General features: G+C 45.0%; 2 protein-coding genes and 1 pseudogene across 4 annotated transcripts in view; 1 reads left to right on the forward strand and 2 right to left on the reverse strand.

The window, feature by feature from the left end:
• Positions 1-13,361: 13,361 nt before the first annotated feature.
• On the reverse strand, positions 13,362-19,300 carry LOC136487363 (putative disease resistance protein RGA1). 3 transcript variants are annotated; one of them, XM_066484525.1, is made up of 5 exons: positions 19,166-19,300; positions 18,823-18,976; positions 18,442-18,654; positions 13,820-16,979; positions 13,362-13,726 (listed from the first exon to the last, which is right to left on the reverse strand). In XM_066484525.1, exon 4 carries the CDS (start codon positions 16,935-16,937, stop codon positions 13,860-13,862), a length of 3,078 nt encoding a protein of 1,025 aa, XP_066340622.1. In that variant the 5' UTR covers positions 16,938-16,979; positions 18,442-18,654; positions 18,823-18,976; positions 19,166-19,300; the 3' UTR covers positions 13,362-13,726; positions 13,820-13,859. The 3 variants fall into 3 exon arrangements, with proteins under 3 accessions (XP_066340622.1, XP_066340621.1, XP_066340623.1); XM_066484524.1 differs by having other exon boundaries at positions 19,149-19,295; XM_066484526.1 differs by having other exon boundaries at positions 18,823-19,021; positions 19,149-19,288.
• A 24,491-nt stretch (positions 19,301-43,791) lies between these two features.
• Positions 43,792-45,156, reverse strand: LOC136489814 (cis-zeatin O-glucosyltransferase 1-like; annotated as a pseudogene).
• An 8,899-nt stretch (positions 45,157-54,055) lies between these two features.
• Positions 54,056-72,089, forward strand: part of LOC136489815 (uncharacterized) — a 30,865-nt gene continuing 12,831 nt past the window's right edge. The window contains exons 1-3 of the mRNA XM_066486353.1: positions 54,056-54,157; positions 63,133-63,234; positions 63,460-63,754. Of these exons, the coding sequence (XP_066342450.1) occupies positions 54,056-54,157; positions 63,133-63,234; positions 63,460-63,754 (499 nt within the window). The remainder of the gene's footprint in view (positions 54,158-63,132; positions 63,235-63,459; positions 63,755-72,089) is intronic.

The following is a 72,089-nucleotide window of genomic DNA, read 5'->3' on the forward strand; positions in this document are numbered from 1 at the left end:
TGTGCTTCAAGGAGAATTTGCTAACTCGCCACTGTTTTTGAGTTGGGAGGTAACGAAAATGCGCTGTCAGTCGATTGATCGACAGCTGTATGCTGAAAATTTGAACTCAGCACAATGCCGACCGGACTCAGACACCAGCCGCCGCGTGGCCGCCATGCGCCGTGGCCGGCATAACGCTGTTTTCCGCTGGCGAACGCTTGAAGGGCGCGCCCGCCTGCCCTCCCACTCGCCCTTGCTCTCTATTTCCTTCTCTCGCGCATGCTGGAGCCACCGAGAAAAGCCGCCGCCGTGCCATTGCTCTGCCGAGCCCGTGCACCCTCGCCATTGCATCACTTCTCACTCCAGCTAGCCCACGACTCCACCATCATCCTCTGAAGCTCATCCACCTCGCCACTGAGCCGGAGAGTCAAGGTAGGCGCCATTTTTTCTTCTTCTCCGCGGCGGAGCGCCATTGCCGCCGGAGTCGGAGCTGGGCTCGCCATGGCCAACCACCACCGGAGCCCTCTCACTCCTTTCTCTCCCTTCCCTCAGTTTCCCTGCGAACCCTTGATGCTCGCGCCAAGCTTAGGTCGGACCGCCATGGCCTGAGTTGGCCGGCGTACCTCGCGCAGCGCCGCCGCAACCGCCATTGCCGCCGGCGACCTCCTCCTCAGTAGCTAGGGGGCCCGTTTTCTACTCCCATCGGTGCGGAACAACGTGATGTGCACGTTGGTGCCACCCCCTTCGCCGGACTCCTCGCCGTCGTCGAGCGGTGGCCGGTCAACGACCTCCCCTGCTTTCGGGTCGCTGACCCGTGGGGCCACAGGGCCTAGCTACAGTGGCCAAGGGAAACCCCAGGTGCACAGCACCGGGTGCACCTAGTAGATTAGGACTCGACTGATTTTCGTTTTAAAGAAAAAGGATTTTTGTTTCCAGATTTGGTTCAAAGCTTGGAAAAACCATATCTTGGTCGTTTTTAGTCCAAATCGAATGAAACAAATTTTGTGGTGTTTCTTGTGACCAGATCTATCTGTTAAAAATATTGCATGTCAAATTTGCGATACTTTTCTGTGTAGCTTTAATTAAATTGAGTAAATGCTAATTTCTTAGAAAATGTCTAGTAAATAAAATATACCTCAGAAAAATATGGTTCTAGTTTTGTTAGTTTCCTTGAGTGATTTACTTTTTGTGAAAAATATATGCCATGCATGTTCTGTAGGGAAATATTGAGGTGTAGTTCAAGTGCCTTTACTTGATGATTTTTGTTATTTTTGATAGAGAGCAAAAATTGCATAAAACATGCATGTGATAATTTTTGTGCAGTTATTGTTTACTGTGTAGAACATAGGAAAAATACCAGTTCTGTTGTTTGACACTTTTCATAGTACAAAGTATTTTCATGTTCATATTTATGCCATGGCTTGTCATTTTTATGTAGGATATTTTGCTTATTTAAATGCCATGAAAATTTTATGGTACTCTACCTAGAATAGTACCATGCTACTGTAATTTTCTTAGATTTTTATAAGCACCAAAAATATATGTTGCTGATGTAACCCTAGTTTAAGATGAAATAAAATAATCTTATTTAATGCATGTTGAGTTAATAATGTTTGCTTTGGTGTATCTTTGAAGCATCTTAACTTGCTGTGGTGATTTGGCATGATTAGTACACTGGCTGTCATAGTAGATAGTAGTACATGTTCTTGGATGATGTTGACTACCTTGTAGAGAGCTTTGCTTCTACTATGTTTAATAAAGTTAAACAAGTTCATCTACCTTTCATGCAACATGATCATTACATGTCATCTCTCCGATGCACCTATGCATTAGCACTTATACCTCTGCATCATACAGGATCATAGGAGGAGTTGCTAGTAGCAGTTCAGGAAGAGCAGACCGGGACAGATCCACAAGAAGTCCAGGCACAGGAGGTGCCAGAGGAAGAGGAGCAAGGAGAGGACTTGCCGGAGTGCGTGGATCACCAACCTAGTTCGTTCGAATGAGGCAAGCCCCAGAGCATTCTAAGCCTCCTACTTTATAAAAGCAATTCTTTCTATATATATATATATATGAGTTTATATATTGTTGCATTAAGTTGTAGGAGTTGATTGAAACCATTGATGCATTTATTACTATCCTTGCCTACCTTACTACCTTTTACCCTGTTAGGTTAAGATCGAATAACTGCTTAGCCTTGCTTAGACCGGTAGCCATCGGTGATACCCGGTCACCTACAATATAGGTGGTTACTGGAAGAAATTGGCTACGAAAAGAATGATATCCTGGAATTAACCATATGTGATGGAAAATTGGAGACCGGACGAAAAAGTTGGAGGCAACCAGACAGGGTTCTGGGGTGCTGTTAGTTTCTGTCTGTGTCGATTAAGGACCGATCGTTGCTCGTCCCTCTTGTCATGTTGAACGCATGCCTCACATTTAGCTGGCCGAATAAAGTACCTTTCGACCGCGAAGCTAGTGGCACATTTCGGGCCGGGATCTACACGGGTGCGCATATTGGTGCTGATGGGGGTATGACAGGGGCGCAAAGAGTGAGCCCAAGGGCAGGTGTGACCTGATTCCTAGCAGTCGGGCGGTCCCTGGGTACTGCGGCTCCAGATTGTCCCACGGCTATTTGGAAAGTGTCATTGGTGATCTGTAGCTCACTTGATCGGTGAGTGTGGTTTGTGTGAGGAATAAATCACCAGCTGGTTAGGAATCGATTTGAATCGCCATCGCTCCTGGATAGTGAGCACTTGACTCGAGCTACGGCATCGTAGTAATTATTATGGAACAATGATGGTTATCCGGATGGTATGGACATGCTAAAGCTAAATTGGTAACTGGATGTTATTGGTTAATCATGTGATTGCTATAGTATAGGTGCTTACCTAGATGAATATGTTATAATAAAGATGATGCAAAGTATTCAAAATGATGTCTTCATGATAGCTTATGCTTTTCGTAAACAAGTCAGCAAACCCACTAAAGGAAGCCTTGCATAATCCTTGGTGTCGCTCTATTTTGGTTTAAGACGGGTAAGTCTAGCTGAGTACCTTCTCGTACTCAGGGCGTTGTTCCCATTGTTGTTGCAGATGGTCAAATGTACTACGGCTATTGCATTAACTGCCTGTACCCGGCGATGGGTGACAACTAGGACCAAAGGCAATTGGTCACTCCGTATCTCTCATCTGATGCTTTTGTTGGAGATGACAACCTACTGGCACTGTATCTGAACTAAAAGTGTGGGTGTGGCTTTAAAACTATTTACTTCCGCTATTCCAGTTTGAACTTGGTTTGTAATAACTTTATGTTCTAAACTCTGATGTATCCACTGTCGTTGTGAACTTTATGTAACGTGTGACGGTACTTGCTAAACTTGTACGATCTTGGTTTGTATGTCGATTGGTTTAAAATCCTTCGTGGTTTCACGGACTACCGGGTTATACGGGCTTAAGTTTGCTAAATTATCTGCTTTGGCGGAAGATTTTCTTAATTAATCTCGTATAATTGGTCGGTTCTGTTACACATGTGACGCCGTACTCTCCGTGACTGTGTTAATTTCACGAACTTCGCTTTTTTATTTTGGATTAAATATCACTTTAAGTTTGCTTTTTGAATTAAATATCACTTTAATGTCATTTAATTTTCATAGTATTGTTATCTTATCGTGTGATCCATGTATTTTTAATACAAAAGTTAATGCTCGTGCGTTGCAAGGGAAAAAAAATAAAGTCAAGACAATTGAAGGTTGTACGTGTATTTTACCATGACAAAAAAATGACATTCCGGAATTCGAGATAGCAATACTGTTGGACCATATTCTCTCCCCCAAAAAAATTCAAACCAGAAATCACGACTCTTATGTTGCTCTAAACCAGTGCAATTGTGATATCCCGGAACTCAGTAACACATATGCCTTCTATCTTGATTTTCTCAAGTGAAGCCTGTTGGGACAAATATACAAAATAACAAAAACTCCAAACTCAGAAATTCCTACAGCGTTGTCCGCGGCAGTGGCTAGGGAGCGGTGGTAGCAATTCCACAACGGGCATGTGTGTGTGACATTACCAGTGTCTTGACCTCCTGGTGCTTGTCCAGCAACCAGCAGTATTCTGCAGCCTCAGCCTATGTCGCAATGTTCTATGGTTCATCAAAACCGCCTGGGGCTAAGCAAATCTCGAAAAGCGATGTCCTCCCATAAGTCCAAATTTTCTTTTAGCTGGTGATGCATGGACGTTGTTGGACTGCTGCTAGGAGACATTGTCATGGGTTGCAGAGCTCTGATGAGTGCATCATCTGTGACCAGGCGCCGGAAACTATGGATCACCTTCTGCTGGGTAGTGTTTACAGTAGAGAAATTTGGGCAACAATCATAAGGAAGCAAACATTGTATCTTCCCCTTCCCTGGTAAGCAGAAAAACGAACATGAAACAGAAACTTTGCAGACACATACTGAAGACAGACAAATTCAGATCAGCTGTAGACAAAGCAAGTATACTGACCATCATTTATATGATGTGTATTGTGGTGCTTGTGCAGCCATGATAGCAACAGATAGGGTATAGTGCAAAATTTGCTCAGGTACCAGTCCACACATGCTCCTCGGCTCCTGAGATAGCCATCAAAGTGCACAGACCCTTCCAGGATGGTCTTGTCAAGTGTGGGGGATGGTCTCCTCCAGCACCAAATATGCTGTCGTGTTCATATCAGCTGAACCCTGCATTTTACGACAACTTAATTGAGAATTGGCACCACGCTTAAGCTAAACTATCGAATGACAAAGAATCCGATCTAAAATGTACCCCTAGCGCTCACCAATAAATAATCCACCAAGAAGCAATTTACTATCTAGAATGACAAGGTTCAAAATTAAAAACATGCCCTGAAACTGCAGTACTAAAGTAAAGAAAAATTAAACAAATTGCAGAAATATAGATAATATTAGAATTGGAGAGGTAAATAGTATTGCTGCCGCACAACCCTTGCTCCTCACGACCAACGGCTGACACCTAGAGCCTGGATAAATCTAGCTTTTCCATAAAGAAGCAGATGAGCTGCTCTCTCTTGAGAGAAAGGAGATCCCTAAGAATTGCTTGAGCAGCTGCCACAGACGACCACAATACAAATTAAACAATTGGTATTTACTAACTATGCAAGTAGCAGAAGAATCTGCTTTCCGGTTCCCAAAATCGACACAGAGAAAAATGGCATGCCAAACAGAGCTGTACACGAAATCGACACAAATCTATGTGTTCATGAAATATTGAATGCGACTAAACTTATGTCTGCCTGTACAAACAGACCAGTCCTGGACGTGCTGCCTCTAAGAACATTACCTAAGGTCTATAAGCATGGTAAACATAGCTAGCCTAATATGAACGTGCTGCATCCATCACTATTGTATAGATCTAAATTCGGCGGGGGAGGGGGACATTATCTTCGCACTCCATTTGAGGACCTGTCAAATCGACGAACAAGTAGAGCCTAGCTAGCCATATCCCGCAATGGATCCTCCATCCGTGGAGCTAGGCGCAGGCGCAAAATTCGGTGTGTGTGTGTGTGTGTGTGTGGGGGGGGGGGGGGGGGGGGGGGGGGGGGGGGGGAACAAAAGTAACAGCGGCAATGGTGAGCGCTGCCGCAGCAGCCCTCGTCGCCAAGCCCAGCAGCGCACGCACCATCGAGACGGTGAGGGCGAGGCGCAGCGAGACCACGAGCGCGACGACGGCGAAGCAAGACGACGAGCGCGACGCGGCAATCCTCCTCTCCGATCCCCAGCAGCCGCGCACGCAAAGAGTGGGACTGAAGATTCCACGAACGTTTTGTGTTATTGACTTGTCACTGTAGAAGGTGCTTGGAAAGAACAAATTAAAGATGCTGCAGATATGTTCTCATCATGGCACAAGCACCAACAATAACATAAAAAAAGACATCATAAGCCATAAGGTCGGTGCGTTCACAGGACATGAAGATTCCAAGTTTAGTAGAGCTATTAATCTGTAGTTATGTTATGTTGCCATAAAGCAGAATATCAACCCATTGTCCGTAACTAAAAGCTAGCCGGCTGCTGCTGTATGCACACTATTTTGTAAGACAGAGAACAACCACACACTACCGCCAATGCTCTGAAACAACCAGCCGAACAGAATAATTCTGAGTAGCTTACTGAATGAAGTCTATTGATTAAATAGATAGATTGTGTTAAAATACCTTCATATGTATCAACAATAGAAAAGTACAAATGTAATGCATCCATACTTTGCCAGCAGCTTCTCTGGGGACGTACCTCTGGCCTGCTAGTTGGCGTGATGCCTGGGGATGAGAGGCGTTGAGCAGAGGCATCGTTCAAGAATGGGTCGGTGCAAGGCTACTTTAGCGGAGGACGAGAATCAGCGCCAGACCTTGAGAAATCGGCGGCCTATTACCATGGTTCACTATCTGAATAAAAAACAGCAAAACATCATCCATTAGATGGTGGAGGTATTGCAATTAGCTGGCTATTAAATGAATCCTCCATTGTACTATCAAAACAGAAATGAAATTGAAAAGATAGACATATTCAGAGATGCGAAAAAATATGTATGTTGGAGACTGAATGCTACACAGTTCTCAGATTGCAAGGCAAACTTTTTCACAGTCCTTTTATCTGCTATGCTTGCTTTAGACTTCAGCATAAGTACCATTGCTGGATAACTGGATACCTTTGCTGAATGAAAGGCAGCCTATGAGATGTAGATTCATAAGCTGCCAAGAGGATATTATATGAAAATACATGAAAACATGTGGCTTGTTTTTTTTCCAATGCACTGATCACTGAATCACTAAAACTAATGTAATATCTGGAGAACTTTGCTGAATGAAAGGCTATGAGACGTAGATTCATAAGCTGCCAAGAGGACATATGAAAATACATAAAAACATGTGACTTCTTTTATTTCCAATGCACTGAATTACGAAAACTTCTTCCGTGTTTGTAAACACAAAGCTATCTTGGGCAATTAACCAAAAGGTGTACAAAGTTAAAAGATAAAATAATATGTTTAAACTCATGCTGACATCGCCCTGGCCATCCATGCCGGAAGAGCCAATTCGTAGACAGTCATCCGAATAGAATATAAACTGAGCTAAATATTAGTCATAACCCATCCTAATCTTTACACACATTAGACAGAGGGAGAGAGAAGATCAGGGAGGTACCTACAGCAGGAGCATGGATGGCTTCCAACTTTGCTTCCAAACATTATACAGTAACTGTTTGCTTAACCTGCAATATAGTGCACATGACAAATATTAAAAATAAAGATATCACCAAGGTGGGGAGGATGAAGAGCAGAATTTCTCGGTTCAGTGCAAGAACATAGATCTGCAGGCACAGATCCAGTAAAGGACATGGCTGTGCACATGTACGGATGATAACCTTTGAAAGGGATCCAAGTTAGTGGGCATAATACATGTAATTAGATCAGATCCGAATACAAATAGCCAATTAGCTTAAGGTAGGGTTTGGGTGGTCGGTTTCGCACAACAGGAAGGGGAGAGAAGGGATTGACACACCTGGTGGTGCTCCTCGCAGGACGTGAGGGAGATGGAAGTGCGGCAGGAGCAGAGGATTTGGCAGCGTAGCAGGACCGACGGAGACACGAGCCGGATCGGGGGAAAGGACGTGCTCGCGCCCTGCCGGCTTCCGCTGCCGCGGGGCTCGTCACCGGTGAAGGGCCCGACGAATACACGAGCCGGATCGGGGGAGGGACACGCGCATGGCCTGCCGGCTTCCGCTGCCGCCCGGCCGGCCTCCACGACCACGACTGCGGCGGGGGTCGTCGCCGACGGGACTCGGCGATGGCGCAGGGGCGGTAGGGATTGAGGTGGCGGCGGAGATCATGGCCGCTGTCGTTGGAGGCGTTGCGAGGGCCAGGGCGGCGGCTGTGGGGAGGATGGAGGGGAGCGCGAATGGCGGCGGTGGAGACGCTCGGGAGTTTTTTTTTTTATCTTGGGCGAGTCGTGTGGCTACCGAGTGGCATTCAGCGAAGATGGATCACGTGGGGCCGTCGAAGAGTGGCATTTGGAGGGAAGTCCCACCTGCCGGCGCCTGACGATCCGAGCGATCGCATGACTCGGCAGAGCGGCGATCCCAAAACAAATGTCGCAACAAAAATTGTCTTAGTTTTGTTCTTGAAGATGTACGTGGCTATAAGTGGCACGGTCGTGAAAAAAATATTAGGAGGTGTTTATGTGGAGCGGGGTATTTTTTTTTTTGATTGGTCAAGGTGTGGAGCGGGTTAATAACCCGTGAACCGTGACGCTATTGTGATTGCTCCACACGTGTTATCATCACGCTGATGGGCGTTTTCTCGGAAGAAAAGTACGTTCGGCTAGTCCCCAGTAATTCGGCCCAAACCAGAACCAGACACACCCCAAAATTTGCCCCAACTCGAAAAAAAAAAAACAAGGAAAACCATGTACGCCTGGCTCGAGGACAAATGCACCTGTGCCACATTAGGTTTTCAATAGTCAAACTGGCGACTGAATTTTTAGAATTACTAATTGCACGATTTTTTTTAAAAAAAATTGTACTAGGATAACAACATGTTGGGCTACCAAAGTCTAATTATTTGCAAGCTAAAAATTATCCAAAATTAGCATAGTCCATCCAAACAGGGGCTTTACAGGTGACCTCATTTTGTGAGACTGCGAACTATTTTCTTCCAATAATTTATTATTAAACTCTTCTTACAGTTATTCTCTTCCTTTGCCATATCTGATTTCTCCTATCTCCTTAGAACTAAAAAGAACAAAGTGTGGATATTTTTTGGTGCGACATTTGTTTTGATTCGTCCGTCTGCCCACGCCTGTGATCCCACAATATCTCCCTATACAGAGGAATCACGACAAAATAGGAAGTAGAAAATTATTGTGCTATCCATATACACATTGCATATTTGCATGCACCAGCATACATGGCAACGAGCAAAATGAAAGAAAATTAACACAGAAGGAAAGAGAATTAAGACAAAAGGAACATCTTTGCATTTCTGAGAACCTTGCCAAATCTGCCTACATTTAATTACTTTCCCTCTTTGCATTTGCAAAAGGGACAGTTTTTTCCTCCTTTCATTTGGTTTCACGCTCACGTGTTCCATCGCCCTCGCTTGTTGTTTCTTGCTGAAATTACCCTTGGGTCTGTTCATTTTGAATCCTTTCCCCATATCCTCGTTCCCCAATCCATGGTCCATCGCGACAGTAGACACCAAACACCATTTCTTGCGTGAATCATAGTTGATGTCATCTGTCTTCCATGGCTCAGCCTTCCAATTCCAAGAGAAGGTCCCTACCTCTCCCTGACTGGAGATCCGGCCTGCTAGAGGATCTCCTCGAGTTCATCGGGCAGCGTCTCGCGTCAGGCCACGACGCTCCTTCCAATCCGCTTGCTCCCCATGGCGCGCCGCCATCCCGTTCGCGACCTTCGGGCCGCTCCTATTGCTCCCGTTCGACCCCGACTCGGACCACGTCGGCTTCTACTGCGTCCCGGAGAAGAAGGTCTTGTCTAAGACGCTGCCCGACGTGCGCGGCAAGGTGGCGTGCGGCTCCTCGTGTGGGTGGCTGGCGCTCATGGACGAGGCGGCGTCCGTGACGCTGCTGAATCCAATCGCCGGTGCCCGTGCCCCCTGCGTTGAGCTCCCACCAGCAGGCGAACACGTCGCGGCGGCATCCTCATCGGAACGCATGTCTAGGGTCCACGGCCGATGGGTCCTCCATCCCACCAACGGCTACGGGGACGCGGATGCCGCAGGCAGAGCCATGAAGACATGAGGGACGTGTTCTTCCGTGAGATCGTGCTCTCGGCGCCACCTGACGCCGCCGATCACGAGTGCGTGGCCATGGCCATGCTTGGGTGCTCCACGGAGGTCACGTTATGCCGGGTTGGAGTCGACAGCGCATGGACGCCGCTCGACACCAAACTGGAGTTCTCCGTGGGGTCCATCATCCACTGCCAAGACAAGTTCTTGGCGATCGACTGCACTGGAGAAATCTCCGTCTGCAGCAGCAATGCCGCCGGCGCTACTCCAATCGCGACACTGCTGCCATCGCTATCGCCACCTGCGGGGCTCTGCCACCGCAGCTACCTGGAATCAAACGATGAGCTGCACATTGTGGGTGCCATGGTGAGCACGTTCCACGAGACACATAGCTTCACCTACAGCAGCGCGATCTACAAGTGCAACCTCCACGACCGTACGCCGGAGTGGTCCAGGGTGAGGGACATCGGTGATCAGACACTGTCCGTCTCTAAACATTTCAATGAAAGCTTCAGTGGAACAAGTGTATACAAGTACAAGGAGAACAAAATCTACATGTCTGAGCCATTGTATGGGGATCCATACGACTTAGTCCATCGATTGGAGATCGTTGATATTGCTACCGACGCATCCGAAGTGAAGCCCGTCCACGAAAAGATGCAGGGTTCCGAGGCTCTAGGTTGGATTCGACCCAATCTCTGGAAGGGAGGTACGTTGATGTTCTTCAAAGGTTTATTACTTCAAATATTCATATTAGGGCAAGCGCGGTTGGGATGTTTTTCGCTTCTGCACACAAGCAGTGGCTAAAAGAATTCGATATATGCCACATTTAGTTATCACTATTAGTTCACGAACTGAGTTAATTCAAATAAAATATTTTATATCGGCAGATAGAATTCTCCGATATCCATTTCTTTCATGCGTCAATAAATCCATGAATAAGTTCTGCTACATCTCCATATAATCATGGACACATAGGTTCGAGTATATATGTAAATATTAGTGCCTGTCACATGGATAATACTACGTGTCTTAAAAAATCTCTCATAAAATTTTAAAACAAAGTATGTTATACTTACCGTATAAATATGTGTGTCTTTAGGACTATTCCACACAGATATATATTGTAGAATAAGGTATCCACTTGAGTGTCTGTTCCAAGATGTTGAATTAGGTGTTGTAATTCTTAACTTCGACACATTTTTCAGGTCAAGGCAACCAATGGTGACACTTTTCTTAGTGGTGCATAATTTTATGGTGCACCTCTTGACTATCTGAGTAAGGACAAGTTAGCACTGCAAAGGTTCAGAAAAGCTACTGAGACGGCCAATGTTGAGTTTTCCTCCACTATGCATACTAAAACCTATGTCCCTATTTATCATTGCCGATGCTTTTGATGCAAAGCAATTCAACATTACCATGATCAGATATAAGTTTGAGTCTCTTGTGAGCAATCTTATAGAGGGAGTCTCATCCTTTATGTGATCTGCCTTAAGGATATTGGTAGGACGATGGACCCATATTGGAATGTCGCACCAAAAAGTGTCCACGTTTTGTCCACGATTTATTTCCCATGAATACATGCGGGTACTATGATAACACTAACTACACCAAATGAAAGATTAGAGAGAATTTGCATTGCCTCCAGTAGGATTTATTTATTAAGTTCTTTGGACTCTACAGGTAGTTTTGAAATATCTGTTTGCATGTCTTACCTCGTATCCTAATTCAAAATTTTGTAGTTTAATTAGAATATTTAGGTGATTGTATATATATAATATTCAATACAAGAATAATCTATGCATGATCTTCTTGAAAGATTTCTACAGTGTAAAGACATCTTCGTTTTTCATGCATGCTCGTACTAACGCTACGGTAAAAACAAAAGGACAATATATCGATTAAAAAATAAAAACAAAACTCATGCTCAAAGTCAAAGAGATAAATTATGGATGCTTGAATTTTGTCATCCATTATCTACCGGCGTGCCTATAGAATAGACTGAATAAACAATTAAACATAAATAGAAAACTAAATTAATGAAAGGATCATTGCAAGACATCAATCATCTCATAGCTTCGGACAATATCGCAAAGCTACTAAAAACTGTAACCGTGCCCTCACCTCAAACATTGTCCAGATAAATGGATTACAATGAAAAAAATGGATATCGGAGATTTCTTCCTGCCAATATAAACATTATCTTCGCCGCGTCACGAAAAGGTCTATAAAGTAGAGTTTGTGAGCCTGCGATGCCGCCCACTCCGTGACTGTGTTAAATTCATAAACTTTGCTTTTTGGATTAAATGTCACTTTAACGTTGGTATTTAATTTTTACAGTATTGTTATCTTATCGTGCGATCCGTGTGTTTTTAGTACAAATTGTTAGTTATCCGGTAGTAACGTACGGGCACGCTACCTAGTCTCTTTTAAATTTAAAAGAAATCGCATCACACTTGGTTGCCTCTTTGGGTTCAGCTCGACCACCGATACAGTTTTGAGTCGAGAAGCTGGTAGACTGCAGGAGTAGCAGCCACGGCCCATGGGCTGGCACCATGAAGTTGTGCCGTCGGCGGGGAGCTGATCATTGATTGGTGGAATCATGTGCTCACCGTGGCAATCCGTTTTTTTTTTTTTTTTTTTTGACGAGGTGGCAATCCGTTTCTCGATCACTTTGTCCAAGCCCAAGAGATCGATCGATTGATTCATGAGAAAAATCTATCTGTTCTTTTTTCGGACATGCATGCATGGAGGAACAACACATTGTATCCCAAGGAAGACATGGAAGGAAATGTGAGTCTGCTGTTGCTGTGACCACTGACCATCAGGTTCATTTATCGTCCCTTTCCTAATAATCTACTCCTATGTAGCCCAAGATTTTGGATTTTCTTATTCTTTTCTTTTTCTTGTACCAGAAGATGATGAGCTTCCAAGCCTGAAATTGCACTCTGCTCTGCTCTGCTCTCTGCTCACCGTCTCACTCACAGGAGAGTGTTACTCTGTCTCTGTCAGCAGGACGATAGGAGCAAAAGCAGAGCAAGGCAAGCCCCCTACTACCATGACACTCTTCGGACGCATGGAAAAGACAAAGAAACATATGGTTGAAGCACAGCGCTGTCGTCAGCGTTGACCGTCGGGTGAAGCCCAGCAGCACGAACGCACGCAAGTGACGGGCCAGACCTGTTAGACGCCTGCGTGAGATGTGTTGGCACACGGCCCAGTGTGCACGCCGTGTCGCGTGTGTACAAATAGCACGCGAATTCAAAACGACTGCAGTGGCGGACGGTAATATAACTGTTCTGAAATTCAATGTCAGCAAGAGCCTCCTCGAGCGGGCCTGCAGGACGACTGCAGCGGAGGATATGAAGGCAAGGAGGCTCCGATCCTACTGTGATCAGGTCACAGATAACAGCGTCCTTGAAAATTTTTAGGTCATGCACGTAGAAAACGCCTCACTGGGGTCAAACACAAAGACGTTTCTTGATTTCATTCAGCAATCCAAACTTTAAATGGTTGTTTGGCCTCTCCGCCAAAGAAAAAGTTTGACCATCTGTTTAAATGAAAAACATATCCACAGAGCAATAATCCTCAAACAAAATTCACGTAGCAGCATACACGCTGGGGCTCCAAACAACGTATGTAATGTTTGGCACAACTTAAAGAAAAAACAAGACTAAAAAACACCAGCAGTATATATCACGACCTTATTCAGATACATACGCAAACAAAACACTGGTTATTCAGACACATGCGCCACTTGATCAGGAGACACCAAAACGCATCTTCTCCTTCCTCGATATGCAGAGCACCAAATTCTTCAACTCCTTGCATCAGCTTGACACGAGACACGCGTCCGTGCTATCCAGCCCAGCGTGATAAGGCACCTGATGGATATCAATGAGACAAATTCTGGACTCTAGTCGTCTCTTCCGCCCTCAATGCCAGATTACCTATAAATAATCGAAAACGGGCATGGATAATTAAAAGCAGAGAAGATAAACATCTAACCAAATTAGAAAATTCAGACAAGGGTCATAGCTTACATATATCTTCATAGCCATCTCATTCGGCATGTCTGTACGTTCACCATATCCCAGTGTAGACATCCATGTCTTCTCCGTGCAGCTGTTGGTGCTGCTCTTGGAGCCCAGGCAGCCACTGTGAGGAAGCATCTTCCATATCCTCTGTCTGCAACAGCTGGTGCAAGTTGTCCATCCTGTCAACACACCTCAAGTTGGGACACAGCTCTACACGCAGCTCTCTCACTTGGGGAAGATTTGAGACCCTCTCTAGGCCTTCACAATCTGAGATTAAAAGGAACTCAGAGAGGAAACGGAGGTTCTCCACCACCTTAAGGCTGTGCACTCGTCTTAAAATCAGCTTCTTCAAGCTGGTGGCCTGCTGTCCAAACTGCCGTGGGAGAGCTCTCAGCTTGGGGCAGCGTTCAAGGTCCAACTTCTTCAATCGTGGCAGCACCTGTATCCTTGGAGGTGGGGCATCCCACTTTTGATTTGCAGCAGCCTTATCCTCTGCTCCTTCCGTGAATGCTGTTGTTGCTTCTTGTTTTTCTTCAGCAACAAAGGACCACTCCTCCCAGTTGGGCATATCCCTGACGACCAATGTTTCAAGCTTGGGGAAAGCTACTGCCTCTGTAGATCTGAGATTACCCATCCCAGAGCCAACAACTTCGGGTCCAATCATGGTGACTGCAGTGGTTCCTTCGATTTTCAGATATTTCAAGTTGGGGAGCTGACCGATTGGTGGAAGATGAACACATGATTTACAATCCATGAGCTGTAAGTATGTCAGTGAAGGCAAATGGGCAGCACTACCTAGCCAGACGGGAAACCTCCGACCAAAGAAATTCATAAAACAGAGATCCTCTAGGTTGTGCGCAGGGATTAGCAAATCAAAGGTTTTCTCAATATTGATTACAACATCTTCAGAATATGGCTCGTGTATGTGTTCAGTGCAACGTAGCACTAATTCTCTGAGATGTTTTTTGTTTGCTAGCAGTGAATCTTTACTAGGAGGAACTGCTCTTTCCAGTTTGATCATATCAAGCCTCCTCATCTGCAAAAGCGGACCTAGTTCTTCTAGGTTCCATCCATCTTGCATTACAGAATTGTTATAAGAGCCGACACCAACAGGAAAGCCTTGTAAATCGTTGAGAGAAGTTAATCTGCCAATACCTTTTGGAACCTCATTTATTGGTGTGTCCTCTAGGCCAAGTCGCCTTAAGTTGCATAGCTGAGTTATTCCTGAAGGAAGACTATGCAAAGAATCACACCTCTGCAAATTCAATATCTGAAGGTTTATGAGACAACAGATGGACTCTGGAAGAGAAGATATGTCAGTCCCATCAAGGTCTAGTAACCGTAGGTGGATCAAACGTCCAATGCAAGGTGGAACAGCTTGTATCTGTGAATCTGTCAAATCCAAAACTCGAATGCTTGGTAATCTTTCAAATATTGTATCATCGATTCTCAAAGACTTTGTATAAGATGTTCTCCAAGTTCTCACTTTACATTTCCCCTTATCTGTTCTAGGTAACACAACCATATCATTCATAGTGACTGCTGAAATACGGCGGAATTTACTCATAACAGTAACCCCTGCTGAATCTGGATCACCAACAAAAAGTTCTTCTCTGGATAAATGACAAGCAAGCTGCCTTAGTAGATCATGCATTCTACATTGAATAAGATCAACAGAATAGTAATAATCTGGTTGGAGGAGATTTCGATAGATCAGCTCATAGTAGTATTCTTCTGCTATATCTTCAAGGACTCGGTCATCTTGCTCATCTATAAAGCCTTCAGCGACCCACATCCTTACAATATCATCACGGTAGATTACTGAATCTTGAGAGAAAATAGCACAATAGATAAAACATTGCTTCAAATGGTGTGGCAGCTCTTCGTAACTTAGATATATAGGACTTGTTATTTCACTAGGAAGACTACTCATGGACCAAGCATCTTTTACCAAAATCTTCGTCCACTCATTCTCAGTTTGATCTTTGGTTGCCAAAACTCTAGCAATGACTGTAATTGCAAGGGGAAGACCACCACATCTACGAACAATATCGATCCCTAAGTCATGTAGATTTTGTACTTCTTTTTCTTCTTTGATGCCCATGCTCTTCCATAGTAACTCCCATCCTATATCCAGTGACATTAAATCAACTCGATGTGTATAGTCCATTCCTGTTTCTATAGCAACAGTGTCGAATCGAGTTGTCAATAAAACTACTACTGAGGATGCAACATGTAGTGGGATTCTCAGTAGATTTGTCCATATGTCTGACTGCCACACGTCATCCAGCACAAGAAAAAAACTCTTATCCTTAATGGACAGTTTTAGCTTGCTTTGGAGCTCATCGGTTGATTCATCAGGCATGTACTGTACTTCAATTTTTCGTAGAATCTCCTTTAAAATAGCTATTTCAGAGAAATCTTGGGAAACACAAACCCATGCTTGTTTGTTGAAGCTCCCTATTAGTTTTTGGTCATTGTATATTTTTTGTGCTAGTGTTGTCTTACCAACTCCTCCTGTTCCAACGATAGCAAGCTTATAAGACCTTTTTTCCTTATGTGCAAGCACCAAATCTACTACTTTTCTGCAAGCACGTAAGACCTCCTTACCAACAAGGTTTGGCTCAACAAGGCTGGAACTTCTTCTCTGTTTTGGTACAGAAACTGTTACACTTGATTGTATACTCTTGAGTGAAGTAAATACTTGATCCTTTGAAATATTATCAATTCTTTTGTTTAAGTTTTTAATCTTTACTGCAATCTCATGACGTGTCTGGATATTAAAAAAGCAAGAGGAAAGAGAAAGGCCACTGCATGTATTTGAACTGCTTGATACTAATGAAGAATGGTCTGGCAATAGCTTGCTTCCTTTGGATTTGGCCAAGTCAATGATATCATCAGCATCATACATAGCATCTCTTAGCTCACCAAGCCAATTGTTAACAGCAGATTCTTTAATGCTCCTTTTCTCTGCATCATTAAGAAAGTACCGTATTTGCTCCATTCTTCTCTTCAGCTCTATGAGCTCTTCTTTAACACCTAAAATTAGTATGGCCTCCTCTGTAACAATATCTTGCAACTTCTTCGCGCATGATCCGACAAAAGATTCAAGTATGGTTGCCATCAGACCAAGACGGTTAGGGAGATCCACATAAAGACTTGGAGGCTGGGCAATGAATGAGAAAACGTGTTAACTTGGTCTCCAAATGTGATAACATTCATTAAATTTAACATATACCACTACTGATTTGTAGGGCAATGCTACGGTACTCGCATTACCTAATAGGCGGTAATAGCTCAAATCAGTCTGAACCGTTGATTTTTTATTATTTAATAAAATAAATAAATATAACAAAAAAGATTTTTGAAATCCTGTAATCACGGGAGTACAAGAAGCAAGCGGTCATTCATTTCTTAGTTCGTGTGCACATTACATGTTATTAACTGAGTAAAATCGCGTTGACTTGTGACTTGTGAACAGTTAAGGGCAAAATCACAAAGTTAGAAAAACAAGGGCAAAATCACAATTACACATCAAAGTAGGGGCAAGAACACAAGAGCCCCTATTTTTTTTAATTGAGTATATAATATGAATGGTGTACAACTTTAACGTAACTGCTAAAAAGCCAGGCTGAAAAGTATTGTTCACTGATTTGTTGTCAGAGAAAAACGTTGTACCATAGCTAATGAGTTCAAGCGAACAGGGAGGCCCCGTTTGGATCCTTGAATTGAATTCATTTTAAGAATCATAATTTAGACATATTAATTAAGCTAATATGGTTGTATATGAATTATATTTGTATATTATTGTTGACTATACGAGAGAGATACTTATGTGTTGCATTTCTACCGTAGGAGAGCGAGTTGAAGAGCGTATTATAAGTTGCAAAGTAAAAATATAACATAGCGATCTATAGAACCAATTTTCATCGCACACCTTATGAATTTGAGATAGGCTCATATGTGACCTTTGAAAAGTGGTGGAATGTCAAATTCCAAGCTAAATAGCCTAGTTTATTTAGTAGATTTTAATTCCTCCAAATGAAAAGGATCCAAACATCAGTCCAAATTTTTTTGTACGTGTAGTGTATACATGTATATATTAGCAAAAAGTAAAAATAGAACTAAAATAGCAACTTATTCACGTTGAACCCAAAAGGAAGGGTCCGTCTGCACGGAAAAGGAAGGCGCCATGCGCTTGACTCTCTCTTCCGGGACGTGAGGATTTAATGATGTTTATTTTCTTTTCTTATATTAATTAATTAGATAATTAACTCAAAAATCCTTAAAAAATCAATGGCTCAGATTTATTTGAGATATTACCTCTTAATATGTAAAGAGGGTACCGTAGCATTGCCCTACACTAGGTACATGACGTTGGTGGTTGACAAAATGAGTAGTAAGGTAAAATATTGAGGTATAAACCCCTGTCTTAGCTTCATTCTTGTCCCTTTCTATTTCAAGTGTTGTAAGTTAAGGTACTCTAGATTTGATGTTATCAATTTCAAAAAGTACTTGGCATGTTGAACTTGCACGTAAAACCTCTACTAATACTTCCATTAGTTACACATTTCGATATGGTAAAACATGATAATGGTCAGATTGCAGGTACATGTTGGATGTCTTACCTTAGAAATCTATCTTCCAACTAGAGTCAATAGTAATCCTCTTGTTGGCATATACAGTTCGTTTGGATTGTCGAACCATCCAGCGTACTGCACCGATGCTATGCGTGCAGATCAAAAGTAAATCCTTTGGAAAAAAACCAATTTATTAAGTGGATAGAAGAAATTATCGGCCAATCACCAACAGAGAACCACAGATATCACAGCTAATTAAACCTGCAAAAACGAGAAGGAATTAAATGGCAAACCTCTTGCTTGTCAAAACAAAGGTTGTTCAATGACTGGCAATTACTAGATAGTACCCATAACGAGAATAGTTCAGCAGAAAGTTAAAGCAAGAAGAGTATCACTGTATTTAAGCTATGATGGTGGAGCAGTAAGTACCTGATTACAGGTCAACTGATAAGCCACTAATCAGATGGTACACATCAAATAGATCAGTATGTGTCGATGCTATTTTTCCTTTTTTGCTCCCAACAGGATCACTTTGGTGAGAGATGAACTCGCTCAACAGAAATGGGCACACAGAGCATTAAACCTGTGCCAGCTCTACTTGATCAGCACATGCAAGTCTAGGAATCATCTTCAATGAAGGAAATGAGTGTGACAATATATAAGAACTAGTAGATCCAACAAACACGGTGCAGATCACTAAATCAGTGATGAAAGTAGAGAGGAAAGATGAACAAATCTGAAGCCATTGAACTCACCCAAGCAAATAGCGTACCAATTCGAATTGGAAAGATGTAGAAAGAGGAGCGCCGGCTGAGAACGCAAAGAGCAGTCCCTCGTTCCTACTCAAGCATCCTCTCTATTCCTTCCTCCAACTATTGGCACCACCAAAGCAAACCTCCAATGGACAGGACACTGCGGAAGTGGAGACTTTATTCGGCGACACCAAATCGTTGGAATCTTGCCCTACCTGATATTGACAAAAGAGGCAGGCATCTTCCTGGACATGTCATTGACGCAGCATATGTGCCATCTCTCAGTGGCTGCAGACGTAACACGCACTCTGCTCTGCCGGCGAGTGGGGGCCAACCACTCTGCTCTGCTCTGCCGCACTCTGTTGGCTAGGCTAGCCAGGCTTACATTTTGAACTTTTTTACTAGCTGTGTCAATGATTGGTGGGCCCATCTGAGGGAAGGCGTTGAGAGGCGTCAATGAGGGAGGCATCGGGAGGCGTTGGATGTGTCTATGATCGGTGGGCCCATATGCGCCGTAACGCCTCCCAACGCCTCCAAAGTTGAGAAGATTAGGACCTCAAATAAAAGAGTGGCAATTCCTTTTTCGTAGTTATTTTTTAAAATCAAGGGTAAAACGGTAAATCCACAATTATAAAAACAATGTTTTGAGTAGTATAGTTGGGATGTATGATTTAAGTACTATAGTTATATGAATATTTGCTTTTAAAAAAGGATGAATATTTTTGTCTTTTTAGGGTTCATTCGCCGCCGTCGTCCGCCATCCGTCCGCGGGAGGACCTCAACGTGCTGCGCCGCTCCTGCATCGTCTCTGGTGAGATTCGGGCCCGACCCCTCCTCACCAGCCCTTAGCTCCCCAACCAAGCACATGGAGGCCGCGGCGGCGACTGTGCTCCCGGTCACAGCGGCGGCTGCAGTCCCAAGGAGTTAAACTAGGATTGCGCTCCCGGTCTCAGCGGCGGTGGCCGTCTCCGCTGCCGGGAGGGTCCCATCGCGTGCTCCCAAGTCCCGTCGTGTCCCTCTGCCTCGTCCGCGCCGGCATCCATGGCTCCCTCCGCCTCGTCCGCGATGGACCCGCTGTGCAGGAGACAAAGGCTGCGGCAGCGGCGCGAGTGGCCGCGGGTGGGCTAACGGCACGGTCGTGCGGGTCATCAAGATGTTGCCGCGGAGTTCTTCAGCCTCTCGTCGTCCTTCCCTTGCTCATGGAGCTGCAGAGGCAAGGAAGGTGACTCTATCTGAAGGTTACCCCTGTTGTCCCCTTAAAATCAATGCATCCATACTTGACTAGAGCACATTTAGACTAATAGATATGTGAACAGTGACATTCAGAAACTTATTGATCCCTAAACTTAGCTCTGAACTTTATTTGAACTTAGTTCTAAACAAGATTACTTTTATCTTAGCTTTGTTCTTATTAAGCTTCTTGTGAATTGTGTATATGATAAATTGAGCTGCTCTCTAAACATTCTGGTGATGGACAATATAATCTTTGCTGAGAAAAAGCTTGAGTTGTGTATGTGATAATGTGTACCTGACAAAAATAGTAGTTTAGATAAATAGCCTTTATTTCCACTAGATAAATAGCATGTTGCCTCTTATCTGTTTTTGTTTAGATAGTAGTAGTTGCCTCTGCTGCCATTCTGAACACGACCAATTGTGCTTATTCTATTCCCTGTGTTTGCTTTATATATAGTACAACTATATATCAGAAAAATGATACCGGAAGTAATACATACAGGAAGTAGTGTGTTCAATCAGTCTCTGAATTTGCCAATTCGTGTTGCCTATTGTCTGTATGCTTTCTGAAATTTCAGTACAGAATTGTTGGTCTGTACTTTCGAAACTAATGTTATTTTCACTAGTGTGAAGCTAAGTGCACAAGCGTAAAATATTTTAGTTGTGTTATTTGGGCGTGATCTTTTTTGCATCGAGAAGCAACAAAACAGTATATAGAGATCTTATTGATGCTTGATCATGGTTACATGCATGCATTAAATAGTTTACAAATAGGTAAATAGATAACCGTTGTACAGGTAAATAGTCAGGATCATCTATGCGAATTTACAACTATTTAGCCTGTTTATGGGCATAGGTAAAGTGCTTCTGAGAGCACGCATTCATGCTTTTACTAACATGGATAACATTAACCTGTCATCAGTTTCAAGTCATGCATATTCAAACACAACACAGCCAAATACTACAATGGAAGACCCAAAAGGAGACACACAAGCACAACCCCTTTCCCATTTTTCTGGTTTATTCCTCATTTTCTCAGAAGAGATAGGATCATAGGATCACTGACAGTTCTATTATGATGATATAAGAGCTAGAAACTTAACTTTCACCTATATAAAACTTGTCCTTTTGATTTGTTGCCTTGATCACAAAAGCATTAAGTTGAACAATATTAAGCTTTGATGAAGTTACAAATTTATCTATTTAGCTTAGGTTGAGGAAGAAAATAATAGCATGGATATTCAGTAAGTCTTTGCTTGCTATTTGTATTGCATTAATTGCTTTAACGGTTTTGGGGTCTTTTTCTTTTAACAATCCCCAGGGGGTTCCATCCCTGCCATCGCACCAGCTCTAGCAGCACAGCTACTAAACCTTCCGTGCTCTCTTGGGAGATGCCTCTCTATGCTGCTAGGTAACCTGCAAGCCTTGGCACGCTGTGCCGTGAAGCGAGCAGACTAGCTGAGCTGGCGTCTTGAGTGCTGCTGAGCAGAGGATGATCCATCCAACAGCAACAGCTACTGAACTTGTGTTATCTCTATGTAGACTATGTTAGGTTATCCTTGAATTGAGGTCAGGAATCAAAATGCTTATGTAAAAATCATTTCTGTTGCTAATGCTTACTGTATTGTACATTGAATGGTTAGGGAAGGTAAGGATGATGACATTTTCTTACTGATCCAGAAACTGTGAAATTATTACTGTCAATCATCCAGCAGTTCTCTTAATCAATGCACTGATTCGATCATAGGGCAAAAGGGCCAAAGTAGATTTATAGTGTATTCTTTAAAGTAAATAGTAGCGAGAAGTTATGATATAGGTAACAGAGAAACCAAGCTTCACTAAAAGATGATGATACACAAGTTATCACCATCTGACCAGGATTCATTCAATGAACATTACCACTAAAATTGATTGTATTGCAAGTCACTAACAGGGGAGCAATACTACAGCTCCAACTCACATTAAGAAGTGCTCGGGAAAAAGGTCAACTACAAAGTGCTCAGGCTTTAAAGGTGTTGACAAATTTTGCACAATACTAGTTTTTCTCAAGATTGGATTATTGCTCCACAGGAGGCAAGCCGACTCAAGTCAAGGTCAAGCATCAGGTTATTTTCTAAGCTAGGTTGTTAACCTTCTCGAGCAGTTTGTCATAAGGCACAAAAATCTTACATGCGAGCTACCATTCTGAACCTTGTTCAAGTTAAGATGAATAGGGCTCAGCTGCAATTTTTGTTACTTAGCAGATGGAACAACCAGAATCCTAATTGTCGTAACTCAACGTCAAATGAAGAACAGAACAAAGTGAACTGGCTCTGGGAATTTCTTCACAGCCCAACTGTCCATTTGAACCAGAACATAGGAATTAGGACAATTCTTGTTTGCAAGCAATTAATTAAACAGCTAATGAGGTACTGTAACTGTGCCTGCTATCTATTCACTGACTTGACTCTAATTCAGGATAATACGTGCGGAACAATGGCACTAGCAACAACGCTAGCATTATAGTTTGATTGGCGCGATTGCTGCCGAACAAAATCAGAAATCACTGGTGCTGCAGCCCGCTGCAACAAAAGAAGCACCACAAGCAACCACAGGGCGGCATTGGGGTAGAGATAGGATCAGGCCATCAGAGGGACTTACCCGCACTGTGTCATGGCAGTGCTCACGGGCGGCACTGCAGGGAGCGCGAGGGGCAAGAGGGAAGCGGCCTGCAGAGGCAGAGGTGCCGCTCGCGTCAGGCGGCAACGCCGGGGAGGAGGGAGGAGTGACGGCGCTAGGCACGGGCGAGGGTAGGCCGACGACGACGGTGCCGCGCGAGGGCGAATGCAGGCCAGCGACGGCTAGGGCTAGCGCGAGGGATGGTCGCCGGTGCTGTGGGGAGGCGGATGTCGGGCAGGCCGGCGACATTTCCCTTCGCGTGGGTGCATGGGCGGGCTGGGAGGTGGGCCGGCGGGGGTGGTGAGTTGGCTTTGCGAAATGACCAAATGCCCTTGAACGAATAAAATCAATAAAAATAGCTATTTTGGGTAGGCATCAGGAAGCGTCAGCAAGCGTTAGGAAGCATTTCCACCCATTGTAAAAGGGCTCACATTTTATGCCTGGCCAGCTGAAGCTAAACTTGAGGAATGCAATGAGCAGTTCTTTGGTTCAACTGAATCCGTGATGGCTTCGACTGTTGGACAGCCAGTAATGACGGTGTCTGGATCTGGATGCAACCCTAGGCTGCAATTGCCTGGTCCTTGCCTGCATACACAAATTGTTCAACTTATAATCCATTTTGAACTATTCAACCACTCAATACCCAATAAGCTATTACCTGCATCCCTCCAGTTATTGCAGCTTATGAAGAGTTTAGCTGATCCAAACGATGTTGTAATAGCGGAGAAAAGTGCATAATGATTACAATGGCTATTATGACGAGTCCATCACCCCGAAAGGATCATATGACCCAACAACTATGTTGTAATAATGGAGAGAAGTGGAAAATGATTACAAGGTCTAGCTGGCAGTGTTTGGATATGAATGAAAAAAATAAGGAAAACTGAAGAAGTACGTTCAGTCTCAAGACATTATTACTGCATGTAGCTTCATGGCCTGTTTGGGTGAGCAGTGTTTGGATAATCTTACCATTACTAATTAGAGGTAACAACAAAGGTACCACATTAACTTTCACCACATGTGCCAAGTAAAAATATAAACCCTACAAATTCTCGCAATAACCAGAAACATCTAACCATTAATTTCACAGAATTTAATCACCATCGTCGATAATAGCCATTGGATCTAATGCAATTTATAAAAAAGTTACCCTCCTCAGCCATTATCAAATATAGCTAAAGTAGCCCCCTAATTTTACATGTAAATTAACCACCACCGCCGTTACCAAAGATAATTAAAAATATACCCCTAAATTGTATATAAATTACCGACATTTGCTATTATAAAAGAGAATTCAAAATGACCCCCCTAAGTTTGCATCTAAGTTCACACCTTTGTCATTATAAAACGTAATTCAAAATAACAAAATTGCATCATTGTATCTTATTTATTTTACATTTTTTCATGTGTAATTTGGGGATGTACTATGCTGGGTTTTAATATAATTTGCTCTTCCCTTCCAAAAAGGTAACTCTTTGTTAGTTAGATGCATTAAACAATAAGTAATACCTTATCTCCTTTAATTATGTGCGCGAGCATGGGTTGATGGACTAGCATTAATAAATCCCAAAACTGGAGAAAATTCCCCTTCCCCAATCATCCCTGTAAGTTCCTAATCATGTAAGTTTAAATCGCTTTTCTATGTATATAATGATGCAGCAGATGACAATGTTCTTTCTTGAATGCAGCTTAAAATTACCTCAAGCAGCAGTCGTCTGAGCCAATAGATAAGAACGAATTCGCAACGAGCACTAGAAAAATATTCCCACTGACAAGTTACAACCTGCAAAAATACAATGTAAGGGGGTGTTTGGTTCCACGTGACTAAAGTTTAGTTCCTGTCACATCGGATGTTTGATCCTAATTAGGAGTATTAAATATAAACTAATTACAAAAGTAATTATATCAATGAAGACTAATTCACGAGATGAATCTATTAAAACTAATTAGTCCATGATTAGCGAATGTGATGTTACAGTAAACATATATATACTAATCATGGATTAATTAGGTTTAAAAAATTCTTCTGGTAGTTTAGTCATGGTTTATGCAATTAGTTTTATAATTACCTCATGTTTAGTCTTTCTACTAGGTAGCCTGTCCGTGCGTTGCTACGGGATAGCTAACATTTTGTACTAAAAACACACAGATCGCACAATAAGATAACAATACTGTAAAAATTAAATACCAACGTTAAATTGATATCCCAAAAACAAAGTTCGTAAAATTAACATAGTCACGGAGAGCGCGGCGTCGCAGGCTCACAAACTCTACTGTATAGAGCTTTCCATGATGCGGTTAAGTCACGATGCACACCTCTAGAAAGGGCATGCGAATGATGGGCAACATGATGCCCGTGCGTTGCAACGGGAAAAGATATTCACCTGATAACATATATGTTGTAAAACATCAATTGTTGTGATCAAGACGTCAAACTCAAGAGACAGCAGCACATCTCTTGGGCATGGGAGAAGCGACAGACGCTGAACTTCCACCGGTCTCATAATGCCATGCAATGCAGTTCCCGTTGTCTTTCACCAGGATGCTTGATCTTCAAATTTCAGTAACATCGAAAATCTTCTCGCTACAGTTTCATCTGAAGAGTTTTTTTTCGAGCGGAGAGAGAAGCTTTATTAGGTAGCTATCGGCGAATTACAATCGGGGTATGGAAGGACAGAGCACACGCAAACACTTGTCCTTGCCAAGCTGCAGAATATTTATGACGTCTAGCTAAAGAAGCTAAAGTATTTGCCACTTGATTGCACTATTTCTTTACTTGGGAACACTTTCAATCACTCATTGAGAATCGTTTAACCGATGCACCCATCGAAGACGGCAAACACGGGTGCTACCTAGTGGTCTCAGCCTCTCAGGTTGTCCCTGAGGAATCAAGTTGTCCCTCCATATCCTTGTACTTCTCCCGCCACTAATTTTGTACACCACACCATGTTTATCTCCAAGCCATATCTAATTCGTCTCCATGTTTGGGATCTTTCAGCTGCTGGAACATTATCAAGTAAGTTACATGAGAGAAATATTTAGCTTTCAAAAGACGTGCACAGAGACTATCTGGGAAGGCCACCAGCCTCCATGCCTGTCTAGCAAGTAAAGCCTGATTGAAAAGTCTTAAATCCTTGAAACTCAAAGCTCCAGAGCTCTTAGGAAGTATCATTTGTTCCTATGGTTTCGACTGAATCTTCCACTTGCCATTTTTTAGCTCCCCACAAGAAGACCCATATGTGCTTCATCAGATCATCACACAAAGTCAGTGGAAGTTTGAACACGCTCATCACATATGTAGGGAGGGCTTGTGCAACAGATTTGAAACAAGACCTGCTGAAATTCATCCGAAGAATTGTGAAATAACCTATAAGCTTCATATCTGTTATTTTTTTTTATCAAAACCAATTCCTCTACAAATGCTAAGGAAATGTATGATCTATAACAAATACTAACAAAATCAATGCTGAGCAATACTAAAATACTTCTATAATTTTGATGGTGCCTTATAAGGTCCAACGCGGGTCACTAACATGCTAACCAGTCTGGATTTAATGTTTAGGACAAATATACAGTAGAAAAGATCCAATTGCAAGAAGTGAGAGGGTTTACCTTAAGAGGACAAATATATAGTGATTCATAATTTAGTATTGCAGCTATATCTCAATATTTGGGGATCTTGAAATGTAATTACGAAGAGCTTTTACTCTTGAAAAAAATAGTGGAGTGCATATGGAGGAAGAACCAAAGTGCCAAGGGTTGCCAAGATCAAGCTGGGACCTTTGGATTAGGAGGTAGGAGGGCAGCGACCCTTGAAACCATGGCACAAATCACCATTGAAGATGGCATCACTGTTTCAGATACTATTTCCATATTAGTGCTGCACCTGAAAAAACAAAAGTACAAAATGAATTAACCAAATCAGCAAGAGCGCAGTTAACCAGCTACTGCTCAATTCGATGCATTCTGAAAGAGCAATTATTTAGGAACAAAGGTCATATATAATGTTAAAACTATGAAAAGTGTAATCAGCTACAAAATGGAGAAACCATGCAGCTTTACTGCATACTCGCGTCGTTCAAGCCATCCGCATGGCTGTTTCTTGGTGAAATTCTTTTGAGAATATAAGCATGTTGCTTTTTAGTAGAAAACATGAGGCTAAATCTTATCAGGGATAGGAAAAAACATTAGTATTGCTCCAATACATGCACCGTTGCAGCTGTCAGTGTCAAGCATAGTATTGCAAGTATAACTGCTTGACCTCAGCTTAATTCTCTTTGGTTCAATACCCACTGATGTATACAGCTGGAATGCAAATATAGTTGAATCCAAAACCTAAATAAGCAGAGCAAACAAACATTAATATAAAAACTTTAGCCAACTGATCTCTCATCTTGTCAGTGAATCGAGGGGATAAATCCTTAGGGTCCTGCATGTACTTGGATCTAGCGTGCTTAGGGTACTCCAGTAAATTTAAGCAGATACAAAGGGATGGAGAAATTGGCAATGATAATAGAACCATCACTTGGAATGAATATTAAATAGGCATGTACTGTAAAGATATACGAAAGACCTTACATTTTGTTAATTGATACTGTCTCAATGGAATCAATAAGTGATATGTAATTACATATAGAGAGAAAAAAAAACGCCAATACAGAAACATAAGATTCCATGAGCCAAATATTTTCCATGCATAAACAATGAAAGAAAGGAGAAGCTAATTTCACAATGGTTTTCCACGTAGCTTAACGATCAGGGACTCATACACTTTGTTCTCAACAAACTAATCCTAAAAAGTAGCAGATACAACGTTGCAGGCACTAACTAATAAGGTTATGTGCTTGTGCCACTAGTAGAGAACATACCTTTGATCCTCGGCCAAAATGGGCTCTAGTCCCGAAATTTTTTGCGCCCGAGACTAGAGATACCTTTAGTCCCGGTTGGTGGCTCCAACCGGGACTAAAGGTCCCTGCCCAACGGCTACTACGCCAGACAGAGGTGGCAGGGACCATTAGTCCCGGTTGGAGCCACCAACCGGGACTAAAGGTATACTTTTACTCCTGGTTGGTGGCTCCAACCGGGAGTAAAGGTCTACTCCCGGGCCGTGGCTGCGCCCGGGGTTGGAAAGTTACCTTTAGTCCCGGTTGGAGCCACCAACCGGGACTAAAGGTCCCTCCTTTATATATCCTGGCCGTCTCCTTCTTCCCCGAGCCCGAGCTCAGCACATTTTGAAGCTCACTGCAGTAGTGTTCTTGCTTCCTCCCTCCCTCCATTGTTCCTCCATCCATTCATCGATTTCTGCGTCGATTCTTCAGTTGTAAAGGTTACCAATCTCATCCTCTCATTTTTCACCATTGTCTTATCTCATTTGGTTCTTTATTATGGTTTTTTTTCATTTGTAAGCAATTTGAGCTCAAAATCACTTCAATCTTGCATATTTACATGAAAGAAGGTTAAAGTAGCTAGTTGAACTTGCGGACCGTGTTCATCTCGGCGACCGTACTTTTTATTTTAACTTTTTATGAAATGAAAAACTTAGAAAATAGTTAGAAAATTATAGAAAATCCGTACTAGTTGAACTTGCGGACCGTGTTCAGCTCGGCGAGCATGTTCTCTGTCGAGCGGTAACGGACATCAAGGAGGAGCTTTGATTCTACGAGGGAGAGCGACAACGGTCGTGGAAGACCGTGTTCCCTTCCTCGTAGAATCGGAGCTCTTCCTTGACCAAGTACGGTGTCGTCCGGTGAAGAAATGCTCGCCGAGATGATCACGTAAGCAAGTTCAACTAGTACGGATGGTTATTTATTCACATGTCCCGATATCGTCGCAGTAGTCTGTCAATCACCGTACTTTTTATTTTAACTTTTTATGAAATGAAAAACTTAGAAAATAGTTAGAAAATTATAGAAAATCCGTACTAGTTGAACTTGCGGACCGTGTTCAGCTCGGCGAGCATGTTCTCTGTCGAGCGGTAACGGACATCAAGGAGGAGCTTTGATTCTACGAGGGAGAGCGACAACGGTCGTGGAAGACCGTGTTCCCTTCCTCGTAGAATCGGAGCTCTTCCTTGACCAAGTACGGTGCCGTCCGGTGGAGAAATGCTCGCCGAGATGATCACGTAAGCAAGGTCAACTAGTACGGATGGTTATTTATTAAAACATGTTTTTGAGCTATAGTGTATTAAAAAAAGAGTATAGAGATATAGATAATTTTATAGTTTCTTAATTTTATTTGTTTATAAAATAAGAAATTTATAGTGTATTAAAAATGAGTATAGAGAGAAGATGGCAACTGCTTCATTGTTTAGAGATATAGATAATTTTATAGTTTCTTAATTTTATTTGTTTATAAAATGAGAAATTTATAGTGTATTAAAAAATAAGTTTAGAGAGTAGATGTCAACTGCTTCCGGGTCCTCGGCCTCTCATGGGTTTCCAAAGCGACTTAGGCCGGGCCTCCCTCTCATTCCATGCGGCAAGTGTCGTGATGAGACGAAGATTGTGATGGAGTACCGAGTGAAGAAGGAGGGTCCCAACAAGGATCGTATCTTCTACAAGTGTCCAGATCGCAATGTGAGTTATTTTATCATATTTAATAATTATGGTTAGTTTATACCTATTTTCATGATGGTTGTGCTTAAAGTTCTAATTTTTTGTTTTAATTTCAGTGGGATGGCAGTGGACGATGTTCAGGCTTCTACTGGGAGGAAGAGTATGTTGAACTCGTGTAAAAATATCTTGCACAACAGGCAGATACGGCGGCTAATGAGGCAGTGATCCAGCCGAAGAAGCCCAAAGATGTTGCACAATCAGGGGATCTGTCTGTTTTAGTTGAGATTGGTCGTGAAATCCTTGTGCTCCTGAAATGTATTTTAGCTTTAGTTCTTTTAGTTGTAGTTGGGATTGTCTACATTGTAGCGATGCTTTCATAAATTTGTACCTTTTGTGGTGGCACACATGTTGTATAAATAATTAATTATGATCTAGGTTTTAATATGGTATTTATGTCATGTAATGTAGATGAGCCGGCATTGGATGTACAATGCTGATCGCCGCTCCCAAGAGTTCATTGACGGCGTGCATTCTTTGTTACGTGCGGCCGAGGTAAACAAACGCGACGGTTTCATGTGCTGCCCATGTGCCATATGTAAGAATACGGTGGAATATCCTTGCTCAAGGACTCTTCATTCACACTTGTTCAAGTCCGGTTTCATGCCAAACTATATTTGTTGGACGAAGCACGGAGAAACCGGCGTTGTAATGGAAGAAGGTGAAGAAGAACAATGGAACGACAATGATATTATTCCCGATGGTGCGTGCTTCAATGATACTGCAATGGGAGAAGCTGAAGAAGAGGTAGCCACAAAAGATGAGCCTGCTGATGATCTTTGTCAGGTCATTCGTGACGCACAAAGAGAATGTGAAAGTGAAAAGGAGAAGATCAAGTTCGAGCGGATGCTAGAAGATCACAACAAATTGTTGTACCCAACTTGTGATGCAGGGCAGAAAAAGTTGGGAACCACACTAGAATTGCTGCAATGGAAGGCAAAGAATGGTGTATCTGACAAGGGATTTGGAGAGTTACTAAAAATCCAAATGAAGATGCTTCCGAAGGACAATGAATTGCCCACCACTACCTATGAAGCAAAACAAGTTGGCTGTCCTATGGGGCTAGAAATCGAGAAGATACTTGCATGTCCTAATGACTGCATGCTGTACCATGGCAAAGAGTACGAGAAATTGGATGCATGCCCGGTATGCCATGCATCACGGTATAAGATCAGATGAGATGACCCTGGTGATGTTGAGGGCGAACGTCCGCGGAAGAAAATCCCTACCAAGGTTATGTGGTATGCTCCTATAATGCCACGCTTGAAACGTCTGTTCAGAAACAAAGAACATGCAAAATTGTTGCGATGGCACAAAGAAGACCGTAAGGTAGACAATATGTTGAGACAACCTACTGATGGGTCCCAGTGGAGAGCAATCAACAGAGAATTCCCGGAGTTTGCAAATGACGCAAGAAACTTAAGGTTTGCTTTAAGTACAGATGGTATCAATCCTTTTGGAGAGCAGAACAGTAGTCATAGCACTTGGCCTGTTACTCTAAGTATCTACAACCTTCCTCCTTGGTTATGCATGAAGCGAAAATTCATTATGATGCCTGTGCTCATCCAAGGCCCAAAGCAACCTGGCAATGACATCGATGTGTACCTGAGACCACTTATTGATAAACTTCTCATTTTGTGGAATAAAGAAGGTGTACGTGTGTGGGATGAGTACAAACAGGAACACTTTGATCTGCGAGCATTGTTGTTCGTAAGAATCAATGATTGGTCTGCTCTAAGTAATCTTTCAGGACAGTCAAACATGGGATATAATGCATGCACACACTGCTTCGGTGATATTAGAGGTGTATTCTTGAAAAAATGTCGAAAGGTCGTGTACCTTGGCCATCGTCGATTTCTTCCTGCAAATCACCCCGTAAGAAAGAAAGGCAATCATTTTAAAGGGAAGGCAGACCACCTGACCAAGCCTCGCAACCGAACCAGTGAGGATGTACTCGATATGGTCAATGATGTGAAAGTCGTCATTGGAAAAGGACATGGTAGCCAACCTGTTCCGAACAACGCTAACGGTCACGCACCCATGTGGAAGAAGAAGTCCATATTTTTGGACCTACCCTATTGGCAAGTCCTAGAGGTCTGCAGCTTGATCGACGTGATGCACCTGACGAAGAATCTTTGTGTGAACCTGCTAGGCTTCATGGGTGTGTATGGAAAGCCTAAGGACACATTTGAAGCACGACAAGACCTGCGTTGTTTGAGAGAAAGAGACAACCTGCATCCAGAGAAGACAGATGATGGACGCCATTACTTACGTCCTGCCAGCTACACTCTAAGCAAAGAGGAGAAGGAAATCATGTTTGAATGCTTAAACAACATCAAGGTACCATCTGGATTCTCCTCGAATATAAAGGGTATTATAAATGTGCCAGAGAAGAAATTCTGTAACTTAAAGTCCCATGACTGTCACATTCTCATGACGCAATTACTTCCAGTTGCATTAAAAGGAATTCTACCTCCAAATGTACGTCTAGCCACCGTGAAGCTATGTGCATTCCTCAATGCAATTTCTCAGAAGGCAATTGATCCAACTGATCTAGCTAAACTACAGAATGATATGGTTCAATGTCTCGTCAGCTTTGAATTGGTGTTCCCTCCTTCCTTCTTTGATATCATGACACACCTCCTAGTTCACCTAGTCAAGGAGATTTTCATTCTCGGTCCTGTGTTCCTACACAACATGTTCCCCTTAGAGAGATTCATGGGAGTCCTAAAGAAATATGTTCACAACCGTGCTCGCCCAGAAGGAAGCATCGCCAAGGGCTATGAAACAGAAGAGGTCATTGAGTTCTGTGTTGACTTTATTCCCGACCTTGACTCGATTGGTGTTCCTGAATCGAGACATAAGGGGAGACTAAGCGGAAAGGGGACACTAGGGAGGAAAACATATATTGGTACGGAGGATGATTATTTCAATAAAGCGCACTACACAGTTCTACAGAACTCCTCTTTGGTAGATCCATATATTGAAACACACAAGGATCTCTTACGATCCGAGTTTCTAGGGAAGACTGAAGCTTGAATTACGCGTAAGCACATGGAAACTTTCGGCGGTTGGTTGCGAAAAAAATGTCAAGGTGATGAGAGCATCCATGAGCAACTGTATTTATTGGCTATGCAACCATCATGGCATATCGTAACATACAAAGGGTACGATATAAATGGGAACATATTCTACACAGTAGCCCAAGATAAAAGGAGTACCAACCAAAATAGTGGTGTCGGCATAGATGCCACAGACCCGAATGGGAATAAGCAGACATATTATGGCCGCATAGATGAAATATGGGAACTAGAATATGCACCTAATTTGAAGATCCCATTGTTCAAGTGCCAATGGGTCAAGGTGACCGGAGGCGGGGTAACAGTAGACAACGAGTATGGAATGACAACAGTAGACCTTAGTAATATTGGGTACAAAGACGAACCATTCGTCCTTGCCAAGGATGTGAATCAGGTGTTCTATGTCAATGATATGTCTACCAAACCAAAAAGAGGGAAAAACGATAATGACTCAACCAAAGAGTCAAAGCGCCACATAGTTCTTTCAGGGAAAAGAGTCATCGTGGGAATCGAGGACAAGTCGGACATGTCAGAAGATTATGAAAAGTATGACCGAATTCCGCCCTTCAAAGTGAACAAAGAACCTAGTATCTTGGTAAATGATGAGGACACTCCATGGTTACGACGTGATCATAACCAAGGGACATACATAAAGAAGAAGTTCACTGCTGTGCCCACTTGATGATATAGTGATTTAATGTAGTGTGTGTTTGAGATATTATGTAATAATTGTGAATTCAGATGTTTATTATGTCGTGTTTCAAATTAAATCAATGTTTGATTTGGTGGGATTTCTCTCTCGAAAAGTAAAATTAGGATATTGAGTGATAAAAAATTAAAATATTAACATTAAAATGATGTGAAAACAAATTTCCTGTCCAAAACCAATAGTTTTAATAATTTTAATTAAACACTATATTTTTGCATTAACGAAATAATAAATATTAGTTACATTATGTTTTACAATTATAACAAAAAATAAAAAAAGTTAGGTTATAGATTTTTCCTATGTGCAATAAAGAAAAAGAAAATCCATATTTTTAACAAAATAATTTTATGCCTTTTATTTAATTTACTATGTATTTAACAAGAAAATCCATATTTCTATTAAAAAGTCTGCTCAAAACAGGCGGAAAACGAAACTACAGGCCACCTTTACTCCCGGGCCACCCGGGAGTAAAGGTGGGCTGCAGTTTCGTGGCCCGCCAAAAAAAACCCTTTACTCCCGGTGCGTGTTACCAACCGGGAGTAAAGGTATACCTTTACTCCCGGTTGGTAACACACACCGGGAGTAAAGGGACATTTACTCCCGGTTGGTAACACGCACCGGGAGTAAAGGACCTTTACTCCCGGCTGGTGGCTGGCACCGGGAGTAAATCTCCCTGGTATATAACAGCCAGCGCCTGGCGCAGATCGATCCGCTCCTCTTCTTCCTCGTCGAACACCGCCGCCCTCTTCTTCCTCGCGTCGCCGTCCGTTCGCCTTCCGTGACACCGCCGCCCTCTTCTTCCTCGTGCGGCCTCCACCGCGCGCGCCCGTGGCCCTCCTCCGCGCGTGCCCTCCTCCGCGCGCGTTCGAGGCCCTCCACTGCCGAGGTGATCAGTTCGTCTCTCTATACATTCTCAGACGGTGGAAAAATTCAAAAATTGTTATATTTTGCTGTGATACCGAATATAGATGTTCTAAAGTAAATTACAAATGTCCTAGATTTTATATACGCAAATATCATATAAAAATGAAGGAAAACTTCAACGTTTCTTCATTTGTGAACTTTGAATACAGATATAATATATTAATGTTGCTAAAGTAATATGAGCATTACATATTTTTTCGGGAAGACTATCTTCAAACTTTATATCATAGCATCAGAGACGAAGTACTGTGCCTGTAGAAGAAGAAAATAAATTCTTATCATTTCAGAAATAGTAATGGTTATATTAGCAATAAGACACATATACTTACATTTCATAATGACTTATACTTACATTATCAGCATAGAATTTTCTCATATGATGAATGACTACATGGTTCACATGGTACATAGGATCACAACACGCACCGACACCGCCCCGGCCCGCCTCACGTCGTCGTCGTCAGCACGCCGGCCCGCCTCACGTCGTCGTCGTCAGCACACCGGCCCCCACGCCGACACGTATATATACGTCATTTGTATTCATATGCATGTATATATACGTCGCGGAGCACCGCCGCCCTCGTTCGCCCATGCGTTTCTATGTATACGGCGGAGCACCGCCGCCCTCGTTCGCCCATGTGTACAAACATATATACGGCGGAGTGGAGCACCGCCACTCTTGTCACACCGCCCTCTCTCGCGGCCTAGTCGATCAACATTCGTATTATCGTTATCGTTAACGCTAAACAATCACACCAGGGCGAACCGCGTTGTTGATGTCACCGACGTGGATCGCCCTAGTCACCGACACAATTCGCCCTCGGCCGTTTATGTATAGCCCTAATTCGCCCTAGTGTGGCGAATTGCGTCCGTGACCGAGGGGCAAGATTTAATAATGCATATTGTTCATAGATTTTACGCATGTAAGCAAAGATTTGACGTACTATATATTGGTTTTGTTTTTTGAAGCTAGATGGCCGACCCGAGAAACATGGATGAGGAGGAGTTGATGATGAATTTGATCAACACTGGCACTCAAGTTGCCGGCGATGATGGTGCTAACAATAACATGCAAGAGGATGCAGATGACGGGAGTCAGTACTTAGCTCTTGAACAAAATGAGCAACAACATATTGGCCAAGTATATATATTTTTTATTATTAGCTATATATATTATCATATGTCTTATGTGTGCTCATGACATTAAAAATAATGTTTATGTTTTGTAGCCCTCTGGATCGACATCAACAACTACAATGAAGAGTAAAAATGTTCGAGGTCCCAAAAAGCCATTGGAGGGCCGCTTCATCATCTCGGAGTTCAATGTGGATACAAGCGAACCGGGGGGGCCAAATAAAACGAAATTCGTGCACCACTGTGGTTATCTTGTATGGGACCGGCTCCCGATCAATACCCGCGAATGGAAGAAGAAGACCAATGCTCCTCATATCAGTTTTGTCTCCGATCGTGACAAGACGTTAATTTGGAATGATGTCTTGGAACATTTCATGCTCCAAACAGATGGTTATGGTGATATAATAGATGGTGATGAATTGAAGGAGCGAGTTAGGGATTGGGCAATGAAGAAGATGGCCACCCAGTTTCAGACTTGGAAGAAACACTTATACACGACGTATGTCAAGAAGAACATAGCACCAGATTTTACTGTCCCAGGCCCGATCTCAAAGCAGAGGCCCTATTGGGATGAGTTTGTATAGTACAAGACGTCGGAAGAGGGTGTGAGTCGGGTGATAAAGAACCAACGTAATGCCCAACAGAAGACATACCACCATAACTTGGGATCAGGTGGCTCCCCGACTGCCATGAAGAAGTGGAACAAAATGGAAGCAGACCTTCTTGCCAAGGGTATCACACCAGAATCACTCGAGTGGGGAGAGCGTGCAAAGAATTGGTTTTTCGCTCATGGGGGAACACTGGACCAGGAGACAGGGAAGTGCGTTTATGGCGCAAGACTGCAAGAAGCAGCAGAAAGATTGTTTTATGCTCAGAGAGCTACTGCTAGTGGTGCGTTCAGGCCCAACAGAGAGAAGGATGAACTCACATACGCCATCAGGACTATTGAACATGGTGGCCGAACTAGAGGCAAAGGAAGTGTCTCGTGGGAGCATGGATTCCCTCAAGATAGACCTTCTTACATAAGCCACCAGAGAAAGAAGGAAGAAGAGGCACAGTGGCTCCAGAGGTTGGAGGAAGCGGTGCGTGAAGCACCGGAGCGGGAAAAAAACCTTGAAGCGAGAATGCAGGAGGAAATCAGAAGGCAAGTGTAAATAGCAGTGAGTGCAAGCAAGCAGACATCAGAGCCAGAAATCAACATTAGCCAATCTGTTCAGTTGAAAAGCAGCTGCGCTTCCACAGAGATACCAAATCAAGGGGACACAGGACTGCGCTTCCCTGTGGATGACGTCACTGAACCTTGTACATCGTGTGAGCTACACATTCCGAAGGGGAATTCCACAATCAAGGTGGCTATCGGTCTTGTTAATCCTATCGACCGAACCAAGACACCAAGGATTCATGGGAATATAATCCAAGAAGGATATGCTACCATCTCGGTAGATAAAGCTGAAAAAGGTTTTAGTGATTTGCCTCTTGACATTCCTGGAGGTGATGGCGAGAAGACTCTAGAAGAAGCAGAGAAGACATTCATTCTATGGCGCAAGCGCTACATCATCATTCCTGGGATGTCGCCTCCACCTCCTCCTGAACGACCTCACCATAGGTGCGGATGAAAACACTACATTATTAATTTATATTGGCTTAAATAATTAACAATCTGCTCATAATAATATGTCATTCTTTTTTTTGTAGCAGATCCTCCCCCAACCTAAGTCCAATTGTTCAATCGCCAGATCATCATAGTGCTCTGTACGATGACAATGTGTTGGAAGACGAGGCTGCATCCACACCATCTCCAAGGAGGTCTCCAACGCCGCAGCCGCCACCTCCAAGGAGGTCTCCAATGCCGCTGCCACCACCTCCAAGGAGGTCTCCAACGCCTCCCCCGCCCCCGCCTACCAAGAAGCCAAGTACCAAGAGGCTAGCCCCGCAAACGAAGAACCAGTCCCCGCCGGCAAAGAAAGCCACCGTGAAACCAAGGGTTATTCCCAAAATAATATCTGAACAGAAGGAAGAAGTAACTGATGCATATAAAAAAGATATGTCTAGATTCTATGACAAACTTAAAAAGAATCAAGAAGCAAGGAGAAACCCGGAGAAACCGTACTTCTTCTAGCTCCAGATATTCTAAGAAAAAAGGTGGCTTCTTACCAGCAACAACAGCGAGAATCTCGTAAGCCGTCCAAATCAACGTTAACGGACTATGACCACACTCTCACCAAGTCAATTGAGGCGGCACAGAAAAAGAAGCGGGCAGAGAAAGGAGTTGCCCAACTCGGACAACAAGTGCACCAATCAGTCCCCCCGCTAGTTGTTGGTAATGAATATGGTTCGAATTTAGGATTAATGCATCAGGCAAACATACCTTCGGATGTCGATTTGGATCACCTTGGTGAATTTATTGATGAGACTGGTCTCGACCTTTACCAGATGTTTGGTGATGGAAACATTGAGAGTGCGGCGGAGGTTGATATTTGGAAGAAAAAATTTGTACTAGGCCAAAGTCTATACAACCCTCAAGCCTTATCTGATCTGGGGACGCAAATGTACCTGCTAAACAAGTGGTACATGCAGGCGTCTACCGGTGGAGACTTCTGCGTTGGTGTCAGAATTAGAGATGAACATTGGTTCCGTGGCGATGATGTTATGTATGTTGACTTTGCAGAATTTCATCAACTATGCCACCTGACCTCTTTGGATAAAGTTATCATTAGCTGCTATTGCCTGTAAGTAATAATTCTTTCGATCTATTATTAAACTCATCATATGTGTGTATATGCATATAAATTATCCTAACAAGTACTATATATATGCAGATTTACAATGACAGAGCTCAGAAAGGAAGGCTGCAATGAAATTGGTTTTGTTGATCCCCATATAGTATTCAAAGACCTAGTTACTCCAAAGACTAATTGGAAGTCTGAGTCAGAGAGTAACCTCATGAACTTCTTAGTGAACCAATGCCACAAGAAGGACATACTCTTTCCCTACAACTTCAAGTGAGTGTTAATAATGTCGATCATCCTTAATGGCTCATATGTTGATTCTAGTTAATTAATGAGTGTTATGCGTTATATCCTATAAACACATGCAGCAATCACTGGATATTGATGGACATCGATCTGGTGAAAAGTCACTTGATAATCTATGACTCGATGAGAAAACCACAACAAGACTACCAAGATATGATAGATATTATCCAGAGGTAATTTCGGTATCTCTAGCAACAACTATATATATACACAAACATGATGATTAACTATATCTGATGACGTGGCAAATTTTTTATTGGGCAGTGTTTGGAAAACCTTTATTGAGAAGCAACACATGGAAAAATGCAAAACGCCACTGAATATAATCCCTTTGAAAGTAAGTCCCTTGAATCGCATCATCTTTATTAATTAAACATATAGCTTTCACCAGATCACCAGATTGGATGACAAATCTTTTTCTCGTAAAGTGGTGTCTGAGGCAGGAACAGGGGAACAACTACTGTGGTTACTATGTTTGCAAGTTTATCAAGGTGGTCTCCCAAAGAACTCCTACAGAGAGACTCAAAGTACGTTAAAAATAAACTATATATTCATTTAATTATTATTATTGATTGTGTTACTATGTCTTTATATATATATCTTTTTTGTACATATATTAATTTATTTTCCTTTAATTCAAACCTGTAGGCTCGATGGTTGGAGGAAAAGGTCATACGGCAAGACCAAATCAAAGCAATTCAAGAGTCTATAGCGGGATTTTTTAATGAGCAAGTCATCGATTCCAAGGGCGAGTTCTACTTCGACCCAACACTGCCATTGAAGCCAAGCTAGAGGATGAGAGGAAACTTGTTATATCACAACAACTGTAATGCAATCTTTTGTAATATATGCACATGAAATAATATAATGTAAAATACACATATGCATGCATGCATGTAAATATATATATGATGCATGCATGCATATATATATATATATATATATATATATATATATATATATATATATATATATATATATATATATATATATATTTCTATGCTTGAATTGTGTAATTTAATACGCTCATTGTGCTTGAACCGAAACATACTATACGCGCGTATAAATGTATAATTAGCAGCGTACAATACGACTTCGAAAACCTATTTTGAAAAGAAAACAAAAAAATGAAAAGAAAAGAAAAAAGAAAAAAACCTTTAGTCCCGGTTCGTATTACCAACCGGGACTAAAGGGTGCCGGCCATCGTGGCATGTCAGGAGGCACCTTTAGTCCCGGTTGGTGTTACCCACCGGGACGACTAAAGGACCACCCTTTAGTCCCGGATGCTTGCTCCCGGGTGGGGAACTGGGACTAGAGGGGGTTCCCCACCGGGAGTAAAGCTCTGTTGTCTACCAGTGTGCTCCTCTGTAGTGCTGAAAATCAGGATAGCATCATCATCATCGCTGAAAAATCTAGCACGAGCTCATGCTGCTTTTTATCTATGCTTCTTATGATCTTTGTATTGCCAAATCATAGAAAATAAAACATTGTTCGCTTGAACTTATCAGCCTGGCTTATCAGCCATAGTACAGTGTCAAACTATCCCTGCATTGCCAGTTGTGTTTTGTCAGTTACTGCCCAATCTCCTAATGAGTTGGTGACCATCCCTGACAGTTTCAGACTGGCACATTGCCTTCAGTCTTATGCTGATATTGGATTAGATTTTAAACAGACATCTTCCCCATGTAGTTACAGACCGCATGACAAATCTTGATAGGAATTAGGAAGCTGGAAAGCGAATGAAGTATCTCGAGGAAACTATAGAGCACACATGTTCAGGTCCACTAAATCAAGTTTTATTTCTGAAGACCAGTAATTGGACTTCTAAATCCCTACTCCTGAAAATCAGATTTTTTTATAGAAAAAACTATGAACTGTTACTGCTTGTGCCACTGCATTAGTTATCCATTACTCTCTCAACTTCAGAGTTCAGACCTACTGCTTTTCTGAAGCAGAATTGTGGCAAGGCATGTTTCAGACAACATGATTATCATCACCCAACCCCCAAAACACCTGAATACATGTGGCAAGGCAATGCAACCTCTGTTCAAATAAATAGGTTTTCAATCTGAACCCAGAAATTAGCTTTATAATATTATAAGATGTTCTCAGCTGAGTATTCTATAACCATAAGAAGGTGAAGAATTATAGTGTTCTGGGTAAAGTAGTTGGAGAATCCTTCATGTACACAACATCACATATATTGAAATTAATGTATCCATAACCCAAAAAAATGTGCCGTTTTTCTGTCAGACAAAAATACATGCCTCTGCAACAAATTTTGTGAGCTAATCATGTTGTACAAGAAGGGATAGATAAAGTTAAAGACATTCTAGAATAAAAGATGACTCCAGGCATTTCACACCAACTAAGAAAGGAAGAGAAATATGCAGGAAAAGGCATTCCTGAGAATAGCATCATCTAATGTTACAAAGGCATTTGTAACAAATCACTGTATGGTTCACTGTGCAGCAGCAGGGGGCAACCAGACAAGGGCAGAAGGGTGAGATTGCAGCCTTCAGGGGCAGTGCTTGGCCACTTGAGGACTGGGCACCAGTCGCCTGACGCCCTGGCTGGCTGGGGGCTTGGCGGACGCTGACCGGTGGACGCTGGTGGGCACGGGGCTAGCCGAGGGGGTGAGGATGGCCCAACAGGTTCTAAGCTATTGGCAAACAAATATAGACAGGAAAATCAGGAAACAAATATAGACAGGAAAATCAATCTAGGCTTCAGAAAACAAATAATGCACCGGTAAACAAATAATGCTTAGTTTCGGCAGAGGTCGCGGTTACCAACATTGTCAAACTTAAATATGTAGCATCCAGACTGAGAAAATATATATGCATCTCGTACTAACATTGCAAGCCAAACCAGTAGAGTTCCAATTCATATCAATTGGAATTGATCTAAAAAATTGTTGATATCAATTGGAATTGACCTACAAGAATCCTAAATATTCTCACATGCTTCTAGTGCATGGCCTTCAAAACTGTTCCTGATCCAGCTGACACCTTGATTAGGACAACCATTGAGACAAGCATGTCATCGTACAATCAATGATCTATGAGATGACTGAGAATCGCTCTGAGAGAGGGTCCATCATCACTGAACCAAGAGGCATATATCTTACCAAAAAAAAGGGCAAACCTTACATTGCAGGCGACAACTAAACTCTCAGGGGATGCTACTGTCAGTATCATAAACATAAAACATAATTAACTTGAGATAATTTGAAGTTAACTTGAGACTCTCAGGGGATGCTACTGTCAGTATCACTAGTTTTGTTACTGCAAAAGGTGATTATGGAAAAAGGAGTTGCAGATCTGAAAACCTAAACATTTCCATCTCCAAAAGAAAAGATCCGAACAGGTATATCTTCACATACCTCGTAGCGCAACGCCGTTGGTGCGCTGGTCCCAGCTGGTCGAGGCCGACGAACGGAGTTGTGGCGGGAACAGCGTCGGTGAGTCGCGGTGGCGGCGGCTTGGCGAGGTCGTCCGATGGCTTCACGATCATGGGCACAGGGGTCACAGCGCAGGGGTCGCAGGTGTCGCGTCGCATCCGGCGGCGGCGGTGTCTGGTGGCTTGCGGTCGCGGGCGCAGGGGTTGCAGGCGTCGCATCCAGCAGTGGCCCGTCTGACGGCGGCGGCGTGTCCTGGTCGAGGCCGAGGAACGGAGGTGCTGCGATGTGGCGCAGTGGCCCGTCCGACGGCGAGGGTCGAGCGGGGGTGGCACGGCGGCGGCGGTGCTGATGAGGGAGGCCACGCGATGGCGATGACTGCCGCCCGAGATCGATGGCGAGGTTTCCTTTTGCGTGTGCGATGACTGCCGCGCGAGGTTTCCTTTTGCGTGCGCGAGCAATGGCGGCGTTTGCACGAGCGATGGCGCGGGGAAGACCGTGCGCGCGAGTGAGCGCGGAGCCGGGTCCACCGCACGGTCGGGCGTGAGAGGGAAGCGCCGCGGGATCGCACGTCGTAGGCAGAAAGGTGACCCGATGGAATGTCGCATGAAACGGTAGTCTTAGTTTTGTTCTATTTAGTTGTAGGAGAATTGACATACAAACATTCGATGTCATATGGACTAAACTTTAGTCCTGAGATGCAAACACTCCGTAACGAGAAGATAGACCAATAAAAGCACCCCTTGTCATGAAGCTACAGCAACCAACTCTCGAGCTGCCTGGCCTCATTGTCTCACCCTCTGTGTGTATCTGCTCCTCTGTTTGTGTTCGCTTTCGTGGAAATGAAGGGGGTAAGAAAATGAAGGGCTGTCTTTTCTTTTTGTGTCTCGTCTCGGAAAAAAGAAGCAAAAGGTTTCCGTGGAGCAAAGAATAGACGGATGGCACGCCAAGTTTATCCAGCACTTCATCAATAGTACTTGTTGAGATGTTATGTCCCAACTTCCAAGAAACGTATCTCAAACAGACACGAGAGGAAGAACAGGTTGAATCCATCTTTATTCTTTATTAGTACTTCTTTAGCAAAAGAAGAAAGTAGAAGGAATCACGTACCAACCATGCTTACTGCGGCAAGGAGCAAAGGTAGTTGGGCTCCTCTAGACCTTGACGCCGCGCTGCAGGACTACCTTGGGGAGGGCCTCTCGCGGGGCATGCCACTGCTGCGACGTCTCTCGGTGAAGGACTCGAGGGGAGCGGAAGTGGGAGATGGAGGCGGACAGCCTGTCTCTGGGCCTCCCCAGCAGTGGAGGGGAGCGGCAGTGTGACATCAGTATGCTAACAGCCAGTTTCTTTTCTTCTTGTTATTGTACTATTTATTTAAATTTAAATTATATTTTTTCTGTATTCGAAATAACATTTTAAAATTTTTTGGTTTTTTTTCATGTTTTTGTCTTTTCGAGCACCACGAACAAACACCGTGACAGCCCTCGCCATGCAAACCAACCAACTTAGGCCTCCTTTAGTTGTGCTTTTCGACCTGTTTTTGCTTCTGCTAATGTCAAAAGCTAACCGAATTGAAGGGCTTTGGCCCAAAAGCAGTTTTCCCTCTAGTACAAATCCAAAAGCAGATTCTCCTCTGCTTTCATCTGCTTTAGAAGGAAAGAAATTACCCACATGCCACTGGTTATAGAAAGAATTTCCCTACGTGACTCATCTTCCTCCTCGGTCGCGAGCGAGCGCGCGCATCCAGGTCCCTAGCGACGGCGAGCCTCTACCCCGGCCCCGGCACCGTGTGCGCTCCTCTGCGGCACGGCGCTCGCGCGCTTTGCTGCCGCGTGTGCTTGCCAGAGCCACCGCGCTGGCCCTTAGGTGCCACCACGCTCGCCCGCCGGTGCCGCCACGCTCGCCCGCCGGCACCGTGTGCGCTCCTCCGCGGCACGGCGCTCGCGCAGCACCCACACGAAGCGTGCCCCGCTGTCCCGCAGCGCGGCGGCTAGCTCGCGCACCTGCTCTAGGCGCAGCGACGATGTCGTGCCGAACGAGACGTACAGCACCGACGACGACGGCTGCGCGTCGAGCCAGTCCATGCACTCGTGTCGCCGCGAGCTCCCGCTGCCAGCCCCACTGCTCGTGCCGGCGCCGGGGAGGAGCACCGGGCCGAGAGGCCCGACGGCGAACAGCCTGCGACCGTCGGAAGACGGGATCCCCTGGAGCGCGTCGAGGAAGTCGCCCTCGAGCTCGCGGCAGGTGTTGACAACCATGCCGGCGCCGGGCGCGCGCCGGCGCTCCTGCCCCATCCACTTGGTGAGCGCGACGAACTCTGGGGTGGCGCAGGCGTCAGGCGGGTGGAACACGAGGCCGTGGTGGCGCAGCAGGGTGTGCTCCTGGTCCGCCCACCAGACGTTGTAGGAGGCGGCGAGGCAGTGCACGCCGAGGGCCTCGGCGCTGGGCAAGCGCGTGGCCTCGGCCTTGGCCTCCACGAACGCCGCCATGCTGTCGTGGAGGACAACGACGCGGCGAGCTCCGCCAGGAGCATGGCCAGCGGGGCCCGAGCGCCGGCGCAGTAGGCCTCGAAGAGCGGCTGCATGTGCGCCGGGAAAGGGGAGCACGGGTCCGGGGCGGGGGACTCGTGCGCGGGCACGTCTAGCGCGGCCTCTTGGAGGTGCGGCTCCGGCGCCGCGAAGTGGACGGGGAGCCCCCGCGCGGCGAGGAGCAGGGACAGGTGTAGCAGCTGGTTCACGTTCTTAGTCCGCCGCGCTGGCGCTGCCACGTCGCCTGGAGGCCGCGCCGGATGGGAAATGGGCCTACGGTGAACAACTTGACAAGTTCAGGAGCCTATTTTCCGCGTTTGCAAGTTCGTAGATCGGACTGGTACAAGCCGACAAGTTAAAGGGCCGCCAGTGTATTTCACTCTAATATTTATGTCTCCTAAATTCTTTTAACCGTGCGGAAGCACAGGACGATATACTAGAGGAACTTATAGCAAGTTGCATAATAATACAGTAGGTGTACGAGCGAAAGGAGCTGCCTGTACCAATCAAATCATGAAATTGAACGGGCTTATAAAAGTCTATGAAACTGAAAGCATGGGAGGTGATTGTTCCACGTATGCATGCACCCTCCCTGATGCCGCCGTCCCTTGTAGATTTTAAGAGCAGGCAACCAAGTCTACGAAATGCGATAAAAACTGATATTTCTCCATGACAGCAGTAGGATACGTACCACCCCATGGATCGAGTCGATCCGGACTGTAGTTTTCATCGCAATTAGTAAACGATCGAGATATTTCAAAATACTAGTTTGATAAACTATTGGCGAATCGTGCGTGCGGCCACACGGCGACGGCCAGGCCGCGCCACCACCGGCGACCTAGCGTATGCTATATTGCTATACCCCTCAGGCCGGCCTCCGCTAGAGGAAGATGCAAAACTGAAATAGAATGGCAACGGGAAAATTTGCCATGGATGTACAAAAGAGAGCACCTACAGGCGATCGATGAATGAACGAGACAATGTCGGGCCGTGGATGTAAATTACCTACTGGCTGGATGGTCCCCAACCCGACAGTGATTGCATAGCAGTAGCACAGAAATAAAAAGAGAAAATATGTTTTTTTTTCAGGACTCAAACTCATGATCTCAACGTTCACATTCGTTCGTGCACGTACCAACTAGGTTACAAGACGCATGTGGCTATATAGCTGATGCTATTTTTTAACTACACATTTTCGAATCTTATAATATATATTTGACACTCGAAACAATCTTGAATGAAATGGTTGTTAACTGCAAAGTTGTACATCTCGTCGAGTACTACAACTTTGATGTTAACTTTGTCTCCATTTGACATTGTTAATCATGTCAAATCTGATCTGAGAACATAAATTGAATATGTGGACCTAAAAGCCTTCTCAAATTGAAAAGTTGTCGTCTGAAAAGTTTTAGATCTTTTTAAGCTCTATGTAATTTTGATATAAAGTTTATCTTCATTTGTTATTATATGAATTTTTTTTCTGTGCAAAACAGCTATCACTACCGGTTCAACCCACGAACTGGCTGTGATAGTCCACCTATCATTGTCAGTTATGCTATCACTGTCGGTTAAAGTCACATTCTGATATTGATACTCTATCACCGCCGGTTCGAAAAGCAATCGGCGATGATGAGCCAGCTGTGAATGTCAATTCTGTAGCAGTGACCCGAGGGCACCATGTTACAAACTGCTCATGGCAGCGGTTGGAACGGGGAATTTCGGGGAGCAAGAACAGTGGTTTTCCCGGAATAGGTCCGGCTTGGAAGTCGTTGGAGATAAGTTTTTTCAGGTCAAAAGTTGTTACAATCTCATACGCAACTAGTAGTACTTATCCTCCTCGGTAAAGGGCCTCACAGAGCACGCGATTCAAGCCCATTCAGCCCCAGACACTCGGACGCTTCTGGACTTGCCCTTACTCCTTTCCTGGGACTGGGCCCGGCTTCTGGATGTCTTGGATGTGGGTTGCTGACATCCCTTCCCCTTGAAAAATGCCTGAGCCCCTACCGAGGTTAAAGAAAGGTCACGGGAGAGACCAAGACGACGCGCTGGGCTTTTGACTTGGGGGCATATCAGCGTATGGGCATTGGGCTGTCTGGCCGGCCTGGCCCATCAGGCCTTAGCCTTAGGCCGAGCAGAAGCAGAGCTCAGTTCGTGTCCTCCGGATCCGGTGACGGGTGCTGCAATCCGCGGACTCAGTAGCGGTGGTCCGAGTCGCAGACTCGGAGACGGCGGCACTCAGCGCTCAAACTCACAGCCTAGCTGCGTCGGCGGCTAGCCCTTGGGCCTCAGCTCCTCGCCCGCCGGCTGCCTCTCCGTCCTCGGGCCATTCCTCTCCGGGCTCCGTCTCTCCTCGTCTCTCCTTGAACGTCTCCTACTCTCCTGTGTGGCTGTGTGGTGGCTGGTGGCTACGCCTGCTCATGGCCAGTAGGCAGTGGTAGCCGGTCAACTGCGGCTCGGCTCCCAACCAGGCACGCCCGCATAGGGCAACGATGACGCCCGCCCGTCTCTCCCCGGCCACCGTCCATCGGTAACGCCGACGTCCGCCCTACCTGAAGTTTTGTGCTGGGTCCGCCTCTTGTGCTAGGGCAATACACAGTTCGGTGCGCCTACATCTCTGATAGCCATCAGAATTATTTCACATACTCTCCGTCCCAAAAGTGTCGCTATACGATGTGTGCTAATCAAACTTTCTTAAATTTAGGTACATTTATAGAAAATATTAGCAACATGTATATCTTCAAATGAGCTTATACTATAAAAACATATTTAACGATCAATCTAATAATACAAAAATATATACCATAAATGATAATATTTTTTATATATATTTGGTTAAATTTACAAATGTTTGACTTTTCGATTTATAATTGCCGCATTTTAATACTGCATGCATATTGTGTACGTAGAATGTTGCCTTGTTTGAATGACCACTGTCTGTCGGTGTTTCGAGCAAACACCAACTAGTGAATTTGTATTTGTTGCGCGTTAGACTCGGATGGTGCGCTAAAGGACATAAGATTTATACTGGTTCGGGCAGAATGCCCCTACGTCCAGTTTGTTGCTGCTTGTGCTATTAGCACCGAAAAAGGTTCATAGTAGGGGGTACAAACGGTCGAGAGAGAGACATGTCCCAAATCTCTGATGGAATGGTCGAAACGACGCCAAGAGCTCGGTTGCTGCTTGGCTGTATGCGTGGTGTATTGTGTGTGGAATTTATCCGTTTGGAATCGGTCCCCTTAGTGGGGTGCCCTGCCTTCCCTTTTATAGACCAAGGGAAGATAGAGATTACATATGGAAGAAAGGAGGAGAAACCAGAGGTAGAGAGGGTCCTTCGAAGGCGCCGGGCCTTCCTTTTCCCTCGAGCCTGCCCTGCTGTCATGGCAGACCATGCCAGGGATAGCACGTCCGCTGGGCCTCTTTGCGTTGATGACGCCACGCTTTTATTTGATCAGCAAGTGGTCACGTCCCGTCCCGCCCCTGCGGGCGGCGTGTCGGACATGGGTGTTGACTTGCAACCATACGGGGAGCGGATGGCGCGGTGACTGCACGTCCGTCACTGTAGAGGGCGCGAGTCTCTTCCTGGACCGTAGTGGTTGTCGTATGCTTATGTTAGGATTCGTGTCCTAGGGCTGATGGCGGCGCCCACAACACTGTTAAGACAAAAGTCGGCGCCTACAACACTGTTCGGACTGGACCATGCCTGGAAGGTCCTAAAGTGCCTGTCCCGTCGTACCCTGTTGGTACTTTCCTATAGACGGGCAGGGCATGATCCTCGGTACTGCGGTTGACTCGAATGTCTTGTCTTACCCTGTGTCCGTCATTATGAAGGAGCAGGGTGCAGTCATTGGTCGAGGCGGAGCCAGCCCTTGGGGGTCGGGGGAGGCGGAGCCCCAACCGTCGGGGGTCGGGCGAGGTGGAGCCAGCCCTCGGGGGTCGGGCGAGGTGGAGCCCAATCCTCGGGGATCGGGCGAGGCGGAGCTAGCCCTCGGGGGTCAGGCGAGGCGGAGCCCAGCCCTCAGCCATCGGGCGAGGCGGGGCCAACCTTCAGTCGCCGGGCGAGGCGGAGTCTAGCCCTCGGGGGTCGAGCGTGGTAGAGCCTACCTTCGGTCCTCCGGCAAGAAGTGTAGCTGCGCTCTTGCTCGTTCGGGGGCATCAACGTTTGATGGTTATTAGTTCCACCATATTGGGTACCCTAGTATTAGGTCCTCGACAGTAGCCCCCGGGTGATTCAGATAGAATCCCCGGGGGTGATTTGACTTGCTAGAGGGTGCGCGCGAGCGCACCCGACAGGTGTAGCCCCCGAGCCCCCGGGTGATTCGGGCAGAATCGCCCGAGGGGTATTTTGATTCGCCCAAGGGTACGCGCGAGGGCACCCATCGGGTGTAGCCTTTGAGCCCCCGGGTGATTCGGATAGAATCGCCCGAGGGGTAATTTTGGACCCTTTGCGGGTATGGCTGTGAGATTTTTGGTTTTTTGTCAACTGGTATTCCGTTCGCGGGGATTCGTCCAGAGTTAGCCCGGTTGGGACTTGATTGTGGATTGAGGTTCCCTCAAGGCTTGAATGCCTGAGTTCTGGCTGCTTGTGGGCCTATCCCTCATTGGGATGGCCGTTGAGACAGTTGGGCCAGCCCTTGAAATCCTAGGCCCAGGCGGGCCAGAGAAAAAGCTTTTTGACCCGTATCCCCTCTGCGGGAAAAGAGTCCTGGTCTACTTGGGTAGGGGAAACGCCCGGCGCAATTTTGGTGGGAAAGGATAGGGATCGAGGGCGCATATCCCGCGATATGACGTGGTGGTGTATCATGGTAGGCTCGGAGACCGAGGCGGGCGGTTGCTCTTCTCGCATTCGTCACCCCTATAAAACCACGGGGTTCGCCCCCAGGGTTCCATACTTCGCCTCCGCATCTACAACTTCTGCCGCTAGCCGCCTGATCCTCCCGCACCCGCATCGCAGCCGCCGTCAAGCCCGCATCCGCATTGCAGCTGCCGTTAAGCTCGCATTCGTCCCCTTCCCAATCATTTTAATGGAGCCGTGGTGCAGATCCGTCATCACCCCTCAGCGCCTGGACAGCCTCGTTCATTGTGGCCTCCTTTGCCCGCTGATCGCCGCCGAGGAGTGGTGGCTCCCCGGTAGTGAGGACGAGCCATCGCCGCCCGAAGGGTATGTTGTGTCCTTCGCTCACTTCCACGAGCGGGGATTCGCCATACCTGCTCACAAGTTCCTTCGGGGGCTGTTGGATTTCTACCAGGTGGAGTTGCAACACCTTACTCCCAATGGGGTCCAGCACATGGCAGCGTTCGTCGCCCTGTGTGAGGGGTTCCTGGGGATTAGTCCCCACTTCGACCTGTGGCGGTATCTCTTAGCCGTCAACCTGTCGAAGAAGCGGGTTGGGAGGCAAGAGCTGAGCATGCCGATGGGATGTGCCAGCATTCATCTCTGCAACAACTGGGTGAATGAATACCCGTCGATGCGTCTGTCGACCTCCAACAAGGGGTGGCATTCGCATTGGTTTTACGTCAAGGATGACATCGCCACCCCCTTGCTAGCGTTCTCTAGGCGCATCATCGAAGAGGTCCCGGGGTCATGGAAGTGGGGTGTCCCGGACAAAGACAAGAAAAGGATCAAGGACCATCTTGCTGCCCTCCAAATTCTAAAGGAGAGGGGCGTGAAGGGATCGGGGATCATTGGCGCCTACCATGCATGGAGGGTGGCGCTGCTGATGAGCCGCGCGCTTCCCCTGTTCCTGATGGTGCCTGGGGCGTCGCTCGAAGGGACGGCGCTCGTCGACGAAGCGCTCCCCCCACCAAAGTGGCGCAGCGCATCAAGGAGGCAATGGAGCCTTCGAAGGACACTGCAGGCGTTGTCCTTGATTTTGTGTATCCGGTGCCTAGGCATCGCCCAATGCGGCCGGAACCGGGGTTCATCGACTTCGTAAGATCTCTTTCCTCGTGCCTCCTTTTTACTTGATTTCCCGACCCCTTGATGCTAACCTTGGGATAGCGGGACCAGCCGAAGAGACTCGTCTTCATAGATAGCCCGGCTCCGATGCCAAAGGATCGGCTCATGGCAAAGGCGAATCGCACCACGGCCGAGTGGGATAGGAGGTCGAAGGAGCTCAAGAGGAAGAAGATGCTATGGAAGCAGCAAGCACGGGAGCAAGGAGAGCAGACAGACAGCGAAGACAACGAAGACGACGATGATGAGGTAGTTGCCGACATGGAGTGGGACGTCCTGGAGGATGAGGATACATTGACAGGTGCCCACCCATCCATGCAGGGATTCTTCCCGTTGCTTGCGGGGGGAAGCGAGTCCTCAAGACTGACGGAGACGGGCAAAACCACCGGCCCGTCCTCTAAACTGATGGGAGCGGGCGGATTTGCCGCCTGTTGACACCATTTTTTGCACAATGATCAGAGTGAGCTAATCGGCAGGAAGAAAGTTACTGTATACACTGACAGCCGATGAAAAACAGCTTGTAAAGATAATTGCCGATGAATGGTGGTGATTGATGGAGAGGTTGATTTAGACTCGGGCATTGCCGATAAGGTTGGAGATGTTATTGTCGATGCCGATGAAGGAAGGCTTGAAGGCTACTGCCGATGAAACAGGAAGTATGCCGATGGAAAGGAGGTCGGTAAGATTTCCATCGTAATCGAGGCGGACAGGGAAATAGATAGGAGTTGATTTCCTTTTCTATATTTGTTAGAGTGTGATTCATGTAAGAGTCGTGTGTTTCCTTAGATTTGGACTTGGTGTCCTAGTTGTGTTTGGCTATGCCTCTTTAGATCAGGGTATAAATATAGACTGAGGGGCAATGTAAAAAAGAAATCAATATCAAAACCAATTTTTACTCCTATTTTACATCTACTTACTTTTCGGCAATTTCGTCAATTTGCATATTTTCCCTTTTTACGAGTTCTCATTGATTCGGCGAGTTGCATAGCTTTAGTGTGACCTTCGGCGATTCTCGAGTTCCGCGTGAGTACCTCTTGGCCGTGGCTTCCGGGCGTATCGCTGTTGTCAGGACCAAAGTGCTCGTATCTTCATCCTTGTCGATTAACAGGTCAAATCGACTGGCACGCTTTGGATATCGACTCGGGTATTAGCCCTTTGTGTTTGCAGATCTACTTTTGCATCAACACATCTTTTGGCACGCCCGGTGGGACCAATCAATCCGATCAATATGTTCAATTCCGAGATCAATTCAGAGAACATTATCGCGGTATCAGAAGAAGATCTTAAGGAAGAGCAGAGGCAGGCTATGGAAAAGGCTGTAGAAGAATACATGCAGCTTTGTCTGAAATCGTTTAGCGTGAACAAGAGTGGACAAGTCATCCAGAAGCAAGATTTGTCGTTGCCTCGGCAGGTTACCTTTGACTCCAATCCTGGTAAACTTCAAGAGATGGTTAATTCTGCAGTAAATCATGCTTTAATTAATCATTCCAATGTGTTGTCCAATACTGTTCATAATGCTGTGGTTCGAACTCTCAAAGAAGGACAAACGGCACCGCATTATATTGGGCCTGCCTATCATCAACCAGAGCTGGTATCTGTTAATACTCCATCGGCTCCCTCGGCCGTTGTAGGTATAGAAGTTACTTCTCCTCCAGTATCGGCAGGCTTACCTAATATTCAATCTACACCGATACGATCAAATCCGGTACTACTAGGAGGACGAGTTCAGCTTAATACAGATCTATCGGCATCAGCTATGTCAGGCCCTATGTCTCAGAATAGCCAGATTCCTGCTAATTGGTGGGGATATGGTATGCCTCCGGAGTCATCTGCTTTCAATCCTGGGTTACCTCAAGTATTTGACGCAGTAGGAAAAGCTCCTATACCATCGGCTGTTTCGTCGATGGCTCAAGTGCCTCAATATGCCACAGCAACTACTGTGCAACCAACTCTAGGAGGTTTCCAGATGCCTTTGGTTCAAACACCCAATTCAAGTCCATCGGCAAGCTTACTGCCGATGCAGCAGAAAGCCCCTGCTATGAGTCAAACTGGGGTTCAGTTCATGCCTCAAGCTGGTTATAATTATCCAACAATGTTAGCAAATTACCAGCCATCGGTAAGTTTTGTACCGATGAGTTCTAATAATGGTTGGCCAGGACAGTTACCTGTTCAACATACAGTTCAGCAAAATCAGCCAGTTGCAGGGGTTCAACAAGGTCATATGCAAGCCGGTTTCTAGAATCAAGCATCGGCAGCTCAGCCGATGAATCCTTTCCAGCAGGTTAATGGACCACAAGTAATGGAAAATATGCCGATTGCTGGAGATTGTGGGCCACAAAGATATGTGTAGGGATATCAGCAGGTACCTCCTATAGAAATTCAGCCAGTTTGTCAGCAGGAGGCTGGTGCTTTTTGGGCCGATAAGATAGCAGAAATTATGAAGGATCAGTTTGGGATAAAGCCCAAGGTCAATACTTATTCTTATCAGACTCCTTACCCTCCTGCATATGATTTAATTCCTCTCCCAAATCAGTACAAGGTACCAGATTTCACTAAATTCTCTGGGCAAGATGATACATCAACAATGGAACACGTCAATCGCTTCATTATTCAATGTGGAGAGGCAGGTAGCAGAGATGAATTAAGAGTTCGATTATTTTCATCATCTTTGTCTGGATCGGCATTTACATGGTTCATTTCATTACCACCAAATTCTATTATTACCTAGGCTGATCTAGAAAAACAATTTCATAAGTATTTCTTTGCTGGAATTCATGAAAAGAAGCTTACCGATTTAGTAAAATTGAGACAGCGTAATGATGAATCGGTAGAAAGCTTTGTGCAAAGGCTACGAGATGTAAAAAATAAGTGCTATAGCCTGGTGCTGGATGATCGGCAGCTTGCCGATTTGGCTTTCCAAGGGTTATTACCACATCTCAAAGACAGATATGCTTCTCAGGAGTTTGAAAGCCTCAGTCATCTCGTGCAAAGGATCTCTGATCAAGATACTAGGGTTTTTTGAACCTAAAAAGAATTGGAGTAAAAAAGTATCATTTGTTGAAGAAGTAGGAGATTCTGATTCTAATGAAAAACCAGTTATCGGCTTAGCTGAGTGGGTTAAGAATAAAAAGCCGATATCTTGTCCCTTTGGTCAAAAAGAGCCAGAAAAGTTTACCTTTGATATCACCAAGGCTAACAAGATATTTGATCTTCTGCTTCAAGAGGGTCAAATTAAGCTGTCACCTCATCATGTGATCCCATCGACAGAAGAGTTGAAGAAGATCTTGTACTGCAAATGGCACAATGCAACTTCACACAGTACAAATGAGTGCAAGGTGTTCAGGCAACAGTTACAATCGGCTATTGAATCTGGGAGAATTAAGTTTGGTACTTCCAAGGCCCAGAAGCTGATGAAAATTGATCAACACCCTTTTCCAGCAAATATATTGGAGGCCAAAGGGAAGACCAAGGTATTGACATCAGAGGCTACTGAGAAAAACGCATCAGTGGATCCCCAACATTGGATAACTACCGATGATGCAAAAAGTAAGGGTTTGCTGGGAGAAAGCAGTAGTTCCAAAAATCCTCCTCGACCTGGCATTGTGATTACCCATCAAAGGCAGCAGGAGAGTTGGCGTCAGCGAAATGACCGACATCGACAACAGCAAGAAGAGAGACGTAGGGAAGAATGGCATCAGCATAAAGATCATTGGAGGTGCCCGTTTTTCATCCATTGCTGGGAAGAAGGTATTCAATTGCCAACTGTTGAAAATTGCCCTGAGTGCAATGGTTATTATGGGGTCAATCGGTCAGAAAGGAGGTTTCAACCTAGCGATCAGGGTTTATTTATTAATGAGCCGATCAGAGGCAGAGCATCAGTGCATGATCGGCTGGGGGGCAGACTAAGTGTACATGAGAGGCTTGATAAACGCGCTGGATATTTTCCAAGGAATCAAGAGGAGCTTGAGGAGATGGCAAACGCAAGAGTTCCCGATGAAGAAATATTCTATAGGGACCCTAATATACGCCGTGTAGAATCAACTAGAACCTGTTATCAGCCGGTTTGGAAAACCAAGTTTCCTCGATGGTGCCCGGAGGGTCTGATAAAGACATAGAGAAGGAGGATGCAACGTGAGGATCAGGAGGATTTATACCGAGAGGAAAAATTTTCCAATGAGAGGTCCGGTCATCAGCAGTGGCAGGTAAAACACAAAAATAAGGGTCCATCGGCAGATGTTAATATGGTATTCATGTTGCCGATGGAGTTTTTGGCACTATCTGATAATGAGAAAGAAGTTGTTCTCTCTGATCAAGTAGCTCGGTTGACACTAGATCCAATGATGGCAGTTTTTGAGAAACCTACTGATGACGAGAGACAGCATCTTAAGGCTTTGTTTGTGAAAGGTAGAGTTGATGGGCAGCCTGTATCTAAGATACTTATCGACGGAGGGGCTGCGATTAATATTATGCCTTATGTGATGTATCAGAAACTTGGTAAGGGAGATCAAGACTTGGCCAAAACCGATATGATGCTGAAGGATTTTGAAGGCAATGTGTCACCGGCTAAAGGGGCGGTATGTGTCGAATTGACTATCGGCAGTAAAACCTTGCCGACGACGTTCTTCGTAATTAATGGCAAGGGTGCATATAATTTGCTTCTAGGGAGGGATTGGATTCATGCTAATTGTTGTGTTCCTTCTACAATGCATCAATGCCTCATACAGTGGATTGGGGATAAGATTGAGTTTGTCCCTGGTGATTCTTCTTATATCATTGCATCGGCAGAAACAGATACTTATGAGCGAACTAAGTGCATATCAGGAGAAGTTTGGGAAAAAGAGTTCCTTAGAGTTGCTGATTATGAAATTCCACCGATCCAAGCAGTCGGTTATGAAGAAGAGTTTTAATGGATAGGTTTGCCGATGATGGAAAATTAGGTCAAGGGTTCACATCGGCAGATGATTTAGTAGAAGTAGATATTGGTGATGGCGATAGGCCAAGACCTACTTTTATTAGTGCTAAGTTAGATTCCAAGTGTAAGCAGCAAATGACTGATTTGTTAAAAGAGTATAAAGATTGTTTTGCTTGGGATTATACTGAAATGCCTCGATTAGACCGATCGATAGTTGAACATCGGTTACCTATCAAATCTGGATTTCGGCCACATCAGCAGCCAGCGCGCCGATGCAACTCTAATATACTTCTTGACATTAAGGCCGAAATAACTAAATTAATTGAGGCAAAGTTTATTCGGCAGTGTCGATATGCAGAGTGGATCTCTAATGTGGTTCCTGTTTATAAGAAAAATGGAAAACTTCGTGTTTGTATTGATTTCAGGAATCTTAACAAAGCCACACCGATGGATGGCTATCCAATGCCGATTGCTGATTTGTTGATTGATGCTGCAGCCGGACATCAAATTATCAGCTTCATGGATGGTAATGCAGGTTACAATCAAATATTCATGGCTGAAGAAGATATTCCCAAGACTGCTTTCAGATGTACAGGTCATGTAGGGTTGTTTGAGTGGGTAGTCATGACGTTTGGTTTGAAAAATGCCGGCGCTACTTATCAAAGAGCTATGAACTTTATTTTTCATGAATACATTGGCACATTAGTGGAGATCTACATTGATGACGTAGTGATTAAGTCTGGAGATATCACAAAACATCTAGCCGATTTACGAAAGATATTGGAGTGCACAAGGAAGCATGGGTTGAAGATGAATCCTAATAAATGTGCATTTGGTGTATCGGCAGGTCAATTTTTGGGTTTTATGGTGCATCAGCGGGGCATCGAAATTAGTAGGAAGTCTATTGATGCAATTAACAAGGTGGTTGCTCCTGCCACTAAAACTGAATTGCAATCTTTGATCGGTAAGATTAATTTCATTAGAAGATTCATATCTAATCTGTCGGGAAGGATCAAGGCTTTCAGTCCATTACTTAAATTGAAAGCCGATCAGGAATTTGTATGGGGAGCTGAGCAGCAGTTAGCCCTAGATGAGATTAAGAAATATTTGACAAATCCTCCAGTGCTAGTTCCACCTCAACACGGGAAACCTTTTAGGTTGTATTTGTCAACTGATGATACCGTTATCGGTTCAGCTCTTATTCAAGAATTTGAAGGGAAAGAGCGTGTTATTTATTATTTGAGCAGAAGATTAGTGGATGCTGAGACCAGGTATTCGGCCATTGAAAAATTATGTCTGTGTTTATATTTTTCTTGTGTCAAATTAAGACATTATTTGTTATCTGCCGAATGTACGATCATATGCAAAGACGACGTAGTGAAGTATATGCTGTCAATGCCGATATTAAGTGGTAGAATCGGCAAGTGGATTTTAGCATTATCAGAATTTGAACTACGTTACGAATCGACTAAGGCAGTTAAGGGGCAGGTTATGGCTGATTTTGTCACTCAGCATTGTAACACAGTGGACTCTCTGGAGGTTGCTCCTTGGACACTTTTCTTCGATGGGTCCACATGTGGCGAAGGAGCAGGTATCGGCATTGTGTTGATTTCACCTCAAGGAAGGAAGTATGAGTTTTCATTGCCGATTGTTGCTACATCGACAAATAATCAGGCTGAATACCAAGCCTTGATAAAAGGGTTAGAATTGCTGAAGGAGATATGTACCGAAGCTGTTGAAATCTTTGGTGATTCTATGCTAGTTATAAATCAATTGGCTGGGATTTATGAATGCCGAAGTGAAGTTTTGATTTCGTATTATGAAAGGTGTTTGCAACTGTTGAAAGGATTTAGAGATTTTCGTCTTGAACATATTTCTCGACTGCATAATGAGGAGGCTAATCGACTAGCTCAGCATGCTTTAGGGTATCAGCCTATTCAGGAAGTACTAACATCGGCAGTTGATACCGATGACTGGAGGAAGGAGATTGTCGATTATTTAAAGGATCCATATAAAAAGGTTGAAAGATGTATAAGGTTCCAAGCTACCAAGTATGTGCTCCTCGATGATGAATTATATTATCGAACTATAGATGGAGTTTTACTTAGATGTGTTAGCAGTGATGAATCGAAAAGCTTGATGGGTGAAATTCATGAAGGAGTGTGTGGGGCGCATCAATCGGCTTTCAAGATGAAGTGGATGATCAGAAGGAATGGATACTATTGGCCGACTATTCTTGAAGATTGTTTTAAATATTTTAAAGGATGTCAGGGGTGTCAAAAGTTTGGTAATATTCAAAGAGCGCCTGCATCGGCTATGAACCCTATAATCAAACCTTGGCCGTTCCGGGGATGGGCTATCGATCTCATTGGTCAGATTTATCCGCCATCGAGCAAAGGACATAAATTTATTCTGGTTGCTACCGATTATTTCACAAAATGGGTTGAGGCAATTCCTTTAAAAAAGGTGACATCGGCTAATATGATCAATTTTGTGAAAGAGCATATTGTTTACCGATTTGGTATTCCTCAGACTATCATTACCGATCAGGGCACTATGTTTACATCAGGAGAATTTGATGAGTTTGCTGTAGGTATGGGAATTAAAATTTTAAATTCTTCTCCATATTATGCTCAAGCTAATGGTCAGGCTGAGGCTTCTAACAAAGGGATCATCAAACTCATTAAGCGCAAAATTGAAGAAAATCCTAAGAGGTGGCATACAGTATTAAATGAAGCCTTGTGGTCATATCGGATATCATATCATGGTGCAACCAAAGTGACGCCTTATCAGTTAGTATATGGACACGACGCAGTATTGCCTTGGGAAATTAAAATTGGCTCTAGGCGAATTCGTTCTCAAGATCAGCTGATAGCCGATGATTATGATACTCTTATGAAGGATGAGTTGGAAGATGTGACGGGTCATCGGTTAAGGGCTCTAGTTAGCATCGAAGAAAATAAGAAGAGAGTAGCCAGATGGTATGACAAGAAGGTGAAGGTAAAGGAGTTTGCCGATGGAGATCTGGTCTGGAAATTGATTTTACCGATTGGGACTAAAAGTTCAAAGTTTTGAAAGTGGTCTCCTAATTGGGAAGGTCCATATCGGATAAATAAGTCTATTCCTGGTAACGCATATATTCTAGAAACCCTCGAAGGGGTCATGTTTCCCAGAGCGTTAAATGGAAAATATTTAAAGAAATATTACCCTAGTATCTGGATGAATGCATAAAAGTATAAGTGCCGATAACAGTCCTATCAGCTAGAATTATACAAGGATGTCAATGTCTCGTAAAGTCCCGATGCAATAGACAAGATTTACAAGTTTAACAAGGATTGGATAGCCAATATCGCACGCAGGCGAATCTGGTCGGCTTCCTTCATTTCTTTGATGTCTTCATCGGCAGCACCTTCCACAGGCTTGAGTTTTTTCTTCATGGCCAAGGCTTTGCGAGCCTGGGTGTCTCTTTCTTGCTGAAGGGCCTTGATGGCATTGGGTAGCTGGCTTTCTTCTTGTTGAGCATGAGTTAAGGCTGCCTCGACTTCTTTCAATTCAGCCAATAGAGCCATCTTCTTTGCCGATAAATCTAAGATTTTCTGCTTAAGTTCAGCGCCCGAAGTCTGCAAGATGCCAATGCCCTTGTGCTTCTCATCGGCAATTTGTTTCAGTTGTAGCATCTCTTCTTTGAGTTGAGCCTAAGCTGCTCTATCGGCAATGCGTTGAGCAGCCCGTTGATATTGCAGTTGGCGGCTTTCTAAATGGGCTGCTGGGAATAGTACTTCTTCAACATCGGCAGGGACCTGGCCACAGATTGTTTTGAAAATTGCCTTTGCGGGGTCTGAGTCATCTACCAGTTGGGCGGTATCCTGCTGTAACAAGTTCAGGAGAGTTTTCAACTTGGACTTAGTTTCTGCCGATATTGTTCCCAGTGCAAGGGAAGAACTTGTTTCCTCTCCATCATCGTTAGAAACATCAATGGCAAAGGAGAATAGGTTGTTTGGGGAGTCTTGTTCCTGAGGAAAAGAAAAGGAGGTTAGTTAAGGATAAGTATGAGTATTATAAATCAACTAGGTCAATCGGTTTACCTGTTTCAAGGCAATTTCCTGTGCTTGACTGGAGGAAGTAGCCTGGAGTATGCCGTGTGGAGGATCGGCTGAACTTGCCAATGGGATATCCTCTATGATTTCATCGGTGGTTGGCTCTTGAGGTATGATGACCGATGACATTGGGGCAGATGTGGGGATCGGCATGGACTTCTGTCATTTTGGCTGTGCCTCGGCATCTGTTAAGGCTTTGCGCTTTGCTTGGGCATCAGCAACGGTTGGCTGGGGGGCATCGGCACTTGTTGGTTGTGAAGCTTGGACATCTGGTACGCTTGCCGATGTACCCATTTGTTGCTGCAAAACAAGTGTAAGGTATGATATTTAACAGATAAAATGTGCAATCAAAGGGATACCTCTGAAGGTTTGTCAGAAGAAGTGGTGCTTGATATCGGAGGAATTGCCGATGACGATCCAGCAGCGGCTCTTACCCCCTGATGATTAATGTTAATACAGTTTGTGATCGGCATAAGTATAAATAAACAGGGTTGTTACCTTGAATGCCTTGACCAAGGTTGTAGCAGCAGCCGATGGATTGGCCCTAGCTGTAGCCAATTTGGACTTGGAGGTGATGGTCTTGGCATGGATCTTCTGGTGAGTCAAAGCAGCTAAGGTGGGGGCGTTGTAGCCGATCAGTGATATCGGGGAAACAGGCCGAAGATCGAAGAGTTTCCCACTTTTGCTCATAGTTGGTGCTAGGTTGTTAACCTGTCACGAGAAAGTTAGTTACCGATATATGAAAGGAAAAAGCGGAAGGGAGCTAAAAGGAACTTGCTGCATCATCGGGAATGGCGTATTCAGGGTCGATCATGTGCCGATATGTGTGAGCAGATGTTGCAAACAGTTGTTCCCTCCACTCTCACCACCATTGCTTATATGATTCGGTGATGAAAGATACTAGCGTCCAGATGGATATATCAACATTTGTAGTATCGGCATCGAGGGAGAGTTGCACTACCCTGCTCCAATCTGTTCCACAGGTGATTGTTTCTCTGGGTTTGATCACATCGGCAAAACAAAGTTTGATTGGCAGTTGCCCAAAAGCCAATTGACGGGATACTGCCGATGGGTTGTAAAACTTATATGTGATATTGGTGTTTTTCCCGCTACCGAATGTGTTTACTGGAATTGCCCTGGGAGTAATGATGGCCATCATGAGCTCATTATCCTGATTCAGAGTGTCATCAACAAAGTTGAAAAGAAGGGGGAATCTGTTTTCTTCATCAATATAAGGCACCCAGGCCCTATGATCACGAGAAAGACCATTGTAGAAGCTTTGAAAGAATCTGCCGATCTGGTCTTCATTGGCTTCTGTTCCAGGGAGGACAATTATGGCTTCACCAAAATTGAGGGGTGAGCGTGTTGCCGATTCCTCGTCCCCAAGCACATGGTCTTCAGCAATTTCTCGTGGGAATTGTTGGGCAAAGAAGTCCCATTGCAACCGTTTGTGCATATGGGTATTCAGCCACATGTTGATGAACCACCACGGGCCTCCTAAGTTGCCGATGGGTTCGCCAAGCAAAAGTTTCTAAGACACTTGATGAAGAAGATGATAAGTGGAGCTCAGAAGGTATCGGCCAAGAGGGAATCTTACACCATTGGCCAAGAGTTCAGCAGCGGGGAGGAAAGCGTTGGTTGGTCCTACTGATCGACCACAGAAGATAAATTTTTCTAACCACATATTTAAGAATGTGGCATGTTCCCTCTGGTTAACTGTCCCAGTCTTCTGGCATTCTTGGATCTATCCTGTCCAACCGCCGATGTTGCGGGTATTCACCCTATATTCAGATTTTCTGCCATAGATAGAGCCTTCATCGGTAGTTGAAATATCCAAACCAGTGAGCATGTATACATCGGCAAGTGTGGGAGTAGGTGGGCCATGTCCAAACATAAAAGTGTTTGTTGTGTCTGACCAGAAGTAAGCAGCTGCAATCATCATTGACTCATTCTTCTGCATATCGGCAATAGATAGCCTAATGCATTGGTCTAGCTTTCGTTCTGCCCAGTGTACTTGCATCGACCTATTAACCCTCAAGTACCAATCTTTCCACCCTTTGGTGGTTTTGGGCCAAGATCGGAATGTATCTTTCCATAAATTCAGAGAGAAATTTTGGGCTCTAAAGGGGATTCTGTTAACCTCTGCATTAATCAGATCAGTTGGATCTGGGTTGCCCATTGGTCCTAGGCATTGGACATGTGGCTGATCAGTTGGAATAACTAGTTTGTTGCGCAGTTCCTAAGTTTAAAGGATCTGGAGAACAAAAGAAAAGAAAAATCACCAACTGTATGAACTTGCAAAAACTAGGGGAATCGAGGTAAAAAGTAACGGAAGTGGAACGAACCGCAGGGACGTCGAAGTTGATTGCCATTATCTTGAGGAAGATGGGGGCACGAGCCGAAGACTTGAGGTTAACGCTGGAGAAGAGTTCTTGTTGGTTGAGGTCACGCAGTTGTTCGTCGGAGTCGCCGTCGGAAAGAGAAAATATCAAAAATTGGAGTCTGAGGGTAGAAGACGAGCGTTTCGGAGAAATCTATTTATAAGCCGCTTGGAGTAGGGATATTTTGGACTTATCTCTATATACCGCGCGCATATAGGTCGAGGTGGTTCAGATGGATATGGTAACTGTTCGCACGATAATCAGGGGATTGTACAGATGAGTTGATGGCAAGTAATCATGACTTGGAAGAGATATCGGTACAGGATATTTTAATTCTGAAAATGGCAGCATTATTATGTTAGGATCTTGCCGATGGATTATTGTTTCGGTATCTTAACCATAATCAAGGCAAGAGTGGTTGGCGATTGTGCGATATTTACTGAGGTGCGTGAATCAGGATTAGATTTGATTAGATTTGATAACAGATCAGGTTTTGGCTTGGAGGATGAGTTACGGTAATTGGGCGAAGGCAAACGTTATCTGGAGTAAATTTCGGAGTATTAATGGTTTTATACTCCGAAATTGGGGGGCATGTGTTGACACCGTTTTTTGCACAATGATCAGAGTGAGCTAATCGGTAGGAAGAAAGTTACTGTATACACTGACAGCCGATGAAAAATAGCTTGTAAAGATAATTGCCGATGAATGGTGGTGATTGATGGAGAGGTTGATTTAGACTCGGGCATTGCCGATAAGGTTGGAGATGTTATTGTCGATGCCGATGAAGGAAGGCTTGAAGGCTACTGTCGATGAAACAGGAAGTATGCCGATGGAAAGGAGGTCGATAAGATTTCCATCGTAATCGAGGTGGACAGGGAAATAGATAGGAGTTGATTTCCTTTTCTATATTTGTTAGAGTGTGATTCATGTAAGAGTCGTGTGTTTCCTTAGATTTGGACTTGGTGTCCTAGTTGTGTTTGGCTATGCCTCTTTAGATTAGGGTATAAATATAGATTGAGGGGCAATGTAAAAAAGAAATCAATATCAAAACCAATTTTTACTCCTATTTTGCATCTACTTACTTTTCGGCGATTTCGTCAATTTGCATATTTTCCCTTTTTACGAGTTCTCATTGATTCGGCGAGTTGCATAGCTTTAGTGCAACCTTCGGCAATTCTCGAGTTCCGCGTGAGTACCTCTTGGCCGTGGCTTCCGGGCGTATCGCTGTTGTCAGGACCAAAGTGCTCGTATCTTCATCCTTGTCGATTAACAGGTCAAATCGACTAGCACGCTTTGGATATCAACTCGGGTATTAGCCCTTTGTGTTTGCAGATCTACTTTTGCATCAACACCGCCACACTCGGGGTGCCGATGGAGGACAGGTGGATGGGGGGAGGTGGATCTGCTGCCACGCCCGAGGTGCAGACAAAGAGGGTGGTTCCACCGCTGCACCCTCAGAGGTAAGGGAGGCGAGCCCCTCTGCCCGGGAGCAGGGGGTAGGCTCGAAATGGTCCCACCCAGGCGATTTGGAGCAGAAAACTAGGGGGTCATCCCCCAAACGTTCCTACCACCCAACAGCGCTGGCATAAGTCATCGATTCCTCTGTTTTTCTTGCTTCTCTGTTTTTCGGCATGACCTTATGTCTTTTAATTCTTGTAGGGTCTTGCGACGGGGCCGTTCTTTGGCGCTGGCACCAAAAAGAGTGTTGCTCTTCAGGCGGAACGGGTGCCATCGCCTGACGTCACTCCTATTTCGGGCAGGAGCGGAGCCGACGTTGTGGCCTCATTGGTCGGTCTGGCATCGCCTATGGTGGCGCCTGTGCCCTCAGTGGGTCAAGCAGGCGCCGAGGCTGAAGAAGCGCCCTTGGGGGGTTGCCGAGCAGACGACGGCGGAGGTGACCCCGCCGTGTACATCGGGGCGGACAGAGCTGCCGCCCATAGCCACTGGGGCATGGGTTTCCCATAGTCCTACCAGTTATACTCAGATTTCGTTCCTGAGATCCTAGCCTTTGGGACTTACCGTGAGAAAAGAGGGAAAATACAGAGAATGTTTGCAAGATAACACAAAGAGTGTTTGCAAGATAAACGTACTTATATCAGCCCCCGAGTGAGGCCCGACCCCTCGCACTTTGTAGGGGTCGGAGGTCACAAAAGGTTGGGGATTTTTTATGACAAAAACTGATAACAAAAATTATGCATTTATTTAAGGGTAAAAACGATGTAGCTGCTCAATGTTCTAGGCGTTGGTGAAGACCTCGACGTCGATGGTTTTCAACTTGTAGGCGCCTGGCTGGAGTACTTCCACGATGACGTACGACCCCTCCCAAGGCGGGGAGAGCTTGTGGCGGTCCTTATTGCTCTGCACTTGGCGGAGAACCAGGTCCCTGACGTTGAAGGCTCAATCCCGCACCCATCGGCTGTGGTACCAACGCAGCGCCTGCTGGTACTTGGCTGAGCGGAGGAGGGCGACGTTGCGAGCTTCGTCTAGCTAGTCCATGGTGTCTTCGTGGGATGCCTCGGCTCCCTATTTTTCGTATGCTCTGATTCTTAGCGCTCCATAGTCGAGGTCGGTTGGGAGGATGGCCTCGGAACCATAGACCATGAAGAAAGGCGTGTAGCTGGTAGCTCGGCTGGGAGTTGTCCTTAGGCTCCAAAGCACCGCAGGGAGCTCGGCAACCCAGCGTGCACCGAACTTGTTCAACCGGTTGAAGATCCTAGGCTTGAGGCCCTATAGGAGCATGCCATTTGCGCACTCGACCTGCCCGTTCATTCGGGGGTGCGCGATGGCGGCCCAATCGACCCGGATGTGTTGTTCATCGTAGAATCGAAGGAATTTCTTGCCGGTGAACTGTGTGCCGTTGTCCGTGATGATGGAGTTTGGTACTCCAAAGCGATGGATGATGTCGAGGAAGAACAACACAGCCTGCTTAGATTGGATCATAGAGATTGGCCGAGCTTCAATCCATTTTGTGAGCTTGTCGATGGTGACAAGCAAGTGGGTGTAGCCCCCAGGCGCCTTCTTGAGTGGCCCAACCAGATTGAGCCCCTAGACCATGAAGGGCCACGTGATGGGGATCATCTGTAGTGCCTGGGCCAGGAGGTGAGTTTGTCGGGCATAGTATTGGCACCCTTCACAGGTGCGTACGATCTGCTCAGCGTCGGCTACTGCAGTGGGCCAGTAGAAGCCCTATCAGAATGCGTTCCCAACCAAGGTTCTTGGGGCGGCATGGTGACCACAGACCCCACCATGGATATCGCTCAGCAGAAGCTTCCCCTGCTCGACGGGGATACAGAGCTGCAGGATCCTAGTGTGGCTCCGTTTGTAGAGTTCGCCCTCTACAAGGACGAAGGACTTGGAATGACATGCCAGCCGTTGAGCTTCCATCTTGTTCGTATTCTAACCGACCAGGATCTTGCTTGATCTCCATGTCTACCTTGTTTCCTTGCACGGGACTCCGAGCAGATTGGCCGGGCCACACATCGTCTTCTAATGGGCTAGACCCCCTGGTCTGAACCGGCCCAGGCCTAGCCATAAGGGTATAGGGGTTAATACCCCCACAGCTAGTCCCCGAGCACCATGTATTGTGTTGCGACACGCAGTTGGATCTTCTTCGGCTAATGCGGTCTATCTTCATGTCATCTCCAACTAGTTGAAACGTTGACCAAGCAAATGTGCCAGTATTCCGGTCAGCACAGAGAGCAGTAGACCATGATTATAGCTGAAGATTCCGGTTGTCCGAAGAATGCATGGTGTTCTAAAGAAAAAAGAAAAAGATTTCTTTCCTGATCAAGTGTGCCCACTTGTATTTCTAAAAAGAATTGTAAGTGACCCTTGTACAGTAGTAGTTATGGCCAATAATTAGAGCGTAGGGGTCGATAAAAAAACACATTCACCGTAAGGTAAAGTGTGCCCACTTAGTCCCCGAGCCTGGTAGTAGGTGACGTAGGCACGTGGTGCCAGGGTCTAAAAAGAATTCCCAGTTAAGTTGAAAATCCAATCGTCGTACAAGCGATACGAGATGCACCGACAGGTGCATCGTACTGATGTAGTCCCTGAGCTTGCTGGAAGGCGAGGTATCAGCCTTGTAGCAAGGTCTAAGTGAGAAAAAATAAATGCCTCTCAACGGTATTTGAGTACAAATCACATTTAGCCAAGGAGAGCGGTCTCCGAGCAATGGTCAGAGAGTGGTCGGGGCAGTCCCCGAGCGCAGCATGGGAAAAACGATGAATCCCCGAGAATAACCATAGTCAGTTTAGTCCCCGAGCACGAGGGCGATCGAGACAGTCCCGAGCACGAGAGTGGTTGGAACAGTCCCCGAGCACGATGGTGGTCTGGACAGTCCCCGAGCTCAAGGATAGTTGCGACAGTCCCCGAGCACGAGGGTGGTTGGGATAATCCCTAAGCGCAAAAAGTGTGGCAAAAAACCATATGCCACTTGTACTATTATTTTATGTATTTATTTGCTCTGACAAGTCTGGTCTGACACGTCTGGTCAGAAAAGTAGACGGGTATAGCACGTCATACTGCCTTTTTGTCTTGTCAAGCTAACAGTTGCGTGGCACCTGTCAGTAGGTGCGTCAGCGTGGGCCCTCCCACACTGGCAACGAAGAGGCGCATATATTGGCATAGATCTCGAGGCTGTGAAAACAACCGTCTATGGCGTGTGCGCACGTCTCCCAAGAATCTCAGGCAGTCGAAATGGCATAGCTCTTGGGTTAAATACAGTATAGGATAGGTCAGTTACTATTTACTAAACCCCATTGCCATTCGCAACCGCAGCTTTCGTCTTCCTCTCACCAACCAACCCTAACACATCCAAAATCGCCACCAATCAATCCACCGCCATTTCCCCGTTCACCAGCAACGCCGGAGTCATGGCAAAAAGTGATGCGCAGAAGAAAGCAGGGGTCATGGCGAAGGAATGGTGGAAATCGGAAAGCAACGAGCAGACCATTGAAGACCTCGTCACCATGGGGGTACTCCACAACAAGGAGCTCGTAGGATGGCATGCGCCGGAGGGCGAGGGGTACCCCGATCCTCAACCAGGTGAGATCGTGGTGTTCGAGGATTTCTTTAAACGGGGATTTGGGGTTCTAGTACATCCGTTTCTTCAGGGGCTCTGTCTGTACTATGAGATTGGGATTTGCAATCTGCATCCCAACTCGATCCTCCTTGTCGCCACCTTTATTCATCTCTACGAAGCATATGGTGGCTTCCAGCCCCATTTTGATTTTTCCGCCATCTGTTCTGTCTACGGAAGAAAGGAAGCGGTGGTTCGAAGATAGCCGGGGGTGTGTACCTCAACCTCTATGACGGCATGAAAGCCCAGTACCTGCACCTCCCATGGAACACGTCGCTCGATGACTAGTACAAGAAATGGTTCTACATCCACGAAGAGCCGAACACGATCATGCTGTGCGACATGGGCTACATTCTGGAGAAGAAGACAAGCTGGTCGAAGAAGCCCGAGCATCTGGGACAGATCCTAGAAATATTTGGAATGATCCCGTGGGAAAAACTGGATGGTCCGAGCGTGGTCGGGAACTTCATCAGCCGACGGATCTAGCCCTACTAGAGGAGGGTACATCCTGGCTATGAGTATCAAGGGAGCGCGGACCCGACAAGGACGAGGCAGGGGGCGCTTGACAAAATCGAAGTCAAAGCTAGAATTGGCGAGCTATTTAACTTAGCCGATCCAAATTATGCCAGATTGAGCGACATCGAGCATGCTTTCAAGCTTGCTCGACCTCCCCCAAAGGTAACTCGTCTTGCCTTGTACCTGTAGTCTTATATTGTGGTAGGATAAGTGGAAACTTACTGTGTTCACTCCCTTTTGTTACCCAGGTTAATGGTCGGGATAGAGTGACAGTGTTTGTGTCGCCATCCCCTAGAGTAGAGTGGCCACAAGGAGCTGATCCCACCACCCAGACCAGTGTCGAGATCGAGGATGAGGACGTCGACTGGGCGGTACTCGGAGCTGGAGAGGAGGCAGCGGCCAAAGCCGCTGGTAAGCGGCTGGCTACTCCCAAATAGTCAAAGAAGGTATCAGTAACCACCCTGCTCACCGGGGGGCGCTAAATATCAATGAGCCCGAGGGGGACCTGGAGGAGAACCCTGCCGGCAAGCGTCGGCAGGCGATTTTTGCCTGGTCAGACGATGACGCAGAGGAGGGAGAGGATGCAGACACCTTTTGACTTGTCCCTCGAAAAAGGAGGAAGCAACTGGAGTTGATGGAGCAAGGTGGCTCCTCCATGCCTGTGGGACCTACATCGCCGACGGTGGTGAAGGATGCAGCCGGGTCGACTTCGGGAGTACCTGGGCAAGGAACGCGGCCGGCGATGGGAGTGACAACTCAACCGAGCATGCCACCAACCACTGCAGCGCGAAGGACAAGCGGCGGAGGGGTTGAGCACCAAGGCCCAGCGACAGTGCTGGATGTAGAGGGAGACCAGGAGTCACCTAATGGAGATGGGGATCCCGATCTTCCGTCAGGTGATGGTAACTATCGTTGTGGCGGAGAATGACACACCGATCCGGCTTCAGATCGAAAGATCGAACCCTGCAATCTTAGCACCACAGCTCCTCTGGTTATCAACTGAGTCACGGACCAGATTGACCTCGCCAAGAAGGCTAATCCCTGCCTGCGCAACGAAGAACACAAGCAAGAACAAGAAAGATCGCAACCAAATTGCAGATGTATGATTAATCTCACGAGTTGGGGTCTCACAAACCGAAGAACGGCGAAACTGTTTCTTGACAGAATAATCTAAGCAAAACCCTAAACCCTAATGGAGGGGTGGTGGCTGTTTATGAAGACTCTAGGGTCATGCAAGACCCCTGGACGCGCCCCTAATGGGCCCAAACTCGATACATGGTCCAACGGACCAAAAGACGGTGTCGCAGCACCCTGGCAGATTCTAGACGCTGACTTGTTTCGACGATTCCTGTTGATTCCGAACAGATTTTGATGTGAAACCACTTGGATTGGCTTCCTTATCAAATTAGCTTTCCATCCATATGTGGATCATCGAAAACGGAGTCTGGATGTGTCCTGGGCGACCAGTTTAAGGCAGACTGGTCCTGGAGGCCGAGGCAGACTCGAATTCGTGTTGGACTGGGCCTCCGGCTTGTGTTGGACGTCCTTGCTGGTCATCATCACCTCCTCCACGTCCTCTTAGTCCCTCTTGACCCTCTCCAATGTTCCTAAGCAAGATAACATCATTAGGTAGTAGTCTATTCTCAAAAGTATGAAAAGGATCGCTTAAGAACGAGCTCACCTGTAAATTGAGTTGACGCATTCGAGCCCGGGTCATTGGACCTCGCATGACTGTTGGAGGATCAGCTGTTACATCCAAAGGAGTGATGTCCTCATCATCCTCCCCCTCTTGAATTGGAGTCGTCCTCGACTCAAGCTCATCTTCTTCTCCCAAATAAGGTTTCAAATCTGCAATGTTAAATGTGGGACTAACCCCGAACTCGGGTGGCAACTCAAGTTTGTATGCATTATCATTTATTTTCTCAAGAATCTTATAAGGACCAGCTGCTCTTGGCATTAATTTAGACTTACGTAGCTCAGGAAATCTATCTTTTCTTAAATGTAACCAAACCAAATCACCCGGTTCAAGTTTAATCTCTTTTCTACCTTTACTACCAGCAATTCTATACTTTTCATTCATGCTTTCAATATTTGCTTTAGTTGTTTCATGCAACTTACAAATAAAATCAGCACGCTCTCTAGCATCACTATGTATTCTCTCAGTCGTAGGTAAAGGCAAAAGATCAATAGGAGCACGGGGGTTAAAACCATACACTACCTGAAAAGGACTTACCTTGGTGGTGGAATGTTCCGCCCTGTTATATGCAAACTCCACATGTGGCAAATACTCTTCCCACATCTTCAAATTGCGCTTCAAAATGGCTCTCAACATGGTGGACAATGTTCGATTCACAACCTCCGTTTGCCCATCAGTTTGGGGATGACATGTTGTAGAAAACAGCAGCTTGGTCCCCAATTTATTCCACAATGTGCGCCAAAAATGACTCAAGAATTTTGCATCACGATCTGAAACAATAGTAGAAGGCATACCATGCAAGCGAACAATTTCTTGAAAGAAAAGGTCAGCAATATGAACAGCATTGTCGCTCTTATGACAAGGAATAAAATGTGCCATCTTAGAAAAACGATCAACCACCACAAAAATACTATCCCTCCCCCTCTTAGTCCTTGGCAATCCCAACACAAAATCCATAGATATATCTGCCCAAGGAGTAGAAGGAACAGGAAGAGGCATATACAAACCATGTGGGTTCAAACGTGACTTAGCTTTTTGACATGTGGCACACCGAGCCACGTACCGCTCCACATCACGCCTCATCCTAGGCCAAAAGAAGTGTGTGGACAGCACCTCCTCCGTCTTCTTGGCACCAAAATGTCCCATCAATCCACCTCCATGTGCCTCCTGCAACAACAAAAGACGAATGGAACCAACTGGAATGCATAGGCGGTTAGCTCTAAACAAAAACCCATCGCTGATCATAAACTTATTCCATGTGCGTCCCTCTCTACAATTAAGCAACACATCCTTAAAATCAGGATCAAGCGCATATTGTTCTTTAATGGATTGAAGACCAAAAATCCGGCAATCAAGTTGAGACAGCAATGTGTATCTTCTAGACAAAGCATCAGCAATCACATTATCCTTCTCTTTCTTATGTTTGATAATATAAGGAAAAGACTCAATAAATTCAACCCATTTAGCATGCCTACGATTTAGATTATTTTGAGAGCGAAGATACTTAAGCGATTCATGATCAGAATGAATAATAAATTCTTTAGGCCACAAATAATGACGCCACGTCTCTAAAGAACGGACAAGTGCATACAATTCTTTATCATACGTGGAATAATTAAGAACAGGACCATGTAATTTTTAACTAAAGTAAGCAACAGGTTTACCATCTTGCATCAAAACACCACCAATGCCAAGTCCACTAGCATCACATTCTAGCTCAAAAGTCTTACCAAAATTTGGAAGTTGCAGCAATGGTGCATGTGTAAGCTTGTCCTTCAAAGTGTCAAAGGACTCCTTATGTGCCTCTCCCCAATGAAACACCACTCCTTTCTTCGTTAACTCATGCAATGGGGCAGCAATGGTGCTGAAATCTTTGACGAAGCGACGGTAGAATCCTGCAAGACCAAGAAAACTCCTCACCTGTGTGACAGTTTGGGGAACCGGCCAGCTCTTTATGGCTTCAATTTTCATCTCGTCCACCTCAATTCCCTGTGGAGTTACAACATAGCCAAGAAAAGAAACTCGATCTGTGCAAAAGATGCACTTCTCAAGGTTACCAAATAGACGTGCATCACGTAAAGCATTAAAAACAGCACGTAAGTGATCCATATGTTCATCAAAAGACTTGCTGTAAATCAATATATCATCAAAGTAAACTACCACAAAATGACCAATAAAAACTCTTAAAACCTCATTCATTAAGCGCATGAAAGTGCTAGGTGCATTTGTCAAACCAAAAGGCATAACTAACCACTCATACAACCCGAATTTGGTTTTAAATGCAGTTTTCCATTCATCTCCAAGTTTCATTCTAATCTGGTGGTATCCACTTCGCAAGTCAATCTTAGTGAAAATTATAGAACCACACAACTCATCAAGCATGTCGTCTAGCCTAGGAATAGGATGATGATACCGAATAGTAATATTATTGATGGCTCTACAATCAACACACATACGCCAACTTTCATCTTTCTTAGGAACCAAAAGTACAGGAACGGCACAAGGACTAAGGCTTTCACGTACATACCCATGGTCCAAAAGGTCTTGGACTTGCCGCTGAATTTCCTTAGTCTCCTCAGGATTGGTTCGATATGCAGCTCGGTTGGGCAAGGCCGCTCCCGGAATCAAATCGATTTGATGCTCTATCCCTCTCATAGGTGGCAGCCCCGGGGGTATCTCAGCTGGAAAAATGTCCTCATACTCCTGCAAAAGATTAGTGATAGCAGGAGGTACCGAGCTAACAATATCATCAAGTGAAAACATAGCTCGTTTGCATACCAAAGCATAGCAAATATCATCAATAGAAATTTCAGCAAAGTCACATTTTGTTGCAAGCATAACACCACCCTTCAATTTAATCCCCTCAGCCTTAGAAATAGATGTAGACTTATCCTTTTTAGGTGGGAAAATAGAATTAGCAATTTGCTGATTTTCAGATTGAACATCATTCAAACTAGCAGTGTGTTCTCTATCAGCTTGTACAATTTGAGCAGGGGT

Source organism: Miscanthus floridulus, chromosome 10 (assembly GCF_019320115.1).
Source record: "Miscanthus floridulus cultivar M001 chromosome 10, ASM1932011v1, whole genome shotgun sequence".
In the NCBI taxonomy this organism is placed as follows: Eukaryota; Viridiplantae; Streptophyta; class Magnoliopsida; order Poales; family Poaceae; genus Miscanthus; species Miscanthus floridulus.

What these genes read in the sequence shown, in the direction of transcription:
- LOC136487363 (XM_066484525.1), bottom strand. Translation starts at nt 16,937, where the DNA reads ATGGCAACCATACTTGAATCTTTTGTCGGATCATGCGCGAAGAAGTTG.